Source organism: Lactuca serriola, chromosome 8, assembly GCF_051521515.1.
Source record: "Lactuca serriola cultivar US96UC23 chromosome 8, Lser_US96UC23_V15, whole genome shotgun sequence".
NCBI classification, from domain to species: Eukaryota; Viridiplantae; Streptophyta; class Magnoliopsida; order Asterales; family Asteraceae; genus Lactuca; species Lactuca serriola.
This window is the reverse complement of record NC_136415.1, coordinates 27,682,053-27,754,141: the sequence shown is the minus strand read 5'-3', so window position 1 is coordinate 27,754,141 and position 72,089 is coordinate 27,682,053. Positions and strand designations below refer to the sequence as shown.

General features: G+C 35.1%; 4 protein-coding genes and 2 long non-coding RNA genes across 14 annotated transcripts; 5 read left to right on the top strand and 1 right to left on the bottom strand.

Annotated features, from left to right (window-relative positions):
• Positions 1-1,677: 1,677 nt before the first annotated feature.
• LOC145070132 (uncharacterized) lies at positions 1,678-3,078 on the top strand. 2 transcript variants are annotated; one of them, XR_013689837.1, is made up of 4 exons: positions 1,678-2,040; positions 2,180-2,266; positions 2,632-2,710; positions 2,843-3,078. It is a non-coding gene; the product is annotated as an uncharacterized LOC145070132 (long non-coding RNA). The 2 variants fall into 2 exon arrangements; XR_013689838.1 differs by having other exon boundaries at positions 2,442-2,710.
• A 17,824-nt stretch (positions 3,079-20,902) lies between these two features.
• Positions 20,903-23,225, top strand: LOC145066744 (disease resistance protein Roq1-like). Its single transcript, XM_079014018.1, has 2 exons — positions 20,903-21,423; positions 22,439-23,225. The coding sequence occupies exons 1-2, from the start codon at positions 20,903-20,905 to the stop codon at positions 23,223-23,225; spliced, it is 1,308 nt and encodes a 435-aa protein (XP_078870144.1).
• Positions 23,226-25,356: 2,131 nt separating this feature from the next.
• LOC145069241 (GCN5-related N-acetyltransferase 8-like) lies at positions 25,357-26,356 on the top strand. Its single transcript, XM_079016185.1, has one exon. It carries the CDS (start codon positions 25,464-25,466, stop codon positions 26,187-26,189), a length of 726 nt encoding a protein of 241 aa, XP_078872311.1. The 5' UTR covers positions 25,357-25,463; the 3' UTR covers positions 26,190-26,356.
• An 18,625-nt stretch (positions 26,357-44,981) lies between these two features.
• LOC145069531 (synaptotagmin-3-like) lies at positions 44,982-49,257 on the top strand. Of its 2 annotated transcripts, XM_079016465.1 has the most exons (12): positions 44,982-45,411; positions 46,415-46,513; positions 46,729-46,779; positions 46,869-46,998; positions 47,077-47,195; positions 47,274-47,375; positions 47,637-47,711; positions 47,793-47,869; positions 47,986-48,235; positions 48,323-48,691; positions 48,782-48,910; positions 48,981-49,257. In XM_079016465.1, exons 1-12 carry the CDS (start codon positions 45,295-45,297, stop codon positions 49,107-49,109), a joined length of 1,647 nt encoding a protein of 548 aa, XP_078872591.1. In that variant the 5' UTR covers positions 44,982-45,294; the 3' UTR covers positions 49,110-49,257. The 2 variants fall into 2 exon arrangements, with proteins under 2 accessions (XP_078872591.1, XP_078872592.1); XM_079016466.1 differs by lacking the exon at positions 44,982-45,411 and having other exon boundaries at positions 46,495-46,513; positions 46,729-46,786; positions 48,981-49,256.
• Positions 49,258-51,847: 2,590 nt separating this feature from the next.
• LOC145070315 (Tetratricopeptide repeat (TPR)-like superfamily protein) lies at positions 51,848-52,837 on the top strand. Its single transcript, XM_079017251.1, has 2 exons — positions 51,848-52,638; positions 52,716-52,837. The coding sequence occupies exon 1, from the start codon at positions 51,975-51,977 to the stop codon at positions 52,626-52,628; it is 654 nt and encodes a 217-aa protein (XP_078873377.1). The 5' UTR covers positions 51,848-51,974; the 3' UTR covers positions 52,629-52,638; positions 52,716-52,837.
• Positions 52,838-57,283: 4,446 nt separating this feature from the next.
• LOC145070962 (uncharacterized) lies at positions 57,284-60,004 on the bottom strand. 7 transcript variants are annotated; one of them, XR_013690167.1, is made up of 6 exons: positions 59,460-60,004; positions 58,964-59,060; positions 58,755-58,864; positions 58,486-58,627; positions 57,724-57,977; positions 57,284-57,541 (listed from the first exon to the last, which is right to left on the bottom strand). It is a non-coding gene; the product is annotated as an uncharacterized LOC145070962 (long non-coding RNA). The 7 variants fall into 7 exon arrangements; XR_013690169.1 differs by having other exon boundaries at positions 58,755-58,854; XR_013690166.1 differs by lacking the exon at positions 58,964-59,060 and having other exon boundaries at positions 59,309-60,002.
• Positions 60,005-72,089: the final 12,085 nt, after the last annotated feature.

Genomic DNA, 72,089 nt, shown 5'->3' with positions numbered 1-72,089 from the left:
TTAAGGTTTATGAACTATTACTTATGGCTTGTTGCTTATGGTTTGTGGCTTATGGAGTATGGCTTATGATTTATGACTTATGGCTTATGGAGTAGGGATTTAAGCTTAAGTCTAGAGCTTATGACTTATGGCTTAAAGGTAAGGTCTAGAGCTTATGGATTATATCATTTTTTTTTATTATTATTATGGCTAATGGGTTAAGGTTAGAGCTTATGACTTATGGCTTAATGCTTATGCTGAGAGCTTAATGTTTTAAGGTTTAGGGTTTATGGTTCGAGGTTGAGGGCAGTAACGGACTTATGTAATGCCCGAGGGATCCCGAGCCATTACTCCAATTCATCCCCATACTGTTTTTTTATATATTAGGTGCAACGTCTTCGAAATATGAGTGCCACTATTATTTTTTTTGGCGCCACCACTATTTGTTGCTTGTGCCACTCCGCCACTGGTTGCGGGCTTAAGGCTTGTGGCTTATAGCATATAACTTATGACTTAAGGCTAATGTCTTATGACATATTACTCATGGCTTGAGGTTTAATACATATGAATTTGATGCATGACTTCCATACACACACATACATACACATATGTAGTAAATAATAATTATTATCATAATAATTTTGAAAATTAATAATAATAAAGATAATAAATAGTAATAATTATCATAATATTTTTAATTATTAAAAGAATTAGTTTTACCATTAAAAAAGGCTTGCCATCTCACTCATTGTATAATAACAATTAAAATATTATGAGGTTTTTATTAAAAAAAAAAGAATATTATACTATTAGTTTTTATTATTAAAATTATAACTATAATAGTAATGTTAATAAATTATTAAAATCAATCAAATAGCAATGACAATATTAATTTTACACAAGAAAAAATATTAAGATTTCAGTTTACTTTAAAGTAGAGGTGGCAATCGTGTCGTGTCGTGTCGGGTTTGTGTCGTGTCGAAACACTAAACGGGTTGAAAGTGTTTGACCCTAACCCGACCCATTTAATTAACGTGTTGTGTCGTGTCAACCCGTTTATTTTCGTGTCGAGTTCGTGTCGGGTTTCGGGTTAGGGTTATACCTTGAAATATGTCGTGTTATGTGAGGTTAAAATATTGAGCATGTTGAATGAGTATGAGTTGGGTAGGCGGAAAGGAGAACCTAATAGTTTGGAGGCAGAATAGATAAATTCATAGCAAGTTTAGATGACAAAATTAAAAGAATAGGAGTTGGGGAGGCGGATGACAAGGTCGTGAGGATGTGAGAGTGGTGAAAAAGACTGGGTAGTTTGGGAAAGAATGAAAAAATTGAAATTAAGTCTTGATCTAGACGGCTAAGTCAATTAAACATTACAAAATGACTCAATTCGAAGATTTTCTTTTACTTATGGTTTTGGTTTTCTATCTTTCTAGTTTATTTAAATAATTCAAAAAAACTTGCATATAAATAAACGGGTCGTTTTCGAGTCATATTCGAGTTGAAATTCTCAACCCTAACCTTACCCGTTTAATTTTCGTGTCGTGTCGTCTCAACCCGTTTATTTAAACGGGTTGAAATATCTTACCCAAACCCGTTTATTTCGTGTCGGGTTTCGTGTCGTGTCAATTTTTGCCACCTCTACTTTAAAGTTCCCTCCATCGTGGTCAAAAAATTTGAGTTCTCCCCCACCCAATTTTGACCTAGCTAGGTTTTCCCCCTTCTAAATCGACACCTGATTAATACGTCAAGGCTTCAAGCCTCCCACCTATCTGCTTCATCTTCTTTTCTTCATAGTGTAGGAACCATCCAACACATTGTAACTTCGAGATCAACCCCATGACGATCTTCATCAATTCCGACAACGATCCAGCGAACTACAGACCTGTCATCGTCGTATTTACGCTCTCCTTCTATATCACGTTTACGACCGCGACGTACAACCACCACGACGCACCTCCAACAAACCACCAGTGAACAACCTCCACCATCTGTGTAGATGCCACCAGTCATATCTAAAGTCTACGTTTCAAATGATCTTCGTCTCTTGCATCTCTATGATTGGTATGTCTCTGAGATTCTGACTACTTTTAATTCACTTAATTTGTGATTCTCAATCTCTAGATCTGTTAATCATCACCACGTTTTTAACTCTGTGCCCAATCCAACACAACTCTTATTGGTTGTGATTCTCAATCTCTAGCTCATGTCGCGTGCAATTATGATCTAGCATTCTTGGATGTAATCTCTTATCTTGAACGCCTTTGCACTCATCTCTTGCCTCACTCAGGTATTCTTCCTCTCATCCCTGTTTAATGGTGCTTTGTTTCTTTAATCGATTTTTTTATTATTTTTCCTTGTAGTTGAAATTTTATGTATATTAGAAGTGTCATGGATCTCTGATTATAATATGATATTGTTTTACTCATTGATTTGCTACATTAGTGACTATATTTGTCTTGTAGATTGACGAATAGAAGATTCATATGTTGTCTTGGTAACACTTGTAATATAAAAGATCACAGAAGAGTAGAAGAGTATCCTGATAGAATGCTGATGAACTTATATGTACTTTGCTAGAACTGTTAAACATATAATGTTTCTTATTTTCTTTTTGCATACAATTAAGTAATTTTATTTTTTTGAAATGTTAAGTTCATACAATCCATCAGGTAAACAGATTTATACAAGTCACTCATCAACAGGAAACATTAATGAGCAAGTGATCCTCACGGTAATCTTCAATTCAATACGGCTGTTAATTAGTATTTTTTTTTTTTTTTGGTTTTTATGCTTTATCTAGCATATTTGCTGGTTTATTAAACAATAGAATTGTTATGTTATTCTTTTTGTGAACCTGATGCAGATCCTAATTTAGGTTTTGCTAATTTGCCAAACAAGTATTGTTGGACTGATTCAAGAACCGTTGAATGCTTTATTTTTATTGTTATTGTTATTTTTGTATTGACTAGTAACTTAGTTTTTATTTATTTATTTATTTATTTATTTATTTATTTATTTAAACTGATTATTTTTTTGGTCGTATCTTGTAAGCGATATGTACATTCGATTTGTATTTTGTATACGACTAGTTATATTTTATGGATTGTGTGTCAATACATCGATAGCTATGATTTTATTGGTTCAAGACGTCTAAATTATAATCAATAAGCACATAGAAAAACTATTGGTGTCCAAAGGATAATAAATCTTATGGCTATTATGAATTTGTGTTGTTAAATACTAAACAATACGGATGATTATCATAAGCTAGTGTGTATACAGTTATTTTATGGTCATGTTTTAGATATACATAAGCTAGTGTGTTAAAATCAAAATAATCTGTCACGTATTTGTACCTTTATGTAACTATAGGTTCTATAGTAGTCACAACTATGAAAAGATCATGTGACTATCAGATATTTACAACTATGGTTGAAGTAGTTGTATGTGTCTATAATACAAACAATAGTCACACTTAACAATTTTTGAGTGTCCAATTGATAAAATAGGTCATACTTAAACCAAATTGTTGTAGCCATCAAGTTAATATACATACATTTTTGTGTCTATAAATCAATTACAATCACATTTTAATTGATTTTCTATGTCGAAAAGATATAAAATAGTCACACTTACAATTTTTATATATGAATGATAGTAACGATCACGATAAATAATATGTATGTGGCTGTAAGTTATAGGATAACCATAGTTAAGGAAGATTACGTGACTTTAAAATACTTTTGGTCATGTTTCACTTAATTGTGTCTCTAAACGATAGACAACAGTCATAATAAACAATTTTTTTGTGACAAAATATTATCAAAACGCCACAGTGAAAAAAAAAAATATGTAGCCATTAGATGAAGATGGTCATGCTTCGGTTAATTGTCTGTCTCTAAAAGATAGTCAATAGTCATAATAAACAATTTTTTGTGTGACAAATTATTAACAAAACGTCACATTAAAAAAAACTCATGAGACATTCAGAGAAATACAGTCACTAAAATAAATAAAATGTGTGACTAGAAAGGGCTTATGGACACAATATTGGATAAAAAGATTGATTACAACAACAAAAATCTCTACCCTACAGCCACATTTTTATGTTACGGTCACAGTTTTTCATATGATACAGCCACTAAATTTGAAAGTGGTCGTATGATGCCTAAAATGGCACGACCTTCGGTGACACTTTCGATGAAAAAAAAAAGGTGTGGCTATAGGTATATGGTCACACTTTTTTTGGTGTGACTATAACTCATTTTTGTACTAGTAAGTAACCACAATAATAATGTCAGTTCCGTATAGTATATCAAGAAATTCTCCTAGGATATCAGACATCATAAAACTGACAATTCTATCATGCAATTCCTGAAGATCCCTAGCCTACAAACTAACATGCAGTTCTATCATATCATCAATACACAAAACAAGTGTGAGTCTGGAATTACACAAGTGTGCATCCCATTCTATCAAACATCGCAAAAATCATGATAAAAAATTTCATTTTTCAAAAACTATCTTCATAAACCACAAGTCATATAAAAAATTGTTTCCAAACATAGTCATAAAATCAGATTATCCAATAAAATCTCTCAATCATAAATCCAAGGATGATGTGTACAATGATGGTTTCACCTTGCCCCGATCATCTGATACACCTCAAACCACAAAACCAAACTGTAAGTCAAATCTTAGTGAGTTCCCCTAAATACCCCACACAACAAAACATATACAAGCATGCATAGTGGGCACATAGTCAACGGACTGGATTACCCACGGGTCCACAATCATCGGACATGATTTCCCCAGACCCACAATCACTGGATAGGATTGCCCCGACTCACAGTCATCGGATTGGATTGCCCCGGGTTTGTTGGATTACAACATAGAGTAGAAAAGCATCAACCCAGCTACACTATGTCAACATATGCAACAGATAACAATAACCAACAAGTATAGGTAATCGTACAGATACCAATCTAACAGATCACTACAGCATAGAAACATCCTATACACAATGATACATAATACAACCTAGTAGATCGACATTTGTGCCTTCAATCCATGAGTATAGTGAGGAAAACTCACATCAAAGTCTAGAAGATAGCTGAAATGAACACTGCTCCAAGTACCGGATCTATAGGTCACATATACAACAAACAGGGACCAAGCCTCAATCTACAACTCAGTTTACTCCATTTGACCTAAAGTCAAACTTAATCATTAAGTTCTTAATATATAAGGTTTAACCACCAAACTTCCAGATCTTAACTAGATGGACGTCTCAATGAATAATATCTCTGACTTTATCAATTTGCATGCATACCAAGGGCACAAAATCATAACCTAAGCTCAAAAAGTCACCCAATGCTCCATAACTCATGTATGGTTGAATGAGAGTGATCAAGCTCCTATTTTTATGACTTATCAATCCTAAAAACGTCTGGAAATGACACTCTAATGGTCTGGAGTAGCTCATACTCATATACACCATGGATATGGAGAAAAAACATGAATACCTAAAGCAAAACTAGATCTAGCACAAGAACACATCAAGGTGGGAACTTTATACCTCTTGGAGATGGTTAAGGAAATGACACTTCTGGATCCAAGGCTGATTTGAGCTTCCAAGCAATTCCACCGCCTTCTTCTTCCTTCAAAAGTGAACACCATACACTCTTAAATCTCAAAAACATGCCAATGAGGATTAGGGTTTCAAAGGGTCCGTTTAGGAGGATGGAGGTTGATGATGGAAGAGCCTCAAAGGATTTAAAGTCTTTAAATAAGGCTCAAACCCACAAGATTAGGGTTTTGGTCATGGGCCGCTACACGCTACATAGCTTGATCTACGCCTTGCGTAGATCATTTAATCCCCGATAATTGATTCCCTCCTACGCGTTGTGTATGGAACTATCCTATGCCTCGCGTATGAACAAACTTCACAAATTTAAAGGCTTTTTTAAAATAAGAAGGAAATTTACCTATAATAACTGAGGATTTACAATGTCACAATGGTGTTAAAACACCAATTGGAGGAAATGGTCAACATGTTATAACTGAAGGGTTTTGAGCATTCTATCACTCCTATGGTGTACATGCAACCCTAGAAACCTTGGATCTATGTTTTCTCTAATATTCATGCAAATAAGAATTTTCCAAGGTTTTCATCCTAACTAGCATGTCATGGGGAACTTGTAATACAAAAACTAGTAGAATGACATACCTTTCTAGTAGCTTGGATTCTTAAGACCTTGTGAGCCTAGCACCCCAAATGTGATGCCTAAAATGTCTCACACAACACCACAACTCTTGGAATAACTCGAGAAGAGAACACTTTCACTCAAAAATCAGCTAGCCCTCATTGTCTTCTATTAGTCGCCGATTTTGCTAGCTATGGGGCTCTTTATATAGTGTGCCACATGTAGGGTTACACCATGTAAACCCTAATGTCCATAGCTTTTCATTTCCCCCATGATCCATGGGTTATAACCTACATGGAGCATCCATGGTGCACCCAATGGGTCCTAGCCCAATCTAGTGAATCATGAATCATAAGCACACTATACAAGAATGAATGATTTACAAATCAATCCCCATATATTTAATTAGTCTCCTTTTGATCACAAAATTAATTCCACATTAATTCTTGATCAATACTAATTAAATAATATTATTAATATATTAGAACTTATAATATATTAACAAACCATAAGTGTCATTTTCTCATTTTGTCTATCCAATTGTTGTAAGGCCATGCAACCCAAATAGACCATGCCAAATCGGGTCAAGTACATACCAAATATAGTTATGGACTTAGACACCTTATCCAACAGTCTCCCACTTGGATAAGTCTAGTAACTATAATTACAGGTATGACTTCAGGAATCGACGAGCAATCGTAGCTCTTTCAAAGTCTCGCGGAACTAAGATGATGATGCGCCATTTAAGATAAGTGATCATATAATCCTCTATTCTAGATATCATCTGGACAAATACATGGAACAATGTCGTACTTGTTGTCCAACAGTTTGTTTCCAGATTTCAGATTTGTTTGACATAGAACTAAACTGAACAAATCAATTTGGTTCTGACCGAGCCCGATACATAGGTCAAAAAAATCATCGAGGGGCCCAGATATCGTTTTTAATCCTCCAAGGATTAAAAGGAACAGATAAACTTCAACTCATATGCTTGTACTAACTACTTGTTGAATCATACACAAAAGCACGTTTTATAACATCGAGTTAATGATGCGTTTCCATACAATCAGTGCACAACCAACTCATATCTCTAGGTTTGAAGACTTATATGATATTACTGTCTCACGATCACTCAAGATAAATTCCATGAAGTGATACAAGTGAGCGTGGGTTGAATCCAATACTCAGAACTTATGAGCACTCATGAATGTTGTAGCAACTTTTGCTATGTCTAACATCTTAGACATCTACAAACCCAATTCATGACAGTCTTGATTCATATCTACTTCCAACATATGACTGACCGTGGAGAGTTTGAATAAGGAAATTATTCTTGTAACGCCCGCAGATCTAGGCTAGCCAATTTAGAGACAATGAGCGTCAAAAATGAGTTTTTATTGGAAGCTTATTTAGAAGGATTAATCTTAACCAAGTTTTAGAATATGTCTCAAGGGTTCCGTACATATAAAGAACGCCAAAATCCGACTTATAACGAAGAAGTTATGGCCTGTCGAAGTTTTAAGGCAAAATCTAGGGATGAGCAAAACCGGGTACCCGCCTATTTTCGCCGGAACCGAAACCGGCGGTTCTTTAGTTTTTGGAATTGGAACTGGAAACGCCTACACCGGTTCCTAGAAAATTGGAACCGCTCTTGGAACCGCCAGAATCGGTTTCGGTTCCGGGTACCCGGCTTCTTGAGTATTAAAACTTGTTACTATATGCATGCCATGTAAACTATGTAAATTAATCTATACAAATAATAAAAGAACAAGATATAAAACCAAAACATTTACAAAAATTGGTCTTTTAAAAACAAGCTATTAAAAACAATTCATAAAAACAAAAACAGCAACAATAAAAATAGCAAAAACATCAATCGTAACAACAAAAAATAGCAATAGTAACAGCAAAAAACAACAATAGTAACAGCAAATCAACAACAACAGCGGCAACAACAACAACAACACCTTCACGCATCTCTCTGAAGTGGTGGGACATCCTACCTTGTAATTACATCTACAAAAGAAATAATCCAAAAAGATTTTGTCAACAAAAACTAAGATGTGAGGTTCCAATACCATAGATGAAGACCAGGAAGATGAGATTCCATTAGAACTTGTTCAAATAAACATGTCAAATATCAAGAAACTATCAAGAAACGTCATAAATTGGACAAATATTGAGCAAACTTATGGAAATAATAAGACCCTTAAATTGGTGTTACCTGATCTTAGCCAAATCTAAAAGAACAATTTGAAGTATTTTTTATTCTTGCATCGAAATTGTCCCATTCTCATCCAGTACCAGATCTAAAAAAAGAAAACCCAAAATTGTGGGTACTGGCAGAGAACTTTCAGAAGATAAACATATACATACACATGATTAGACCAAGAATAAGTTTTTTACAGAATCATAAATGAGAAACAATGAGAGAATTACTCACCTTAGCTACTTAGCCTGAAGATTTGGAGTAAGGTTGTCTTCTAGGGTAATTACAAGTTGTGAAGGCATGATTCTTGATAGATTTGAAACACTTAATCAGTGCAACCGGATCAGTCAATGTCCTATAGAACATAACCAAGGATGAAGGATCAATGAACATATTTACATATTACATAACTACAATCGATATATAAAAACAATTACGAATTCAATACTCGAAATTTCAAGTAGCAGAGTAAAACTTCACATATTTACATATTATATAGCAGAATTTAAAGAATCTACAAAATTAACTTCACATTTACATAACAGTAAGAATCAAACCTGATAAAGACTTGTTGTCACATATTGAACCTTCGATTGAGCGGGAATGGTCTACAATTGAAAAGAAGCGACTCACTGAACAAAGATGAGTGGCGATTGAACAGCATGGGTTACGATTTGACGAGATGAATGGCAATTGAACTCAAATGGAGCTTCACATACTTGTAATCGTTGTGGTATGATACTCTGATATGCAAGAGTGACGAGTGACATGAACAGAAACATAAAAGTTTAAAAAATGGGATGAAATAAATAGCTACCTTCTCTACCACCTACTTCTGTCGCCTGCTGCTACTGCTTTCCCTCTCCCTCTCGCTCTTCATTCCAATCGACACTCCTCTTGCTGCCACCATGTCTGGTGGCAACAACACTCCACCCACAGTCGACGAAGACGACAGGTATGATACTCCGATATGCGAGACAACGAGAGTGACGAGTAGAAGACGAGAGTGAAGCAGTGAAGGGAAGAATTGGTGTCGGCGTTTTTCTGGAAGAATAAATCACAAAACCCTAAAAACGAATTAATAGTTATTTTCATTTTTAAACAAAAAATCATCAATATATAAATAATTAAATATATATTTTTTTAGAAAAAGGCGGGTACCTGTCGGTACCAGTTCCGGTTAACCGCCGGTTCCGGGTACCCGGTATTGGAACCGGAACCGGCGGATATCCAGCGGGTATCGGTTTCGTAAAAATAAGAATTGGAACCGGAACTGCTTAAAGCAGTTCCTAGACTTTAGAAACCGGAACCGGAACCGCCTAAGGCAGTTCCGAGGCGGTTCCACTTCCGAAAGCAGGTACCAGCTTCCGATGCTCATCCCTAGCGAAATCGGCACGGCACCAGGAGACGTAAATAGTGAATTTTTGATAAAGTATTTTTTAGCCTTAGTGATCTAAACAAAATTTGTAGTATACGTTAAACCGAGAACATACAAAAAAAAAAGAATGCCCAAATCTGACTTTGTATGACGAAGTTATGAATTTTCTAAGATTTAGCATAGCAGTGCACGCCCCGAAACTCGAATTTTAGATTGAGCGATTTCTGGCCTACGCGACCAAAATGAGAATTGAATATCTCATTAATAGGAACTCAACGGTAAAAAAACAGACGAAAACGGAGTTCGTATGTAGAAGTTATGAATTTTACGCGGACATTTAACAGTATAATCTCATTGTACTGTTAAATTTAAGATCGGTCGAGAATTAGCCGACGAAGTGAGAATGAAAGTTGTAGATCTTATTTTTACCTACGCGTGGATATAAAGAACGTCGAAAACAGAGCTTGTATGCGAAAGTTACGGGGTTTAGAAGTCGGCAGAGTGTTGCTGCAAAAGGGGTGACGTGGCACAATCTTGACCATTGCTTTCTCCCCAAGGCTTGCCACTAGATGGTGACATGTGGCACCAGTTTCAGCTATATTTCACCCAATAAATACAACCCCTTCTACCCTCATTTTCTTCACACCTTTCCCATTCTTTCTTCTCTTTACTCTCTCTCTCTCTCTAGAACCTCTCTCTCTAGCCCCGAAACCCCCCGAAAAGGCTAGGGAACCTCCCTAGCACGAGGCGGAAGCCCAGGAGTGCTCGACGGCTCCGAGAAGAAGAGCTTTTCGGCTCAGGAATGCTACTTCAAGCAAAGCTCGGTTTTCTATAAAACCCGCTATAAGTGAGCTACGCCTACACTATTTTTAATATAACTTTTATTTAATTATAGTAGCGTTATTAGGAACTTATAATAAGTGCTTGGGCTATTATTATGGGTTATATAATTATTGTTTAGCTAGACTATTAATTAGTCTCGACGAATAATAGACTAAACTCTAGTGGTAATAATACTAGGTTTCGTTGAAGGAAATTATTTTTAAAAAGCGAAGCGTTGTCTGAGTTCGGAATCACCACCTTTTCAAGTGAGTGCATGGTCCCTTTCATCTTACACATAGATATGAAGTAATTTTATATAAACTACGTGTTATGTGTGCATATTATCTGTATACTTGCTATCTATGCTGGATGAACGATTTTATACAAGTTTTATATGATTTAAACTGTATATGTATTTATATCTACAAAATATGTTGGGTAAAACATGGGTAGATGAAATATGAGTTGGATGATGAGTTAAGAGGTGATATAGACCATGAGGTAAGGCTGAGAGGTGGACGATGTGAGAAGCCTTGTTCCCAAATGCTGGCCCCGTCATCTAGCAGAGTATGGATGACAACCACAGACTATTCTAGACAGTCCAGTGGAGCACTAGCAGGCTCGTAACCTGTAGGTGTTGTGAACGATGTGTTCACCGGTGTACTCTAAAAAACCATTGACATGTATTTCGAGTGGACTCTCGAAAACGATATTGTCAATAAACGAGATAACCCTAGCAGTTGTGCTCGAAGGACAATACTGGCAGCTGCGCGTCACATAGAATGTCACAATTCTGGCAGCTGCGCCTAAGTGATAGAACTACCAGCTATGCTTGACAGCTCTGTCATTGGACTTCGTACCTATTCCTTAGGATAATCCTTAGGAATGAATGAACGAGAAATAGCTTATTCTTATGGTAGACCCTTAAGATTAAAGAAGATAATGGGGACGGGTAATTGGGTTAACTGTTTGATGATTAAACATAATAATTATATTATTGTGGGTTGAAAACCCTATGTACTCACCAGGTTTCCCAACCTGACCCACTCAGTTTATTTATATCACAGGTGTTTGTATGAAGTCACATTACACTGAGAGATTAAGGAGATATAAATCACTAGTGATAATGAATATAAGTTCTGTTTATGCTTATGTTTCTGTATTGACGATGACATCCCAAATGTTTTAAAATGAATAAAAATACTTTTCTTCGGAAATGCTTTGATAACGTATTTATCATGTTTTACTGGGAACAAATTCCGCAACATTTTTATTAAAAGATGTACTTTGATTTTTATAAAGCATAAACAAAATCGGTCTTTTCTGGCCGAGAAAATGGGGATGTCACAATTCTGGAAGTCAAAACATGCAAAATTTGAAACAATAATAAATAAATGACACAAGATACCAACACTTTACTTATAAATAAACAACAACTTTTATTTAATCATCCAATGTCAATTTACATTTTACAAGTTCCAGAAATAACTATCTAATCTGTAAAACTAATATCATCCTTCAACTCGATACGCCTCACATGCTGCAAATGCTTAACCCTACACAGTCCCTTTGTGAAGGGATCTGTTGGGTTCTCATCTGATGATACCCTCTTTACCACGAGGAGTCCTTCTTCTATCCGATGTCTAATATAGTGTTATTTTCTGTCAATGTGCCTGGATTTGCCGTGATCCCTCGGTTCCTTAGCTAAGGCAACTGCACCCTCATTGTCACATAAAATCTCCATCGGCTCCTTAATAGTTGGTACAACTCCAAGGTCTCTAATGAAGTTCTTTAGAAATATAGCCTTCTTTATCGCCTCGCTTGTTGCTATGTACTCTGATTCACAAGTTGAATCAGCCACTGTTTCTTGCTTGGAGCTCTTCCAAGTAATTGCTCCTCCATTTAAGATAAATACCCAGCCCGACTGAGAGCGGAAATTATCCCTATCAGTCTGGAAGCCAGAATCACTATACCCCACAACTCTTAAGTCATCACTCCCACCAAGGGTAAGGACCCAGTCCCTAGTCCTCCGTAGGTACTTGAGAATATTCTTTACTGCAGTCCAGTGAGCCTTGACCGGATTCCCTTGATATCTGCTGACCATGCTCAAAGAAAGGGCCACATCAGGGCGAGTACAAGTCATAGCATACATGATCGAGCCTACAGCGGAAGCATATGGTACTCGACTCATCTCAGCTGTCTCAGCCTCTGTACTCGGGCTCTAAGTCTTACTCAGTTTGGCATTACACTGGATTGGTAAGTCACCTTTCTTGGAATCATGCATGTTGAACCTTTTCAGCACCTTATCCAAGTAGGTACTTTGACCAATTCCAATTAGTTTCTTACTCCTTTCTGTCAAAATCCTTATCCCTAGGATATAGGCAACTTCTCCAAGGTCCTTCTTAGCAAAACACTTCCCAAGCCGGGATTTAACCTCCTGTAAGGTTGGGATGTCATTTCCTATGAGTAGTATGTCATCCACATACAATACCAAAAAGCTAACTATGCTCCCACTAGCCTTAACATATACACATGACTCATCTTCGTTCCTCGAAAAACCAAACTCTTTGACTTTTTCATCGAAACAAAGATTCCATCTGCGAGATGCCTGTTTCAATCCATACATGGATTTATCAAGCTTACACACTCTATATAGGGTGCTTTGCATCGACAAAACCCTCTTGCTGACTCATGTGAACATTCTCAGCCAACTTTCCATTAAGGAAAGCGGTTTTGACATCCATTCGACATATTTCATAATCATGAAATGCAACTATGGCTAGCAAAACCCTAATAGACTTAATCTTCGCTACTGTTGAGAATGTCTCATCATAGTCAACTCCTGGAGTTTGAGTAAATCCCTTCACAACCAGTTGCGCTTTGTAAGTGTGTACATTCCCATCCATGTCGGTCTTTTTTTGAAGATCCATTTTCACCTGACCGTCTTACGACCCAGTACATTGTCAACCAAGTTCCAAACTTGATTGTCATACATGGATTGAATCTCGTTGTCCATGGCCTCTTTCCATTTGGCGGACTCAGGGCCTTCCATGGCTTCCTAAAAGCTGTTAGGCTCATCCAAATTTACCAATGTGCCCTGATAAATGCATCACCTTCCGCAGTAATATGAAAACCATAGTAATGCTTAAGTGGATTCTTAACTCTTGTGGAACGCCTCAGAGGTACGGACTCATCAACAGGAGTTTCCTCCTCAGGTTGATTGCTAGGGTTTGAGATTCTTTCACCGCTTGACTCTTGAAGTTCATCAAGATCAATTTGCCTCCCACTGTTTCCTTGGCTTATAAACTCTCTCTCGCAAAAGACCCTTCTCCTTGCCAGAAAGACCACATTCTCACTGGGTCTGTTGAAGAGGTAACCAAAAGAATTTTGTGGGTAGCCGAGGAAAATACACTGCTCACTACGAGGTTCGAGCTTATTCTGAGTCTCACGCCTCACGAAAGCCTCGTAACCCCAAATCTTGATGTGGTCCAAATTGGGAACTTTCCCGGTCCACATCTCGTGAGGTGTTTTGGCAACCATCTTGGTAGGGACTAGATTTAGGATATGTGCGACAATCTCTAAGACATACCCATATAATGAGATTGGTAACGAAGTTTGACTCATCATGGAACGAACCATGTCCAACAAGGTTCGATTGCGCCTCTTAGCCACACCATTCAAATGTGGTGTCCTAGGAGGTGTCAATTTCGAAAAAATTCCACATTCCTTAAGATAGTCAAGGAACTCTGTACTAAGATACTCTCCTCCTCGATCGGATCGGAGCATCTTAATGTTCCTGTCCAACTGATTCTCCACTTCCTGTTTAAACTCTTTGAACTTTTCAAAGGTTTCTGACTTATGCTTGATTAAGTATACATAACCATACCTACTGTAATCATCAGTAAAACTCACATACAAGCGGTTAGCATCCCTTGTGGCGGTTCTGAAGGGTCCACATACATCTGTGTGTACAAGGTCCAACAAACCTTCACCCCCAGCATAAGTACCAGTGAAGGGTGACTTTGTCATTTTTCCAAGCAAACAAGACTCGCAACTATCATCTAACCTTAAGTCAAATCACTCCAAGACTCCAACCTTCTGGAGTAGGCCTATGCGCTTCTTGTTAACATGCCCAAGATGACAATTCCACATGGAAGCTTTATCCAAACTAGTGGAAGAATCGATATGTAATACATTATTTCCTAAGTTGTCTACAACCGACACAGTTTCATATACACCATCACAAGGTATTGCTTTAAAATAAAGAACATTATTATAAAAAGCATTAATACCACCAATTTTGTTATCAAATGAAAAAGAAAATCCTTTTTTGTACAAACCATGAAAGGAAATAATATTTCGCACCATTTCAGATGAGTAACAACACTTATTCAAATCGAATACTAACCTGCTACTTAGCAAGAAAGAACAAACTCCAATCTTGGTGACAAGTGAAGCTTTCATATTCCCCATGATCAAGTTTATCTTTCCGTGCTCTGCATCCTCACTTCTTCTTAGGCCCTACAAATAAGAATATATATAAATACCACAACCTGTATCAAGAACCCATGAAGTAGAATGTAATGAGTTATTAGACAATATAGTGTAAATACCTGCATGGGTAGGTTTGACCTTCCCATCCTTAACATCTTGCAGGTACTTGGGGCATTTTCGTTTCCAGTGCCCCTTTTCCTGAGAATAAAAGCATTGAGCTTCCTTTGGGTTGGAAGAAGGAGTGATAGAACCACCTTTGGTTCCACTTGAAGTGGAACCATCAAGAGACTTTCCCTTGGTACCCTTCGAAGGGGTCTTCCTCTTCTTCCCTCTACTTTGCCCGATAGCCAGAACATGGGCGGTGTTAGGAGTAGGAGTAGTAACAACCGATTTACCCTTGAGACTGGTTTCGATGGTCTTCAAAATTCCTTGAAGTTTGCTGAGTGTGACCTCCTCCTTGTTCATGTGATAGGTCATTCGGAACTGATCATAACAAGTATGTAAGGAGTGTAATATGATATCAATAGCCAACTCCTCCGGGAAGTTCACATTCAATTTCAGTAGACCGTCCACAAACCTTTGCATTTTCTGCATGTGGCCCGTGATGGATTCACCATCCTTCATTCGAGTTGTTATCATGGAACAGATGATTCCATATCTCTCTTGACGAGCACTTTGATGGTAACGGTCCATTAAGTCCATGTGCATCTCAAAAGGGTATAAGTCCTCATAGGACTTCTGAAGTTTAGTTGTCATTGTGGCCAAAATGATACATGCCACTTTGGTAGCATCTCTCTCATGTGCCCTAAAGTCAGTGATCTCCTCTAGAGTAGCAGTTGACTCATCAATTTATTTCAGCTCCTTGTCGAGGACATATTCCTTGTCCTCGTAACGCATGACCATCCTGATGTTCCTGATCCAATCATTAAAGTTTGAACCATCAAAGATGACTCTACCACAAAGTTTCATGAGAGAGAAGGAGCCGATAGGGTTTGATCCAGAAGCAACATTGTTGGAAGACATCTGAAAAGAAGAAAGACAAGTTTAGATTAGATATAGGATCCTTAATAAGACACCCAAATGTAATATTAAGGCTAGGACCCAACACAATGATTTATAACCTGGAAGAGGGATGTCGTAATCCAAGCTATAAAATATTTGAAGGTAGGTGAATGAAGATTCACCAATTTCCACTATGAAAAACAAAACAAACTATTAGGTTTTAATTGGATTGAAACTCCTAGATTCTTTGAGATTCATTGAACTTTTCAATGGCATGTTTAAATCTTGATTGTGCCCTCTCAAGTTTGTGACTGGGATGCCGAGGATCACAAACAAGGTGTGAATAACCATGCAAATTTACTTAGTACCCTTAATCTTTATCACTTAATCAATGTGCTGGTTACCCACACGCACTCCAACAACTTGGTAAGGTACAAAGTGTAATTTCATGGGATAGCACCAATTTCACATTTTCCTAAAGTAACTAAGATTGGGAATTTATAAAAGGTTTAGTTACTTTATATTTTCATTATTCTTTTAATGAGAATTATAGTCCTTGTCCTACCCATTCGGCTAACAACCCTCCACTAGTCAAGGAAGCGGTGGGTGAGAGTGGACACCCGTTAAGCTGTCATTTTATAGGTAAAAACCTTATACCCCCCTTATATATATATATATATATATATATATATATATATATATATATATATATATATATATATATATATTATTAACTTATAATATTATAAAGTATAAGTGTTGAATTTTAACTTTTAAAACTCTAGGGTATGGAATTAAAGTTTTCTAAATTGACTTTACAAATTCCAAAACTTTTGGGCAAAATTTGAAACTATTCAAAACCTTTCATATTTATAACTTATGAGTTTAATGCTTTATTAAAATGAAGACTCTCCATTTTATGTAACATATGGTTCTTTAATGACTTTTAAAGAAGTGACTTTTGGTAATCCATAACTTGAGGATAAATTATGGACTCCATCAATAACATTTAGATCAAGAATCATATCATCAAACAATTTGCACATAATTCCTATGATCTTACTAAAACTCATAAGCATGAATATTTATATAAACAATTTTAAGAATCATATAAACACATATAAAACTTGAAATTTTGATAATAGCCATTGAAAATGGATTAGCATAACCATTACACCATCAGAAACAAGTTTTATAAGACCAAAACAGTTTAAGGTAATGATTCTAGTCCATTTCTAGCAGCAAAACTCGAAAATCTGCACACAGGAGCTTCTACTCGTCGAGTGTACGAACCTACTCGACGAGTAGGTTAAAGAAACACATGGACTCGTCCAACCCTCCCATGGACTTGGCGAGTCCACTGAACAATGGGCAGAAAATTCGACTTTTTCAATCATTTTGCATCAAATATCAAGAAAGCAAGCCTAGGCTCTAATACCACTAATGGTTTTGAGCATTCTAACACTCCAATGGTGTACATGCAACCCTAGAAACCTTGGATCTATGTTTTCTTTAATATTCATGTAAATAAGAATTTTCCAAGGTTTTCATCCTAACTAGAATGGCATGGGGAACTTGTAATGCAAAAACTAGTAGAATGACATACCTTTCTAGTAGCTTGAATTCCTTAAGACCTTGTGAGCCTAGCACCCCAAATGTGATGCCTCAAATGTCTCACACAACACCACAACTCTTGGAATAACTTGAGAAGAGAACACTTTCGCTAAAAAATCGGCTAGCCCTCCTTGTCTTCTATTAGTCGCCGATTTTGCTAGCTATGGGGCTCTTTATATAGTGTGCCACATGTAGGGTTACACCATGTAAACCCTATTGTGCATGGCTTTTCATTTCCCCCATGATCCATGGGTTATAACCTACATGGAGCATCCATGGAGCACCCAATGGGTCCTAGCCAATCTAGTGAATCATGAACCATAAGTCCAATATACAAGAATGAATGATTTACAAATCAATCCTCATATATTTAATTAGTCTCCTTTTGATCACAAAATTAATTCCAAATTAATTCTTGATCAATACTAATTAAATAATATTATTAATATATTAGAACTTATAATATATTAACAAACCATAAGTGTCATTTTCTCATTTTGTCTATCCAATTGTTGTAATGGCATGCAACCCAAATGGACCATGTCAAATCATTTCAAGTACATACCAAATATAGTTATGGACTTAGACACCTTATCCAACAATAACACCCTCTATTTTCCTTGTCATCATTTCATTTTTTTTTTAATGTTTTTTAAATAATTATAAAATAAAATATAAGTTCATAAAACATGCTATTTTAATAAATCCTGAATTAAGCATAACATTTAGAAGAAATTACAACAAAGAACAAAAACATTTGAAAACCAAAAAAACATTTCAAAACACCAAAACAATACGTTTTTTCTCCTAAATTTCATTATTATTATTATTCATATTCGTGACCATCATACATATAATTTACCAAGTCTTAACGAAGTTGTCTGTGTTTTCGTACATCTTGAATATCAACCATTCTATGTAAATATTCCGTTGTCTCCGGTTGAAATTGCACGCCATGTGAGTAGTTGAGTTGGATCTGATTGTAGTAGCACGTCCGTAGAATACTGATACATCATACCGATGAAGACGTCGTCATCGTCGTTATCATCACTGAACAGTCAAACAGATCTATTTTTTGGTTTTGAATTATTGAAAGTTTATATGAAATAAAAAGAAAGAAAATAGAGTGGTGATTAAAATTAGGTGTTATGTATGTATATATAGGTAACATAAATTTTTTATTTGAAAGTTACCGTTTTTAAACGGTCCAAATCATCCAAAAATCTGTATTTATCTCGTTGCCACTCGTTACCGCGACCATATAAGACCCCATAACGAGCCTTAACGGTTTGGGGACAACTGTCCACGTCAACAAAACGGCTTCGACCGTTGCCCATGCAGCCTATGTAAAAGATTCGGTGATGAGTATTGAGGTTTTCTTCCAGGCATGCCTTTGCCAACTTTTAGAACATTGGGTGTGGACAACTAGTCATAACACCAAATTGGTGCCACCTCACATGCCAAATAAACAATGATGTTATAACACAAAGTGGGGAAATGGTCACCTTGTTAAGAGCATGTTATAACACCAACTTTTTTCCATTTCATAATTTTTTTTTGAGTTTCTTTTTTTAGTTAAAACAAATATATTTTAAATAAAACATAATATATAGATAAAACATAATGTTTAAAAAAAATAACATAGCATTTAAATTACACATAACATTCAAATTGAAAAAAAAAAACATTACAATAAAAAAAATATTTTATTTTTCCTAAACAACGCTATTCATTATCGTTACCGTGGAAGATATACTCCGTCAAGTCCTCTCGAAGTTGTTTGTGTTTATTTGTGTCCTGAATGTCAACGACTCTATGCAAATACTCTCCTATTCATGGTTGAAATTGAACGTGTCTGAGCTCCGTTAGGATATAGTGTGCAATATTTCGTTATTTATCTTCTACTACCATGTTATGCATTATGATACATGCATACATGATATATCGTAGAGTTTCTAAGTCCAATGGTCGTGCTACATTTTCAACTATGTGCCACTTCTCCTTAAGCACTCCAAAAGCACGTTCCACATCCTTACGTGCTCCTTCTTGTCTCTTCTTGAAAAAATTATCTTTTTCTTCAACTGGGTGTCAGAATGCCTTCACGAATGTGCAATCAATACTTCCAATCATTCCGGGAAACCCATGGCGTTCTTCATGCGCACATACAATTCTTGCAAATCATGCAACAAAGGTTTCCGCAAATATACGTCTCCAAAATGTTTCAACAACACCTCTTGACAATGTATACAAACTCTCACTTGCGGTTCTTTCGGACATTCTCGTATAGTCGTCCATGGTGTCGGGTGACTCCCCCATAGCCATCAAACGAATGGCCGCAACACATTTATGCAACGTTGTAAACCTTCGTCTACCTCTAGCATCATATCTCAATTGAAAAAATTCATACCTAAAACATAAATTAACTACAGTTTAAAAATATAATACATTTGTATTAAAATTAAAGAAACATGTAGTATATTTGTATTTATTTTGTATAAAAGTATAGTAAATATGTATTAAGATTAAAGAAACGTATACACAATTATCCGTAAAGTAATTGTGATATAGACGTTCGTGTCATTCCTCGCGATTTCAGTTTAACATCGCACGTCTTGTTAGTAGCGGGGCTGTGTCTGGTTGTAGCAACTCGTTAGTGTAATAATGATACATCATCCTGAAGAATATATCGTCATCAGAATCATCGGACGAGTCGAAAAGATCCATAATTTTTTTGAACATAATTGAAATTATATAAAGAGTAAGAGAGAAATTGTGTGGAAAAAATCGTATAAACAGTATATATTTATATAGGAAAAGAATAATGAATTTTAAGTTAATTTTTTTTTATTAATTTGACCATAGTCAAAATGTTTAAATTCAAATGGTCGAATTTTTACTCGTTTCATCTGGTGAAGACGGCAACGAGAAGCTCCATAACGAGACTAAACGAGATGGGTGGGGCAGTGTTCATCTCGTTACGACACCGTTGAGCCCCTCCACATTGGCAATAACGAGAAGCAAATGGCCCATACCACATTGTCTTACCGGTACCCTTTTCATCCTCAATAGATTAACATACAATAAAGTTCAGACAACAAAGGCTGATGGTGACCAAATTGTCATTTACAAGGCTTTTTGTCTTTTAAAAAACAAATTGCTTATTATATCTCATATGAACACTGTAAATTAAGATCATCAATGGATTCTGCAAGGAGAACCCCAAAACTCTATTCCATGAAGCTACAAAATACTTCACCTATGTCTCCACGTTGGCATTACGACGTCTTTTTGAGCTTCAGAGGCGAAGATACCCGCAAAACCTTCAGTGGCGATCTCTACAAGGCTCTGATTGAAGCCGGAATCCACAGATTTAAAGACGACGATGAGCTGCCTAGAGGTAATGATATTCCATCGGAGTTGATAAAAGCAATCAAGGAATCAAGGACATCGATCGTTGTTTTCTCGAAGGATTATGCATCGTCGAAATGGTGTATTGATGAATTGTTGGAGATTTTGGATTCTAAAAGAACCGTCAATCAGTTGGTTTTTCTGGTGTTTTATGATGTCCATCGGGATGATGTTCACCGGCAAACTGGAAGCTTTCAATCGGCTTTTGTAAGACATGAAGAGCGATTTGATCGGATTAAGGTGGAAGAGTGGCGACGTGTGATGACGGAGGCGACAAGTTTAGATGGTTGGGAGTTTAATGACGATACAAACAGGTAGGGATGAGCATATGGACCGGGGAACCGGTCGGAACCGGTACCGGCATCGGAACCGGTCGGGCCGGGACGGGGACGTTATTTTTGTGGATTTTTTGAACTGGGAACCGGTAGAACCGGCAAAAACCAGAACCGTATGATGCTATTTTTCAAGGACCGATTCCAACATTTGAAGACACGACAAAAACCAATAGGAACCGGGACCGGTAGAACCGTCGGGCCGGTTCGTTTCTTGATTTTGGCCGAAGCCGGTTCCCGGTTCCGGTCCGGTTCAGGCCGGTTTTGTCATTTTGCTCGTCCCTACAAGCAGTTATACATTTTCTTAACGAGTAAATTATAAGTTTGGTCCCTGTCTTTTACCAAAAATCTCAATTCCAGTCCAACTTTTAAAATTGTCTCAATGTAGTTCTTATATTTGCATTTCACTGCGATCATGGCCCTTGTCCCTTGACCGTTAATCATTAAAAAAAATATTATTCTACCATCTGAAATGCTTTTATAACTCCCCCCTTATTTTAATTGTTTAATTGTTAATCACAAAACATGATTTTTTTTTCATAATTAATGATGTCTTTAATAGGTGTGAACAAGGTTCTAAAAGGCGTGAGGCGTGGCGTGGCAGCAAGGCCAAACCTCAAGCTTAACGAGCTATGGCGAGCCATGACGTTTTTCAAGGCGTGATGTAAGGCGGCGATTTTGTATTCATTTATAATTATATTACCGCATAAATATAAATTTATATCAAATATACCTAGTTTTTAGAAGTGTTATATCAACAACTAATAACAGAAAGTTAATAAAAAAACACAATACTCGTATGTCCGATTAGAAAAGGTATAAAAAAAAGCAAAAAAACGTGTCTCAAACGAAAAAAACACGCGCCATAACATGCCATAACTCGCCATGGCATGCCATATCACGCCTTGCGACACGCCACGCCTAACAGCAACGTTATGAAACTTTTCGTAACGGCAGCGCCGCGCCTCACGCCATGGCGCGTCTTTTAGAACACTGGGTGTGAATCAGAATTTGTTCAAAGAATTATAATGAATGTGCTACATAAGATAAAACGGAAGTTGTTTGTAGCCAAGCATCCAGTTGGATTGGATTCTCGTGTTGAAGAGCTAAAAATGTTACTCAAAGGACGGGTAGACAATAGTTGTGTACTTGGGGTGTATGGTATTAGTGGTATTGGAAAAACAACTCTCGTTAAAGAATTTTATAATACGATCACCCATCAATATGAAGGTAGTTGTTTTCGTGCACGTGTTGGAGATAAATTAAAACAACCTAATGGTCTTGTTCGTTTACAAGATGAACTCTTTTATGAGCTACAAGGAAAGAGTTATGTGAATTGTGATATTGACGAAGGAATTAATCTAATAAAAGTCAAGCTAGGATTTACCAGAGTTCTTATAGTTCTTGATGGCTTTGACGAGTTAAGTCAAATGGATTCCTTAATCGGACAATCCTCATGGTTAGGTAGGGGAAGTATGATTATCGTTACGACTAGAAGTGGATATATTTTGGATCATGCACGAGTTGACATAAGATATGAGGTCAATGAGTTAGATTCCGAAGAATCGTTAATGCTTTTCTCTCAGTATGCTTTCCGAAGTTCAATTCCATTGCAATCTCATAAGCATATTTCGAAAGAAATTGTTAAGTGTAGCGCACGAACTCCCCTGCATATCGAGGTTATTGGTTCTTTGTTAGTTGGAAAATCGGTGAATGAATGGAAAAGTATGCTTGAGAAATTAAAAAAACAAGTAATGATCGAGAAAGTTGAAAATTATTAGAATGCTAATTGTTTTTAAATTCTTTTTAATGAGTTTAATGGTTGCTAAAAAAATAACCTTTTTGTATAAATCTTTGTTACAAAATTTTGGAAAGATTTAGTGGGCAAATAGAAATCCTTACCAATTTAGTTAATACAGTATGTTATAAATTTGAATAAGAGCAAAATTTCACTCTAAAAAACAAAGTTACTGTTGGCTTATTTCCAGTTATACCCACCTTACACGAAGAGGTGTAGGAGGGACATCCATCATTCCATTGTGCGAAAATGAAACGTAAGAAGTTGTTTAGGGTTTAAGCAAATCGAGATTGCTTATGGATCAAGCAATGCTTTTTATATAGCAATTAGATATCAAATAGGATTCTAATTAGATTTCTATTAAGCCTCTCTCTCTCTCTCTCTCTCTCTCTCTCTCTCTCTATATATATATATATATATATATATATATATATATATATATATATATATATATATATATATATATATATATATATATATATATATATGGTAACAATGAATATACCCTCAAGGGTATATAAGTTTAGGTACCCAAACACACCATAATATGTCGTTTTGTTTGATATATTCATTATAATGTTCTTAAACTCCAACCCTTAACTAGATTTACTTTCAATATTTTTGAAATTTCGCTATTATCTTTCTCTTACCTCACATATTTTTGCCGAACACCTACTCGGCTATATATAGTGTAGTTGAAAGTGAAAATTATATAAGAGGAAGATAAATGTATAATTTATAAAAATCTTGGAATTAATCAAGTTAGAAGTTAAATTATAAGAACATTTGACAATTAGAATGTATTATATGATACAAAACGACATAGTATAGTGAGTTTGGATACCTAAGCTTAGGACTGTTCACTATTTGGATAAAACCGAATTGTCTAATTGGACAATTTGGATCGGACTATTTGGTTCGGATATTCGGATTTTTGAATTGGTTTTTAGCAAAACCGAATTATTATTTTGGATTTCGGATTGGTTTTGGTTTATAAAATAAAAACCGAATAGTCCAAAAAAACTGAATTACAATTTATTATTTTGTTCTTTTTAATATATATCTTTAAAAATTATAAATTTACTAAATTATTCTTTTAATATATTAAAATTTTTCATCAATTATAATACTTTAATATGTACTTTTTATCAAAAAAAATTGTCTATAAAGTAGTAAACTATAATATATTTTTCTTGATAGTTATTTATAAGTTTTAGTTCACAACTAATTAAACAATATTTTTTAGTTTATATTATAGCGTAAGTTAATACTAAAGTTATATATTTGTTTAAATGTCTTGATTCTTGAAAACCGAATTGTAAAAAACCGATTCAACCGAATTATAATTTGGTTGGATCGGATCGGATTTGAATTTAATTTGGACTATTTGGATCTACGTTTTGAAAACCGAAATTAATTTGGATTCACTTGATCAGATCGGATTAAACCGATCCATCCAAATGAACACTCCTACCTAAGCTTATATACCCTTAAGGGTATATTCACTTTTCCATATATATATATATATATATATATATATATATATATATATATATATATATATATATATATATATATATATATATATATATATATATATATATATATATATATATATATACTCCAATGTAAATATAACAGTGCTTGTGCATCCCAAATGATATGGTGATTTATTATGTGAGTATGCGGATATATAGTAACACCCATACTTTTTTAATACCGACTTTAGCTAACAAAAAAAAACAAGAATACGATTTTTTCTATTATGGCAGTTAAATCAGAAAAATATGTTAAAATTGGGTGACTTAAATATATTTTCATGATAATTTTTTAAACCAACAAATTGGAGACTGAGATGATCAAACTTAAACTGGCAAAACTTATAATTATTATTTCTTTTTATTTGTTATTTCCCCATAAATTTACAAGTAAAAACTTTAATTCGTTTCTCAAAGTACACGTCGACAGACAAAAGTAAAAATAAAAGTATTGATAAATTGCTTTATTTTATATGCTAAAATTATATGTCAAATTTGAATTTTTGAACTTTTAATTTCTTTTTAATGAATATCTTTTAAAATGGTCTAAAAGAAGAAAAAGGCAAAACTACCATCTTCCCCATGACGTTATATAGGACCACATACACTCTCGACCCCTATCCAAACGCCACTGATTATTGAGAAACGTAGAAAACCGCCGACGTTAACCAACTGAGAGAAAAATGGCCGCCGCAGCACCACCACCACTACCAACCACCACCCCCGAGCTCAACATGGATCTCCCGACTAGCCACCCACTCTTCACAAGGATCCGCCTCGCAACTAGGCTCGACGTCCCGGTTATCCACAAAATGATCTACCAAATGGCAGTATTCGAACGCCTCACCGACCTATGCTCCGCCACCGAACCCTCCCTCTCCACCACTCTCTTCTCCAAAGACAACCCCTTCGAATCCTTCACCGTATTCCTCATCGAAGCTTCCACAAAACCATTTCCTTCCTCCTCCATCGCTCACCACCCCAAATTCACACCCACCCACAAAACCCTAAATCTCGATTACCCGATCTCCGATCCCGAATCGGAAGTCTTCAAGTCATCGACGATGGAGGAAGGAGTGATTGTAGCTGGGTTCGTTCTGTTCTTCCCTAATTACTCGTCGTTTCTGGCGAAACCAGGGTTCTACATAGAAGATCTGTTCGTGAGGGAAAGTTATCGGAGGAAGGGGTTGGGGAAGATGCTGTTGTCGGCGGTGGCTAGACAGGCGGTGGCGATGGGGTACGGGAGGGTGGAGTGGGTTGTGCTGGATTGGAATATGAACGCGATAAAGTTCTACGAGGAAATGGGAGCTACTGTTATGCAGGAATGGAGGGTTTGTAGGCTCACTGGTGATGCTCTTCAAGGTTATGCTACTACTTCTGGTACCAAAAACGATATTGATTTGATCTGATTTGATTCGTTTTTAGGGTTTTCTCGGTGTTTGGAGGGAGATAGATAGATGGAATTAGGGTTTTCTAGGAATTGGGATTATGTGAATTGTCTTATTTGCCCCCTTTCCTCAATGTTTCAACTTTAGTTACGGAGATATGTGGTGCTTGTTCTGTTGTCTTTCTCCAACATTCGAACCGATTTCTTGCTTTAACTTTATAAAAAAAAAAATACATTACTCAGAAATAGTAAGTACATAACTTGTGACATGGAGTTATGATCTAAATAGTTAAGAAAATATAATGTATGATGAATTGAATATATTGAAGGAGTTAGAAGTGATTATTGATTGAATACAATCATATCTTATTACTCTAATGGAAAATGTGCAAATTCTACACATTAAAAGACTATAAATAATGCGATCAAAAGTTTATCTAAAATGGGGTTTTTGTGGGTATGTGCAGCCTGATCTTTGTATAATCACATTTGATGCATAACAACCAGCTCTCACACATTCCTTTATCTGTTTCTTCTGAACCAATTGAGACAAAAAATCCCCCAACAAATGCATCACCTGATAATGTTAAAAGTTATCTTAAAACACTTGCATACAAATAATTCAGACAAAATACTTAAATCTTTGAAAACATTCTTGCTTCAGTTTCATTTCCAAAAACATAATCCACATACCTGATTTTTTTTTATAAATATACAATAAAGACGAATAGTATAAATAAAAAAAGACTGATTATGATTAGACTAACAGTATAATCCACATACCTGAATTTTTTTATTTTATTTGAAGCATCCACTGAATACCAGAAGAAAAATAGTAAAAAAAAAGTGTTGCGTTTTTTATTCTTTTTATAAAAGATAAATGAGATGAAAATTTGGGGCTATTGTATCTTTACCTGGGCAACTCGGATGGTATTCTGAGTGGATCCTGTAATGACATGTTAGAACACAAATCTAAAAGATGAAAAATATGTAATTAGGTTTCTTGAAAGGTGTGAAGTCACCTCCAGCAATGTACTCGATCATGAACACCATAAATCTAAACAAATAATGCAGAGTTTACAATGATAATGAAATACTGGAATCATGTCTTTTTGAAAAACAGTAGCAAAATATAGTAATTACAAGGCAATAAGATTGAAATATACAATGAAAAAAATGTCAAAATGCTTAATAATGAGAATCGTCTTACATAGGCAAGTGCTTTTCTTCGCAAGGATAGCATCGTTTGGATTCAGGTCATATCTAAAATTTCAAAGAAACAGAGGAAGATGCATATCGGCCATATCCAAAATTTCATTGTAAATTAGCAAGGTTGATGAATCAGATTCATATGCATTGAAATTGTCCATGTCTTCATAAATTGCATTTATGTGAGAATTGGAGATGTTTTATAAGGTTGATTTCAATCTTACTTGGATTCACCTATTGAAAATTCCATAATTTCGCATCTTAGTTGTGTAGCTGCTTGACTACTAAAAGCAAATGAAGAACCCTAAATTTTTAGAATTGAAAATCGGAAGAAACAACATAAAAACCGCACCTACTTGCGAAACAGATCAAATTAGAAGCTTTTTTAAAGTTATTTGAGCAAAAGAATAGCAGGTGTAGAGCGATATATGTACTTTGTGAGGAAATCTGGGTCAACTATGGCTGAAATGTCGAGGAGAGGGTTTCCCATGCCCAATATGATTCCTTCATATTCTGCCATATTAGTTATTTCACTCAGCAATTCGGTAATCCAAAGATCACGAACAAGAACCGTAACGAGGCATAGGTTTCACCGTTTCAGTTTTCAGTTTATTCTTAGGTAAATTACAAATTTTGTCCCTAAGCTTTTGAGTTTTTGCACTTAATTTTTAACTTCTGATTTCTTTGTAATATCAATCTAGCCCTATAAATAATTTCTCAAAAACTTCAAAAATGTTTCTTCTTCAAACAATCGACTAATCACCGAGGAGCTAGATTACGAAATTCCCGTTTTAAAGAATGACTATGATCGTATGTTTCTTGCATTAACAAATGAGCAACGTAACATTTTCCTAAACATCATGAGTGTTATTCAAGAAAATAAAGGAGGTGTCTTCTTCGTTTACGATTATGGTGGAATGGGTAAAACTTTTTTATGGAATACAGTATCAACAACAATTAGATCTGATGGTAATATTGTCTTAAATGTTGCTTCAAGCGGCATTGCTTCCTTATTATTGCCCGGTGGTAGAACAGCACACTCTCGATTTATAATTTCATTTGAACTTACAGATGATTCTTTTTGTAAAATAAATCCAGATGGTGAGTTGGCTAACTTAATAAGAAAAACCTCTTTAATAATTTGGGATGAAGCACCTATGGTCCATAAGCATGCATTTGAAGCTTTAGATCAAACTTTGAAGGATTTATTAAGGTTTGGAAATTCAACCATCTCAAATATTTCATTTGGAGGGGAAGTTATTGCCTTTGGAGGAGATTTTAGACAGATTCTACCTGTTGTTTCAGGTGGCAGTAGACAGAACATTGTAAATGCTTCTTTGAGTTCTTCATATTTATGGCAACATTGCAAACTCCATAGATTAACAAAAAAAACATGAGGCTAACTGTTGGAAGGGATCAATCTGATATACGAAAAATAAGAGATTTTGTAAATTGGCTATTATATATCAGAGAAGGCAAACTTGGTGGTTCGAATGACGGTGAAACGATTATCGATATTCCTGATGATATTCTCATTAATGATTCACATGATCTTATAGGTTCCTTAATTGAGTTTGTATATCCGTTAATTTTGGAGAACTATAGTAACACAAATATTTAGAAGAAAGAGCGATACTTGCTCCAAAAAATGAAGTTGTTCAGGAAATAAACGACCGTTTGCTTAACAAGTTTCCAGGAGATGAAGTTGAATATTTAAGTTCAGACAACATATGTGAATCCGAGTTTGTCCATGATCAGTTTGATTCAAATTTATACTCTCCTGATGTATTAAATGGTCTCAAAGTATCCGGTTTACCAAATCATAAGTTAGTTTTAAAAATTAGTGTACATTACTGAGAAATATTGATCAGAAAAACGACTTATGTAATGGCACAAGACTACATGTGTTATCATTGGGAAAACATGTTATTGAGACACGTATAATAACTGGAACTAATATTAGAAACCGGACTTTTATTCCAAGAATGTCTTTAACTCCATCAGAAAAAAAAGATCCCCTTCAAATTCACAAGAAGACAGTTTCCTTTGGTCATATGTTTTGCAATGACTATTAATAAAAGTCAAGGACAATCGTTATCAAAGGTTGGTTTGTTTCTTAAAGATCCAGTTTTTCACATGGCAATTATATGTTGTCTTATCTAGAGTTTAAAACAAAGAATGATTAAAATTATAAATTTTAGATAAAGATGGCAAAGTCACAAATAAAACTTCCAATGTTGTTTATAAGGAAGTTTTTCAAAATTTGTAGCCAACTTTTTTGTAGCATATTTTATTCATTTTTAGCAAATCACACTTAATCCATCATATTACTTTATTTATTTATAATTACGTATTGTTTATTTTATGCACACACCGGTAATGCATCATCTGTGTATGTCTAACAAGAATCATGCACCAAAAATAAGGGTTTTCAAAAAAAATCCATTTCTAATTAAATACTTATGATTTAGTTTGTAATTAAATACTTACAAATCAAAAAGTTTTTGAAAAATTCAATATTACAATTCATAAGTTGTCAAAATTAATGAAATTTTATTTTATTATTTAATTAATTTTAAAATTCAATTATAATTCAACACCCGTAGGTCTCACAGGTTTTAACCTAGTTTAAGGAAAAATGTCACTATAATCCTACAATGTTTTCCAAAATTGGTCTAATCAGTCTCTAAACTTAATTTTTGGCTTTATAGGAACATAAAGTGGATGTTGACCTGTTTCTTTTTATCGGTTATAGCCAACTTTATATGCAACAAGCACGTAAAGCTGCATCGTCCTTCTCAATAAAATATATATCTTAAAGAAAATCATCCACAATAAAGATAATTTGGCTTCCATTGCTATGGCTTTCTACTTTCATGTTCCAATACATTTTGTTGACCAGATAAAACCACACCCCCATTGAAAATTAAATCAACGCATCAATTTCTTTCAAAGTATCGTACTAAAGTTCTTGAAATTGTCAATTGTGAAGCTATATAGGAAGCATCAAAACCACACCTAATCCTCGATTTAGTTCACGTAATATCCCATTTTACATTCGCTCCAAAGCCTTTTGTAAAGTTAATAGAAAGTATATAACAGAAAAGTAAGTTGCATAAACTCACACCACTTTTATTATTGAAGAAACTAATACAAAACTCCAATCTACTTGTGTTTATAGGATCCAACGAAACATATATATATATATATATATATATATATATATATATATATATATATATATATATATATATATATGCTCACCATTCCAACATTCCAAAACATCACTTCTGGACCAACTTTCCAAGTTACTTGGAATAACTTGGACAACATTCCAAGTTACTTGGACACCACTCCAAACCATCAAATTTTGGATCAAGACACGCCTTCCAGCCACATCGACGGCAATTCGCCAACAATCACCCCTTGAAATTCTGAGTCGAGGATAATTCTTGCTCGCCAATTGACGATCCCATCTATATGAACCTTATCCGAGCTAAGGCCTTCATAAGTGGATATGATCGTTGCTTTTCTCCCGAAATATGTTTAATTGTCACTTGCTTGTTTTCAACACGCTCTCGAATGAAATGGAATCGAGTGTGGATGTGTTTGCTTCTTCCATGAAAGACAAGATTCTTTGACAATGCAATTGTTGATTTGTAGTCTATGCAAATCAACACCTTCTGTTTCTTCATTCCTTTGAACTCAGCTAACAACTCCCTTAACCAAACTGTCTGACATGCAGCTGTAGTAGTTTCCATGAACTCATTTTCACTTGAGGACAAAGTTATTGTATCTTGCTTCTCGGAGCACCAAGTGTTAAGTGAGTCACCAAGGTAGAAAACATGTCATGTTGTACTTCTTCCATCGTCAACATCAACATTATGACTGCTATCATTGTAACCTAACAAGCTAATATTTTTACTTCGTTTATGTCTTATCCCAAAAGATGTTGTACCACACAACTAACGAAGAATTTGCTTAATGACACGTGCATGAGATTCTCTTGGACTTTTCATATAACGACTAACTACTCCAACCGAATATGCTAAATCGAGACGAGTGTGTAAGAGATATTGTAACCAACCCACTAGTTCTCGATAATGGGTTCAGACTCATCTTCAGCTTTAGACAATTTTAGTCCTAGCTCCATAGGAAATTGAGTTGATTTACAGTCTTCCATACCAACTTCTTTCAGAATTTACATGGCATAATTCTCTTGCTTTACCTTTACACAACCATTTTCTTGCAATACTTCAATACCCAAGTAGCAAGTTAGTTCACCAAGGTCCGACATCTCAAATTGCAATACCATCAATTTCTTGAATTGGTTTATGAACTCTAGACTTGTTCCCGCCGTGAATAAATCATCTATATAAACCGCAACAATTATATATTCTCCATTTGAAACCTTTCTATAAACCGCATTTTCTTGCATGCATCGTTGAAAACCCATATTTTTCTACGTATTATTGAGCTTCAAACTCCAAGCTCTTGGAGATTCACGAAGACCGTATAAAACTTTTACCAATTTGTAGACTTTCATTTCTTCACCTTGCTTCACGAAACCTTCCAGTTGGCTAACATACACTTCTTCTTTTAAGTCACCATATAAGAATTTTGTTTTTATGTCCAAGTGATGTATCTTCCGTCCATTCCTGTCTGTGAGATCAATCAATAGTCTTATTGTCTTGAGTCGAGCTACCGGCGCGGATACTTCGTCAAAATCAATACCTTGCTCTTGTACATAGTCTTTAGCCACTAGATACGCTTTGTACCTTGTAATATATCCACTCGTATTTCTTTTAATTTTATACAACCATCTTAACCCGATATGTTTAACATCTTTAGGTGGAGGAACTAATTTCCACGTGTTGTTCTTTTCGATGGAATCAATTTCGACCTTCATTGATTCGAGTCGATTCTTGTTCACTTTGGTTTCCTTAAAATTCTTTGGTTCTTCATCAAATGTCAACATTAAATGATCCAAACTTAGCTTGTATTCATTTAATCTTCTTGGCAACACTAGAGTTCGAGTGGACTGTCAAAGTACGACAAAATCTGCATCATTATTAGCATCACTAGGTTGCGATGGGTTGGTGTCATCCTGAGAAATGCCATCAGTTTGGTCGGGGTTGGCATGATCGGTGGGTTTTTCGGTTCCAGTTGTAGTTGGACTTGAACCACCATTAAATTGGACTACTTATTCAATACTCCAAAAAACTGTGAGTAAACTCGATTCATTTCTAGCTTGATTTTTGGGTGCATTACTCCACTGCCATGTCTTATTCATCCCAAATTGCATAGGCCCTTATAATAATTTCATTTTCCACAGATTGTATATCCGAAATCCTCCCGAATTAGGTTCCTTTCAAAAATATACCAACAGACATGACTATCATCAAGTTTCTTCAAATGTTTTAAGACTATTCTTTCATATGCAACACAACAAAATAATTTCAAGTCTTCAAGGTTTGGTTCTTCACCATAGAATTTCTCGAATGGTGTAACATCTATCAAAGCTCAAGTTGGTGTTCGATTTATGATGTAAGTTGCGTGACGAATTGCTTCACCCCAAAATTGGTTAGGAATATCTTTTGCTTTCATTAGGCACCATGTCATCTCGTGTTGAGTCCGATTTCTCCGTTCAACAATTTCGTTTTGTTGAGGTGCTGTAACTTGGTTCCTGGTACGCATTTAATTATAATTTATTCACTTTAGTAGAGCTACTCGACGATTTGGGAGCCCCAAACTCATCGAGTAGAACCAGAATAGGCGTGAGATTTTAAATTGCCTACTCGACGAGTTGAGAGCCTCGACTCGACGAGTAGGGGTGCCAGGATGAAACCCTAATTTTGGGGTTTTGCACCCTATTTAAGCATCCTAATCCCCACCTGCTGGCCTCATTTCCAGCCTCCAAGTCCCAAACCCTAGTTTCAGAAACCCTGATGCATTGTGAGCTTGTTAGCCATTTTGAGTGATCTTTGTGTGTCTTGAAGCTTATGGAAGAAGAAGAAGCTAGAGGATTCAAGGAGAGGATAGTAGATCCAGAGACTTCCTTTCATCCTCATCATTTTCTGGTAATCAAGTCTCTAACTTGCTTAGTAGTTTCTTAGATCTCCTTATTTTCTCTTTATTGGGGTTTTTGGTCCAAGAAGCTTGAACCTTGGGATATGGACATCCCAAGTGAGTGAAACCATCAGATCTAGAATCATTAAGGGCTGTTAGGGCATAAAGGTGCAAACTTTATGCCATTGGATCCCCCATGCAAGCTCTAAGATGTCATCTTGGCCTTTTAAGCCCCAAAAGGCCATGCATGGAGGAAAAGGTAGAAGCTTTACGTGTTCCAATGATGTCTAAGGCCTAGATCTCTGTTTACATGCTTTAGTTTGAGCCAAACCCATCAAATGAGGATATTAGTGGGTAAAGTTGGAAACTTTACCCTTAAAAGGACGTTTTTAGTATGTATGAGAGACAAGAAGCTTAGATCTGAAGAGTTGGGGATTAATCTATTAAGATGGCCCAAACAAACTGAGGAACTTGGCGAGTATAGAGAGGGACTCGACGAGTTGAGTCGATTTGTCCCGATTTTGTACAAGGTAGAACTCGACGAGTCTGTCAAGGGACTCGACGAGTTGGCTCGTGTTATCACGACTATGAGTAGCAAGAGAACTCGGCAAATCAGGGGCGACGACTCGATGAGTTGAGTCAACTCGGATTATTGACTTTGACTTTGACTGAGCGTTGACTTTGACTTTTACATTGACTTTGACCAAGGTTGACCCGTGAAGGGGTCTTGAAGTGAGGAATGGTATCTAAGGGGTTGTTTTGTATAGGGTGCGAGTAAAGCCGATTGCGGGAGCAGAGAAGTTCAGCTACTTCACTTGACATTTGAGGTGAGTTTTCCTCCAGTAGGAACGGGTCGAAGGAACCAAGGTCGGCATGTTTATGTATGTTAGTATGTTCCGGATTAAGGTCCGATGTCGAGCGGGGCCCAATGTAGGTTTATATGTTTTTTCAGATTTCGATCCGATGCCAGGGCGGTACCTGAAGAAAGTTAGTATGCTTGATGTCTTTGTAATTCTTGCATGTGTTTGTTATTTGTATGTTTCCAGACTACGGTCTGATGTCGGGGCGGTTCCCGAGGAATGCTTGTATGCTTCCGGATTTCTGTCTGATGTCGGGTGGGGCCCAAGGAATGTTTATATGTCGATGATTAGGTGGTTATGCATGATTTTTGCTCGATGACGGGCGGGGCCCGATGCCAGATGCGGTTTGATGTCGGGCAGGACCCAATGGCTGGACAAGACCGATGTCGGGCAGTGACCGATGTAGCAGGGCGGGGCCCAATGTATGTTATATGCGATTATGTGATTATGTGTATGGTATGTGGTAGTTTGGGGAGACTCACTAAGCTTCGTGCTTACAGTTTTCAGTTATGGTTTCAGGTACTTCCGCTAGTAAGGAGAAGAGCTCGGGATGACTACATTGCACACACCACAGCTTTTAGCCAGGGAGGATTCACTCTGATGTTTTGACATATGATTTTGATATATTGACATATGTTATGATATTTTTGAGATACAGAATTTATGACTTTTATATGATGAATTATACTTATGGTTTTTATTAATGATTGAAAATGAAAATTTTGGACCGTATTTTTGGGATGTTTCGGGTGCATAAGGAGCCGTCAACATACGTGCTATCCCATCTTCATCACAAAAACGGTTCAGTTCATGCGATGTGAATTCTCCACCTCCATCCGTATGAAATGTCTTGATCTCTTTACATGTTTTTTTTCAATTGAACTCTTGAAGCTCTTAATAATTCCATATGCATCACTTTTGTGCTTCAAAAGAAAAGACCACATGTATCTAGAATAATCATCATTAAGAACTAAAATATAAATATTACCCACTTGGGTAGGGGGATCAACCGGTCCATAAATATCTCCATGCACCATCTCAAGAATATTTGTAGCTCTATACTTAGCTTTCTTTGGAAATGATTGTATTGTTTTTTCAACCATGCAAGATTCACAAAGTTGGTCTTGATGTAGGATTGTCGGTAACCTTTTAGCTAGCTTTTACATCAACTTAATCGCGCCAAAATTAATGTCTCCAAGTCGTGTGTGCCATACCCAATCTTCTTCATTGAATTTGACTTGCAAGCAATGTGGTTCCAACTTTTAACTTTATTTTGTAGAGTTTGTTTGCACTTTTCGGGAATTTCATAAGCAGTCTTTCGTCTCCATCTCGTGTGGTTAAGAAATCACCTCTCATCCGAATGTCACAATAGGTTATTGTAGATAGCTTGAGGCTAATAACATTGCTACAAAATGATGGGATATAATAAATATACTTCATTAGTTTTTGTTCACCTCTTTTTCCTTCGAACAAAATTGATCCTTTTCCATTAATGCTAACACACAATCCATCTCACCTTTCTCGTTATGTTCTTATTTAATTCATAAAAATAAGAATAGTTTGTTGGATTAGGTGTCTAAGCCCATAACTATAATTGGTATGTGCTTGACCCGATAGTAGCATGGTCCTTTTGGGTTGCATTCACCAGAGCAATTTGATAGGATGGATATTTGAGAAATAGGTTATTTGTGATTTATTAATATATTATAGGAATAATATATTAATTGAGAAATCATATTATTTAATTAATATTGGTCAAGAATTAATTTGGAATTAATTTAATGATCAAAAGAGACTGATTAAATTTGCAGGGACTGATTAGGTAAATTAGTAATCTTTATAGTTTAGGCTAATGATTCATGTTGATTAGGGATGGGCTAAATCTATGTGGAAGTCCATGAAGAGTTAGTCCAAAGGGCCTATCATATGGATCATTGGAATACCAAAGTTTTTAGGGTTTTATGTACGAAACCCTAAGGATTCCACACTATAAATTGAACCCTTGCACTCCCAAAATCGGCACTTGTGTTCTAAGAAGAAAACCTAGCTGATTTTGGTGCCTCCTAACCTCTATCTAATAAGCCTACTCTTGTTTTTGATGTTTTGTGAAACATTAGAGGTATCACACTTGAGATACTAAGCTCTTGAAAGGCCAAGGATTACATGCTACAACAAAGAGCTATTCATCTAACTAGTTTTTATATTGTATATCTCCAATTGCATGCTAGCTAGGGTACATGCTTTGGATAAAATGAAATTGCATGTATAACTTGAGAAAAATTAGATCCAAAGCATTAGGGTTGTATGTGCACCATAGGGATGTTATAGTGTTCAAAACCCATCATAGTTGTCAGACATGTGGTTGCTCACGCCATTGTCTAAGTACCAAATCGCGTCTTCATCGGGATTTGCTTCAACTTTTGGAGGGATATATTTGTCTTCGTTCAAGAACACTATTTCTTGAATTGTATTCATCATCAAGAACATCCCTTCTTCATGATTCATTTCTCCGTCGTGTGTTTGATTAAGATTTGCCTCATGGTTTTTGGTTCAATCTGGGCATCTTAAAGCCAAGTGTCCATATTTATCACACCGATAACAATGGATGTTTGAGAGATCTCTTTGCTCGCGTTGTTTCCCTTTTACTTTAGATCTTCATGATTTTTAGAGGATTTTGAGTGACCGATTGACATCATTTTAAGGTAAAAAGGTCTGAACTTGATAATGATTTATTTAAGATCTTATTAGCCTTGAAGTTGTGAACATTTGGTACCATTAGCTTGACATTTTGAGTATGGGTTACTCTAAGTCATTTGAGCCATCCTTTTGGACATTTCAGAGTGTCGTTGTGCATAAAAATATGATCTTGAGTGTTGTATGAACCCATACATGTGTTAGATGGTCTTATTGGGTTAAGAATTGGACATTTTGCACTTAATAGCCATGCAAAGTCATAAAGTTGGAAACTTTATAACTTAGGATATCATTTTGGGCTTGGATTTGAGTTTTGGATGGAAGGGATTAATGGCATAAGCTCTTACTGAAGTTTTGGGACTGGACAACGTACGTTGGGCGTGCATGTAGGTACGTTGCGCGTACGCGGTCAGCGCCCCGCTTTTTTATCAACATCAGAGTACGTTGGGCGTACTCTCTTGGTACGTAGGGCGTACTCTGCTGGGAAGGGATATTTTCTTTTGGACCTTGACCGTTGACTTTGACTTGGACCAGGGTTGACCAAAGGGTATTTTGGGTATTTTGATATTAAGTTAAGTTGGGCCATGATTTGAATAATAGGTGACGGATAGAGCCGGTATTCGAAGTAGAGATTTATTCAACTATTTGTTAAAACTGAGATGTGAGTTTTCCTCACTGTACCATGGGTTGAAGGCACCAATGTCGAACCACTAGATTATTTATCTTGGTTAGGATATTATTATGCTAGTTGATAGCTGATTAGTAGATCTGTATGATTATTTGAAATTACTGGTTATGTGTTATGTTTATCTGTTACATATGTTGACATATTGTGTTGGGTTGAGGTTGTACTGCTTTGTGTGGTAGCCAACAAACCCGGAGCAACCCAGACATAAGTTGTGGACCGTGAGGGCAAGCCGAACTTATGTTGTGGGCTCTGGAGCAATCCAGATATGAGTTAAGGGCCTGATAGGCGTGCTAGACTTATATTGTGGGTTCGGGAGCAATCCAGATATGAGTTGATGGCCCGATAGGCATGCCATACTCATACTGTAGGCTCATGGGTAATCCAATATTTTTAAGCTGTGGACCCAATATATGTTATGTGTGTATGTTTGTGTTGGTACTTTGAGGATCTCACTAAGATTTGAATTACAGTTTTAGTTTATTGTTTCAGGTACTTCTGAGGATCGTGGAAAAGCAAATGCGTGATCATGCACATCTTCCTGTTTTATGTCACTGGGTCTTAGGAAAACTTTGATTCTGAAATAATGTTTTTGAAACAATGACTCATTTTTTAAATAATATTGGTTAATGGATGATTTTGAAAATATCAAATTTCTTTGATTTTTTTAGTGTTACAACTTAAACATCAACGAATCATAAAACATCATTGCATCACTCATGCTTAAACATTTACTCCCTATTCATTATCTAGTTAAGAATAACATCCCCGTATTTTCGTAATTGTTATATTGATGACTTCTATGATAAAACAAAGTTAAGGACCGAATAACATCATCGAGTTTTGTAAAATTAACACCTGATGTTGCAACGATCAAAACCCAAAGAGCATACATGGTTTGAAAAATTCAAAAAACCACTTTGTTTCAATTTTTCCTTAACTTGTAACTTAGTGTATGAAATGAACTTTAAAAGCCCTTGTGTACACAATTTAAAGCTTCATGCTTTCTTTGTCACAAATATAAACGAAACCCCATCATCATCTCTTGCTCGACTATCTTTTCTTCAAGCTCAATTATAACTTCTCTTCCATCTAACTTTTTTATATGTTCATTGAAAAGCTCACCTTGTAACTAGATAAGAGAAATGATTGCAATACGCACATGGAAAAGAAGGCTTTTGGGGCACTTGCAATGAAACATTAGAGGAAAAAAGAAGTAATTAAAGGTAGACATACTTGTTTTCTTTTCATTTGGTTAATTACAAACGCAACATAATTGTTCATGGAAATAAACACAAAGTAGGTTATAGAATAAGATAACCCGTGGTGTTAACTTGAAGATAAAATCATAAGACATACCTCAAGAAGTCAATAAACATCAAAAGCCTGAGAACTTTGACTTCCAACAACTTTCCGATGAAGAGCACCAAGCCGACATAGATGTAGATTCTATAAACGATACATGACTAAATGATAACATGAAAAACAAGATGACCAAATGTGATGAATCACAAGCCCTTGGGAATGTGCAAGGCTGACATTTTTTTATTATTTGCATAAGCATATAAATGTTTTCAAGGGTATCGATTGTTCTTTATGTGTTGTCTCACTATTGTTTAATATTCTTACTGGTGTTATGATCAGGATCAGGACCCAAGAGATTTGGGGAATGATGACCAAAATCAATTAAAATCTTTTTAGTTCTACACGTCTTCACTTCCACTAACTCCATCACGAATTACAACATTTTGTATTTCATATCAAAAAACAATCGTCCTTTGGAATTATACTCTACTATTAACAACTCCTTTCGCATGCTCAATAAGTGCTTAATTTTAATATTTTTATACAAAGCCTAGACAAAGATCATCAAATTTTGGATAACTATCATAAAAGTCATTATATTTTTTTGTTCAATTTTGACGCATAATGTGATGTCACAAAATAGTGACACGCGGTCATACCATGTCGTTGCAACCAGAAAATGATCAATATTTGACAAAATTGAAAAACACAATATTCATATTGGAAAAATATTAAAATTTGGTGTCTTTTGTTATTTTTTTAGTAATCAAGAGTTACAACTTACAAAAATTTAGCAAATATATAGTTATAGACAAAATTACATAAATGATCATTGGAATCTTTTTTTTTAAATAGCTTATGTGATTTTAATCGAGAGTTGCGACTAGGTTTTACTACAAACTATTGATATAATTTGTTATTACCAATAATTAACTAATTTCTACTGAAAGTTGTAATTACGAAATATTAAACAAGTTATTAGTGTGTATTTAATCCTCCATGAGGATATAAACTTTTGCCATATTATAAAAGAAATAATATCCCATGCAACTAAAAAGTTAAATTATTAAATTGTATATGATTAATATATACATATTACATACATATAAAAGAACGTTGTTTTTTTTTTCTTTCTAAAAGCATAAGGCGACACTCGAATGCCACCTAAAACTGCCATGATCAAGGCTATGTATGGTCGCCGAAAATTGACAATGAAATTTACAAACAAATACGATACTTTAAAAAGAAAATGAAAAGCCTTTTACATGTTATAAGAGAAATATCAATACTTTCTGTTAACAATTACCCTCATGTTTTAATAATGTTAATACTTTTTAGTGGCGTATTGCACTTGTGTGACATTTATTTAGTTTAATAACTTCAACACCTATTGATTATGTTTTTCAAGAAGTGGTTGATTCTTTTTTACCTCTATAATAACCAAAGAAAAATTTAACCATTGATTGAAAAACTTAATTCTTAAGTAATAGGTTCTAACTTCTAATTATTTATCTATTATTTATGATATAACGTACAGTCTTATCTTATTGACTTTGAATAGTTCCTTTTGAAACCTTTAAAAAAATAGAAAAACTTTAGATTTTTGAAAGTTATTTATTTATTATTTTTGTTAAAGGATATATTGCTTAATTATTTGGTTGATTTGTTTTGAATTTAAACATAATTATTATTGAGTTCTGGAATGTCGTGGTTTTCGAAGATGATAGTGGTGGTGGTAATGACTTTGATATTGTTGCTGGCAAATAATGATCCCATTTAATTTTATTTTATTTGAATATACATAATAAATTTTAGGATGCAAACTTTAAAATAAAAACAAACTGTCTTTTTTATACATACTGTAAATTCCTGACGCATAGGTATTAATTACATATAATAGAAAAGACTATAAATACTATAACCATTAGAAAACAAACATCACCAAAGATTCATAAGCCCTTTAGTATTCTATAAAATGGTAACTACGATTACTCAATGGTAATTTTTAGAAAACTTACAATAAAAAAAGAAAAAAAAAAGTTTAGAATAACATGGTAGTGATTATTGCATGACTTTTGGCAATAAACATTTAACATGCATATATCGTACGATTCACATGATATTGTATATAAACTCAAAAGAAGATTTAGATATTCCAAAAGATACAAAAGAAACCGTGTTCGATGAAAATGATGGATCACATATTGGCAATGGTCTTTTCTTCTGTTGGATAAAATTGATATTTTGTGTTGGGTTGCTTGGAGTATTTTGCCTTTCTATTTTTTTTGTAATTTTGCTATTTTTCTCTTTTCTTTTCTTTGTTGTCTCTAATCTCTAATCTCGATTCACATGATATTATAATGTTGTTTTTTTGACGTGAAAAAAAAAGATATTCTAAGAGGTTAAGATTATAAAATGGAATAATATCATATGTTGGCATAATTAGTTAAAATAAAGTAATGATAAATTGTGTGCATGATAATATATTAACTATCGTAATTAGTATTGGGTAATGCATTCTATTTTTTAGAGTATATTATAGAAATTATCATTATGTTTTATCTAAACTCACCGGTTGAGTTTAGAATTTATAATCGTCTCAATGTCGTCCTTGAAGTTGTATTTAGTATGGATTTAGCCCCTTGATCCATATACAATAACTTCAAAATTTGGACTGAACTTTGGATTTTGATAAAAGCATATGGACCATAAGAAAACACAAACTTAAAGACAACGATAAGATAATTTCAATATTTGAATTGAAGTTGTAATTTGTGTAAATCATAAGGACCAAATTTGTATATCGGTCTATCTATTCTAATAAATAAAAATCTATTTTGCTATATGTCAATCTCTCATAAGTTTTGACATATATCATTTTGTGGTATTTTTGTGAAATAAATAATATTCACATGTCAATTTCTAGATTTTTTTAATTTTTAAAAATAATACATATAGTTATATTAGTAAAGTATTAAATGTAATAGATGTGATCATAAATTACAATAAATATGTTTTTTCCTTCTTTATTTTAAAATTTAATTTTAAAAAATACTTAATATTATATTTTGATATTTAATTTTTTTATTTAACCTATGTAATACATGTATCACACACCTAGTTTTCTATATATAAACAATAACAATCTTACATATGATTGACAAATACTTTTGAAAATTCCTCTCCCTTTACTAAAAGTAAGGGTGGTTGCCATAAAGGGCAAATGACATAAAAGCCCTTAAGTTTTCTGAAATATTCAGATTTATTCTTTGAGAATTTTTTCGAAATATTCAGATTTATCCTTCAACTAGAGCTCATGGCGTATTGTTGGTTGGTCACGATTCAATCATTTGGAATGAGCTCTTCCACATCATATAAGTCTTTTTTTTTTTGGAGAATTAGACTGAACAAAATGTATATAAAAATCAAATCGACAAAAGAAGGATTGGCATCGGTTCCGTTTTATGTCCTAATTGTGGCTCAAACATTGAAACCACCAATCATGTTGATCACCTGCCCTTTAGGTATGATGATTTGGTCGCTTTTTTCATTGCAAATTGGGTAACTTTGCATGCTATTCACCTTCTAATGTGGTGCATGAAGAGTGCTTTGAGGAGGTGATCCTTGCTTTAGATGTTGTTTGAACTACAAAAATACTATTCTTATCCTCTCAAAATTATAGTCTATTTTTCCTTTTTGATTTGCCCTAAAATAATAGTCAGCTTCTAAAAATAAATAACATTTTTACCAAAATACCCCTCATTATAACTTAACCAACTAAACATTTAATGGAACATTAAATGCAAAGTAAGACAAAACTGTCATTTTATTAAACAAAGTTAGTGGTAATTAATGATTTTCTTAATCTGCGTGTTTTTTGTCTGTGGACAATAATATTGGGACGGATGAAGTATTTTATTTACAATCGTCAAACTAATGGAGACGATTTTTTTGACAAGATTTTTTTCTACATTTTTTTGGATTTTTAATAAAAGCAATAAGTTGAAACTTAATTGGGTTAAATGACTCTAAAATCCAACTCTTGTTATTTCCGTCTTGTAATGTGTTTTATTTTTCTAGCACCTTGTTAATTGATAAAATTTCAATGGTTCCAAAAAGTAAGTTACATTAGGACAGAAGAGCATAATGCAATTGATCTAAAACAACTTCTTTCAAATCCATGAAACAAGAAACGATTTGAAAGTAAAGGATGGTCAATTGAGTTTGTTTAAATTTGTGGGATTTTAGGTGTTAATTTGAAGGAAAATCTATATAAAAATCTCAAATTTATGATTTAGCCATAAATTAAATTTATTAATGCAAAATGACAATAGCAGGTTTCCTTTTTCCTTTCTTTTTGTTAATAAAATTTAATTTATGACTACATTATAAATTGGTTCAAAACTTTAAGGCTTTTCTGGAGATTTCTTAAAATGAATCTCAAACTTATACGTTTCCTAGTAAATTATATATATAAAAAATATAAATAATAACTAAGTGATAAAAATATCTCTTTATTTGTAAAAATGTTTGTAATATAAACACATACCATAAATTTTGTTGTCCACTTGCCTATAAGTTGAACCACATAAATAATAATAATAATACAATATGGTGTTGTCATTTAGCCAAAATTTGAAGCATTAGTTTTCACATGATTAAATTCGAAAATTGACATTGCTTTGATGATTCCTTTAATATTTAGGCAACAATTAAGAGGGTGGATTGAAATTTTGCATATTTATTACTATCTTATACCAATTTTAAATTTTTTCTAGATATATACAAGGGGTTTTGAGTTTTGAAAATAGTATTTCTAGATATTTTTGGGATATTCTTTATATTAATGGGTAAAAGTTGCAACGATTTCCCTCAGGTTTTGTATCAATTCGATTCTACCCTAATCTTTTAGAATGTAAGAATCCACCACTACCTTTCGAGGTTTTTTTTTTTTTTTTTTTTTTCATAAATTTGAGTTACAAATTAACCTTCTTTGACCCTAGGCAGTACCATCTCATCCATAACATCAAGTCTAATATTATCAAATATTACACAACAAAAGCAAAAAACTTCTATACACAATAAAATGCATATATATATATATATATATATATATATATATATATATATATATATATATATATATATATATATATATATATATATATATATATATATTACTCAAAATACATTCAAACTCAAATCAAAAAGAGAAAAAAGAGCATCATCATTGACCTAGCTATCATTCTTTATAACAAAATTTTAGTTATAGGGTTGAGATTACCTACAGAAATGGAGATGTCATTCAGAACTCACCACCAACCTTTTATCAAGAACAACTAAACATGTCTATAGAAGTATGCATAAGTCTAAATTTTTTTTTCTTTTAAAATGACAAACACCCCCCACCTCACCCCTCTAATCTACTGAACTTGAAGTAGTTTAAGGAAACCGTTTACATCATTTATCATTTTTGTAGGATCAATTGCCCGTCGATCAGTGAGTCAATTGGGTTGATCCTTAATTGAGTTCAAATTCTTGGTCAACTGACTTTTAAAAATCATTGGTTGGTGGACTCATTGCTTTTATTTTTATTATGCATAATCCCTCGTTTGAATTGTATTATAAGGCAAATGTATGTTTGTATAGTTATTCGACCAAAAACATAGTTTTTACATTTTTTTTTGTTCTTGGAACAATTTTGTCGAATCCTAATTAACCCAAGGAACAATTTTGACCCTAAATCAGTCTTAGCATGATGATAATATTTTTTTCACACACCCCTTAATCTACTTCTAATTCTATATTTTCATAAACAGGTAAGACTTGAACCCTTATTGGTTGGGAGAAGGAAATATCAAAATTTTGTCATTATTGTAAACTTCAGGGTCTAATGGTGTAACTTACATTCTCACATGAAGTCAGCCATTTGACCAAATGCCATCATGCTAAGAAGTTAAATGTTCGATTTCCGTTTTGTAGAAGAAAAGCTTTGACAGTTGGAAGGCAGCAGTCCCCCCACCTCTTCACACCACAAACACACACAAACACACACAAATCGTTTTCCGAGGCTACACTTCTCTATGTGCGTACATATATAGACTTCCCAAAGTAAATCAAATTCCCAATAGCATAAATAATAGCTCATCTATATTTTAGCCAACTCTTTCGTTAGCGTCTGTGAGTAATAAATCTTTCACAGGTTTTATCGCCGCTTCGATAAAAGAATCTTCCTTCCTTATTCCTTAAGAGTCCACGCACTCTGTTTTTTTATTCACATGCTCTGTTTCTGAAATCGATCATCAATGGGGTTTCTTGGCATTTTCTTGGGAATCATTGGTGTCGGAATTGGGATTGTTATTGGTCTTGTTCTTGGGTTTTACTTGTTTATCTATTCCGACCCCCAAAACGAACCCTTCGAGGTAATCTGTAATCTTTAATTTCTGTAATTTCTTACTTGCATGTCAATACTGAATGTTGGATGTTTCAAGAAAAGTTTGAATTTGTGTCATTTGGGTTGTTCATCGTTTTGAATAGTTTGTCCCGATTCTTGATTCAATTTTGATGCATTTAATTAATCAAATGGGTACATTTGATTTTGTGCTAGTTTTAATAGCAGTTTCTTGTTCCCTGATTGTTGCTGCGATGATTTAAATACTAATTAATTAATTAATTAATATTTTATTATGGAAGAACTGCAAAGAGCAAACGATGAATGATTTAAAGATTTGTGTTAATTCAATTTTCACCTGTAATTCCTTTTTTTTAATCTTATTTCATGATTTTTTTCTTGAAACTTACAGTGGATGTGATTGATAGATAGTGACAAATTAGTAGTTGTTATCTAGGTTTTCACTTTTGGGGGTTTTCTCGATAATCTTTGAATTTTTGTTCAATGCTCATATGCTAATAAATTTACAATCTTTAATTTTAAATTTTATTGATTTGATACTTTTTTAGGTTTATGCTATTATGGTATATTTATCCGATAATTAGCTTTTTTTTTTTTTTGGTTTTTTGTTGATAATCTTTGATGTAAGCACACAAGAGCTAACGATTCTTTGAAATTCTCTGGTCTTTTTTGGGACGTATTTAAGCTTTATTTTATGTAAAGTGGTCACCTTTATTTACTTTTGAACTTTTGTTTATCCTTTCTGTTCTTTTATGTGATTCTCGTTAAATCATTATTTTAATCTTTGATATAATATTTATTGATTTAGTAACTATTGGTGTTGTGATAACTTGTAGGCTTCTAACAAGTAACACTTGTTTTCCTTGTTGAAAAACCGTCTTATTAGCTGTTTTGTTTTTTTTTTCCAACCTAATATTTTTCATAATTTCATGGTTTGACTTATGGTTAATATATCCAACATAAAGTTCATATTAACTAATTATAATGCATTTTTAATGATTTTGCTACTTCAGGATCCAATTGTGAAGCCAATTTCTGAACTTGATACAACTAGTTTACAAGATTTAGTGCCCGAGATTCCTCTATGGTTGAAGAATCCCGATTATGATCGTGTAAGTATTTCAAAAACTATCTTTTTGATTCTTTAACTTATTCTTTTATCAACCCCTGAGCTGATCGATACACCTCAAAGCATAATGTGAGATTTAAATCAGGTATATAGTGGGACCCACTGGCTATAAGGAGTCCAAACCACATTCAGACAATAACCCTTGACTATTTCTGTCAGTATATCGTTTCTTGTTTCTTTAACTTGCCTTGTTTACAGGTTGATTGGCTGAATACATTTCTTTTGAACATGTGGCCTTATCTTGACAAGGTACATTGTAAGAAAACAAAAAATCTATAAAGTTTTATTTATTTTTTTATTCTTTCGGGGAGAAAAGTGTCCAAAATGTTAAATTTCAGGCAATTTGTGCTGCGATAAGGCAAACAACAGAACCAATAGTGGCTGATTATGTTGGGCAAGGGCATCGCCCTATAGAGGCAATTACTTTTGAGACCTTAAGCCTCGGGACCCTTCCTCCTATAGTTCAAGGTAAATTCTTGATCTGATTGTGAATTTATGATGTGGTAAATGACGATTATGCCCCTCGTATATTATTTGTTGTGCTAGGTATTAAAGTTTATGAGACAAATGAGAACCAACTAGTAATGGAACCGGCGATTAAATGGGCTGGAAATCCGAATATAGTCATAGTTGTGAAGATATCGTTTTTGCGCATCAAGATTCAGGTATGACAATGTGGTAAATGACAATTATGCCCCTTTTGGTTATAGAATTCTGATTGTGAATTTGTGGTTGGTTTTTAGTTGGTGGATTTACAAGTGTTTGCGGTTCCAAGGGTGACTTTGAAGCCTCTTGTCTCGGCTTTTCCATGCTTTGCTAATGTCGTTGTATCTTTGTTGGAGAAGGTACAGTTTAGGTAGTGTTTGGTATGATGGAATCACAGGAGAATGGAACGGAATGGTTCATTCCATTTCACGTGATGGAATGGAATAGACCGTTTAATTTCTTAGGCGACGGTGTTTTTTTTAATTCCATTCATTAGTCATTAGTCATTACATTCCATTTAACCAAATAGCGACTTAATAATTTGATACTTACAGTTCTTTTATCACCTTGTTTTATTGGATTTATTTATATGTATCTAATTCTAATCCTTTTTTTTAAAGCCACATGTGGACTTTGGGCTGAAGGTACTAGGAGGAGATGTTATGTCTATCCCTGGCCTATATCCACTAGTTCAGGTTTATATTTTCTCCATTTCTCTTCCAATTAATTAAAACTTACAAGATTAAACAATCTCAAACTTTTGTCTGGTTTTTCAGGATATTATTAAAAAAGAAGTCGCAAAACTCTACCTTTGGCCACAAACTCTTCAAATACCCATTCTTGATTCTTCTCTGTAAGTCAATCAAACGTTTTAATCTTTGAACATTTGTTAAATACCTAAACTACCCTTTAAAGAAAGACAAACAAAGGGGGAAAATTGGTAAATTTCTCACAATATTTTCTGGTCAGTGGTGCTGTGAAAAAGCCTGTTGGAGTGTTACATGTGAAAGTGATACGGGCAACGAAGCTGATGAAGATGGACATATTGGGACTTTCCGATCCATATGTAAAGCTTAAATTAAGTGGAGAAATGTTACCTTCCAAAAAAACAACAATCAAGAAAAAGACATTAAATCCAGTGTGGAATGAGACCTTCAAGCTTGTAGTCAAGGACCCTCAAGCTCAAACCCTTCAAGTTAATGTCTTTGATTGGGACAAGGTAAAATGACCAAAACACCCTTGGGTAGAAATGCAACCAAAGCACTCTTTGTTAGAAATGTGATGATATCTGTTCTTTGTTCTTTAGGTAGGGAGCCATGATAGGTTGGGGATGCAAGTGGTGCCTTTGAAGATACTACAACCAAACGAGACAAAAGAACTAACCCTTGATCTATTGAAGAACACCAACGTAACAGATCCACTGAAGAAACAACAGAGAGGGCAGATTATGTTGGAGGTGACTTATGCGCCATTCAGGGAGGATAGTGATGTAGTAGTAACCGGGACCCTCAATACGCCGACTAAGAAAGAGAATGGTGCAGGGTTCGGCGGCGAAACCCCAATTGGTGCCGGCGTACTTTTGGTGACTGTGCAAGGAGCTGAAGATGTTGAAGGAGAGCATCACAACAATCCATACGCCGTGATAATATTTAGAGGAGAAACAAAGAAAACAAAGGTCAATTGAGAGTTCTTTCATACCAATTCTGAAGTTGAAATCGCATTCTTTGCCCTAATGATAGTAATGATCTTCAACTTTTCATAACAGATTATTAGAAAAACTCGAGATCCGAAGTGGAATGAAGAGTTTCAGTTTATGCTTGAAGAACCTCCGATAAATGACAAGATCCACATCCAGATTATGAGCAAGAGAACGCGAATGAGTTTCTATGCAAAGGTTTTCTGCTCTTAATTTACTAATTTCATGAATTTCATAGTTTTAAACTACCGATTTGAATGATGTGCAGGAATCACTAGGACATGTGGTGATAAACCTTGCTGATGTAGTGTACAATGGGCGGATAAACAATAAGTTTCATCTCATAGATTCGAAGAACGGCCTGGTACATGTCGAGCTCCGGTGGAGAGAAACTTGATGTTACTCGATGATGGCGGAGTCAAAATCGGGAGTGATATAGTCAACGTGATATACTTTTGAGTTTTTTTGAAATAGTGTTTAAGTTGATGAGATGTGAATTAGTTCTATACATATTGGAAAAATAGATATATATATATATATATATATATATATATATATATATATATATATATATATATATATATATATAACTGGAATTGGTTAAGATCTGAAATTCTGAATTCATTTTGCGATATACTTGGATTCATGGTGCTAATTTTCAAAAAAAATAAAAATAAAGATAATGTAATTTTTTTAGAACGGCAGCAAACTTTTGACATGGGCCACAAATCTTAGGAATAAGTGAAAAAAGCCCAATTTTGAAAATTTGGGTTACGAGGTTATCTGCATCTATTCTTGATGTTTTCCAAAGTCTCAAAAGTGAGAATACACATTCATTTCCATAGGTTCTCCTCCACATATCTCCTTCTCCGATCCCCTTTTTCTTCTATCGTGGGCTTGGTTGTATTAGTTTAGCTTTATCACCACACTTAAGAGGAGCACGGGAAGCCCGTTGCTCATTGAGTAGCAATGACAGACAGGCCCGAATCTAAGCGGGTGTGCGGCTGCACATGGCCCTTAAGTTATATAAAATTATCTATTTTACTAACGTGTTTTTATTTTGATCATTATTATAAATATTATAGTAGTATTAATGAATTTTGGTTATAAGCAAACAAATTAAGAGCCTATTTTTTAGTTTTTGCACAAGGCCGAAAATCAACAAACCGAACCTGTTAGGAGTTTGCCGGTGGAATGGAGGATCGGAGAAGTGGCATTGTTGTATTTTGCTTTCCAAAATCTGGTTTCTAACCTGTTCAACTGGTCTGATTTTTACTAAACTACTCGGTTTAGACTTATTCAATTTCAAACGGTTTTGTGACCGACTGAACTGGAGTACTCATCGGTCCCAATGGGTCGATACAAACCAGTTTTCAAAACATGCTTTTTGAGGTATTTGTTTGGATTAATGATTTATAAATGCAATAAGTTTTATCTTATAGTCATGTAAGTTATGTTCACACGACAATTAAACATTTTTTTCGTATATATTTATTCATTTATACTTTTTCATACACATATAACCACTAAGGGTATGTTTAGCACGCCACAACTAGCTTATTTTTCGAGTTTTTTTATGTTGTCGTGTTTGGTAAGCCAAAAAGTAGCTTATAAGCTAGCTTTTTGAAAAACTACTTAGACTAGCTTTTTAGGAGCTTTTTTAAAATTTTCCAAATACACCCCTTAATTAGTTATAGAAAGACATATCCTTACATGTCCTTTTATGTAATTTTATATATTTCAGCTAGTTTTAACAAACATAATTTTTTATCAGCTAGTTTTTTATTTAACAACTAGCTTTTCAGCCAACAACTAGCTTTTCAGCTAGTACGCCAAACATAGCCTAATATGTGAAAAAAATTAATCGTGATATATACCAAAAAATATAAGTTTAATGATCATATATATCAAAAACATAAATGACTAAATATATACATATAATAAAGTTTATTACAATTATAAGTCATTAAAATGATTTGTTTTCTTCTAGAGTTATAGAGTGTTGTATCACACCTCTTATTTTTTGTATGTCTCCTCAACATCACTCAATTTTCTCTCACTTTTCTTTTCATCTAAGAAATGCTCATCTTTCACCGTTTTAAATGGTCTGAGGAAGTGTGAGGTGTGTAACTGCATATTACACATGTCATCAAGGGGGTCGATTTTTTATATAAACGAATATTTTCATTGGAAATCTGCTGTTAATTTGTCATCAATTCGTCCCTAACTTGTTGCCAATTAGCCGCTAATCCGTTGGAAGGTGGCTTCTATCGTTCGTGGTTCGTGGTTCTGATCACCGTAATTGAAGGTTTTTTTTCCTAATCAATAATATAACTAACAACGGTCTATTAACTGTCGATAAATCGTAATATTAATAAATTTTGTAGACATTTATGCAATACAAGTGGAAAACGCAAAGAGATGGAGTATAGAGAGAGGGTGTGGTATAAGCATTGGGCGTGTATGGGTTGGTGTTAGGTGGGGATCAAAATGTGGTAGTGCATAGTCTTTAAGAGACAGGGCTAGATATAGAGATGAAGAAAGGTTAGTTCTTTCACCAATCTCAAAATTTTACTCATGGTTGTTTTTGTTTTGATTTTACCTCGTGTTGGATGCTTATTGTTGGAACTTTAGAGAAAAAGAGATGAAAATGGTTGGGATGAGTTGGGTTGGATAAGTGTGGTCCTATCTTATTAAATATATTTTTGGTAAATGAAACATGTCTATAGTTTTTTGCCATAATTTTTGTCCACGCCCAAATTTGCAAATTTATTTAGTAGATGATTCAAAACTAACTGATAGTCCGTAGTTGAAAGTTGTTATTTCGAAGTTGATATATATTTGAAAGTTGTGATTTGTATTTTTGTTAAAATATTTACCAAAAAAAAGTTTAAAAATTTTAAGTTACGTAAAATCAACATAAAAAACTCACAAAACTATTTTCTATTTTTTTAGATTTTTTTTTTCAAAGCAAAAAAGTACACTCGTACCTTAAAATAATATTTTAAAAACTCATTTTTCAACTAAAATTCAAAATATCTAGAAGAGAAACTTTCTTTTCTTTGAAAATATCTTAAAGTCCTCAGGAACTTTCTTTGAAAATCTGCTAAAACCTCTCCTATAAAGCCAAATAACCTTTATTACTATATACCCCCAACGACCTCAACACTGGTCTCGATCAAATCGACTACTTTTCTCCACAACCTGAACTCACATTCATCCATATCAAGATCCGAACGAATTACAAGATAATTCACTCAAAATGATAATCGATATAGTGATGCAAGTTGCTCTAATTCTCATCACCCTCTTCATGTTCCTATGGATGCAAAAGATCCCTCAAAATCTCTTCACCAAATTCCGTTACAGAAACCGATCCAGCTACTCCGCCAAGCGTCACTTCATCATCGGCGCTCAGCTATTGGCTAAATCCAGATCTACCAAAGACCGATCGTCCGCCGTTAAACTAGCCAAAACCGCCGCCGAAGAAGCTGACAAATCCATCGCTCTCGATCCAAAGGACGCCGCGTCACACATACTCAAAGCCCTAGCTCTCGATGTGCAAGGTTTTGGCACATCGGCTTTGGAAGCGCTGGATGTCGCGCTGTCGCCGTTGACGTCGAAGTCGTTGAGCAGCGAAGAGAGAGGAGATGCGTTGTTGAAGAGGGCAGAGATCAAAATTAAGGGTAGTAAGAGAGGGCTAGTTGACTCAGCGATTGATGATCTGCAGCAATCAGTGAAGTTGAAAGGGGATAAAGCGACGGCGTTTCGGTTGTTGGGAGAGTGTTATGAGAAGAAAGAAATGAAGGAGGAAGCGGTGGAGGCGTATGAAGGTGCACTCAAGGTTGACCCCAAGTGTACTCCGGCTCAAGATGCATTGAATCGATTGGGTTCAAGTTCAATTTCAACACAGTGAGATCTAACAAGTAGGGACAAAAATTCGTACTTTTTATCTTCCATTTTATTATATAAATGCTTATTTTTCTTTTCAATCAAATGACAGCCGAAAGAACACACAATATTCAGCCACGAATCTCATCTTTTCGTGCACTCTATCTAAGTTAATTCCTTTGCTATTGTATACTCTTGAAAATCTTTCTGATAAAGGAGTAGGCTTCTTATATATATACATGTGGGAAATGGTAATTGAAGAATAGTTGTTAATTGAACTGATTTAGGCAGTTGTCATAGTTTTTTTTATGGATTTTTGAGAAATAGTCTATTACATATTTGTTACAGTATGTATTTATTATAATCATCTAACATTTTGTTTACAAAACATGTGTATAGATGGAGGCATCAACTCGTATCTTATCATATTTAATATACATGAAATTATATTACAAATGACTCTAATTTCTATCATTTAATTATCATCAACCTTTTAATAATATTTCGTGTGATGACATGTTACCCCATCTTCTGAAATGGGATTGATTGATTCCAAAAAAAAAAAAAAAAAAATTACGAAATCAAGCATTAGAGTAAAAACCAGTTTTAAAAGTTGTTAATCCCCCAAAACGGATCCAATTAGAAGTATGAGATATCAACTCATTCAGCGATAGGTTTGTTAAGAATTTAATGCTTCAATTGAAAGGACCTGGTAGCCACAAATAAAATTGCGCTGCTTCGTCAGATAGGAATATTGAAAATGTATGGGTAGGATGAGTAATTGTTGCAGATAGCTTGTGGCTGTAAATGTTGAAATGTTTATTGGAGAAATGTGTCTTTTGCAATCAGATATTAATTGCAGTACCTTTAGATTAAGGGGTCCCAAATTTATCAAAAACACACCCTTTACTTCATTTACTTTTACTTAATATATTTTAATTATTATACTAATAATTAAAAATACCTTTTAATAATTACTTCATTTACTTTTACTTAATATATTTTAATTATTCATTTACTTTCACTTAATATATATTAATAAATATCTATAATTCTATACTATTATTTAATAAAAGCAATTGAAAATTACTTGAAACCCAACCCATTTTTTCTTTTAACCCTTAAAACCCTAGCAAAGTTTAAAAACTATATTTTTCTATCTTTTCTCTCGAGGAAGATCATCACAACACCATCAAATACCACCTCAACCATCAGACCATCGTGGTCAGCAGTCCACCATTGGCATTAGACTGTCGGAATACTAACGTCACCGGACCAACTTCGTCACTGTCATCAGACTGTCGGAACACCAACGTCATCGAACCAACGCCACCACTGTCATCAGAGTGTCGGAACACCAACATCACCATGCAACTCAAGCCACTTGTCGGCATTTGGTTTCGCGTTCTCTCTCTCTCTCTCTCACTCTCTTTCTATTTCTAGTTTTTGTTTTCCTCCGGTGGTTCCCGGGTGTAGGTTTCTGACGGCAGTGATAGTATACGTCAGGTGGATGGTTGAAGTCGACGGTCTCTCTCTCTCTCATGGTAATTTTCGGCAATTTGATTTCAACGGCGATGATTGTTGCTGCCGGTGGTGATTGTGTCCATCAGTTGTGATGGTTAATGTTGACAGTAATGGATGTCTTTTCGAATAACTGAACTCTAATGTATAGTGAGGTTCTGATGTAAACAAAAAATATTAAGTTAACTTAAAATATTATCACATTTAAAGAAAAAACAATTCACATTTACAATGATTTCAGTTTTCAATGTTATTCAAGATCTGAGAGTTAAAAAATAGGATGGTTTTTTTGGTAGAAAAGAATCGACTTAAAAAAGAGGTGTTAATGGTGTTTATTTAGTAGCATCCTAGATTAAAAAGTTTTTTTTAATAGACGGATTTACATACACATGAGTCACTATACGCTAAGTCCAACCCATCAGATTCTCTTTAACTATTAGCAAACCTACACATAATTGGTGTTTTTTCCAAAACATAGATCTCCGACAACTGAATCTAAACAATTATTTTCTTTGAAAATTGCATTCTACATGTTCTCTATATGAACAATTACTACTTGAACAGCTGGATGACGTCGTGTATTCAAAAATTTAGAAGGCATGAAAATTTAGAAGTCTCCATGCCGCTTCATGAGGGCAAATGTAACGATTGTCTACAGAACTTTGAATTTCATTTACATGGAATGTAGTTGAACTACTACATTGAACATTTTTCTCTTATTTATGAATAACAAATGTTCTACATTCTACACCTTCCAACTACAATAGTAGGTTAAATTCACATTGTGAATGCTAAGAACTGAAATATTTACATTTTAAATTCATTGCGAATCTGGTCAGATCAAATTGATTTTTTATATATCAATATTGATGTTTATTTATAGAAGACAAAAAGTTGAACATTTTTATATATTTAGTTTTTTTTTCTTGGATAAAAAAAATAAACCTAAATATTGGAAAAAAAACAACAAAAGCAAGTGAGGTTTTTTTTTAATTTTATTTTTTATATATCAATATGGATATCTATAGAAAGATGATAAAAATTATGAATTTTGATATATTTTCGATAAAAAACATGACCTAAAAAAATAAACGAAAAAACGAAGTGATTTTTTTTGGTATAAGGTGCATTCATGTCCAATATATAAATCTACAGTCCTTCTCTTGGGCATTGATCGTCATAATATTTTATGTTCACGATTGGTTCCTTGTTAATAATGGTTTTCTATTGAACTATATATATATATATATATATATATATATATATATATATATATATATATATATATATTAGTCGTGTACCCGCGCAAAGCGGCGGCGGCGAATAGTTTCCGAGCGATGATTAATTCATTTTGGTGTTTAGTTTTCTTACGGATATCAGATCAAACCATAAAGTCATTACGTCAAACAATCTATGCTTAAACTTAAGATGCCAAATAATTGAAATCACACAAATAAGCACACACATCGATGACCAAATATAGGCAAAATCACATGTAAGTTGGGAGTGGAACAAATTAGTATCATTGAAGGTCAACATCATGGAGGGTCTCTCATGGAAGGCTTCCAATAGGGGTGGATCTATCTAAAATCGAAATCGGAAACAACTCACATTGCCGCATTTGTAAACTGGAAGTCAAGTTGGAATCGCATATGTTTATCTCATGTCCTCATGTCATGTGTCAAAAGAACACGAAAAGAACAACATTGTAAATGTAGCACAAGTACTAATAAAAAAGTACGTCGACTACATAAAGCTATTGTGCTTGTGTTCATCTAGGTCATATGGAAATTCAGAAACTCCATAGCCCACTCAGATATCGCACAAAATAGACTGGTAAATGAAATTCAATCTTTATCTTATTTATGGATAAATTCCAAAAGTACAGATAAGAAGCTATAGTGGTTGGAGTGGTGTTGTGATCCAAAAGTAGAAATTAAACAGTTGTAGATCGACATAATGGGGTTTGGGGCGTTGGGTTTGCAATGGGTGGGTATACAATATTGGTGTATCTGGTGTTATGTCTTGGTGCAACATGTGTGTGTTTGGTGTGAGTCTCAATTCACATGGTAGACATCATATAGGGTGGTTGTTGCGTCTTGATATTTCTTTCTAGTGTCCTTCATGTGATTGGGGGGGGGGGGGGGGGGGGGGGGGTAGGGGTGTGATATTGGTGTGTGTGAGTTTTCTTCTATGGTTTTGCTTGTTAATTCTAGGTAAGTCCTACAGCTTATTTAATATTTATCATGGGTGGAGAAATCTCAAAATGATATTGTTGATGCTCCACCTTCATGTGGTTCGGACATTATGCCCTTGTCATTGACAATTTTTATCCTTAGCCTTGTTGACCATCTTTCCCTTGACGATGCAAACTGAGATTCAGGGAGAGATGTGGTTTCACTGCTTATTGCAATTGGATTGTACTAATATGAATATCTTAAGACTCTAGATCGCCTTGTTGATGGTCATCTTTATTTTTTTAACGATTCTACCCCTAATCTCTAGACCTTCGTATTTGGTGTTGTGTAATTTTGCAATTTGGTGAAGCTTGAAGGAAGAATTGGCTTGAAACCATATTGTAGTTGCGTCTTGGACGTTTACACATGAGATCATGACTGGATAAATTTTACTACAACAATTTAAATGATGTTATTGGTCGAATCTACAATCTCGGTGCCCCCCAAACATGTTGAATTTACCCTTGGAGTCTTCAATCTAAATCACTGTTATTGACCACCTTGCAACATATGTCGAAATCTAGATTGTCACTGATTCTATCCAGATCATTTAGGCATTTTATATCTCTTCTAGTTTTATATGTAACGGTTTTCTCCAGCATCCGGTCATGGAATTAATTTTTTCGATTAAAAATAATAAATAATAATAATTGAAATCACGTTGCACACTGATTCGGTCATGGAATTAAAAATAAAACATTACGTGTTGGCTAATTTATAGAAATTTGCTCCAAACAATAAAAAACTATTGAATTTAATCTATTTATCAAAATGGAGATCTTACGTTTCTTGGATGTATGTTTTAATGATTTGATTGCTTTTGCATTTTTGGTTGTAATGTGTTTTCATTGGTAGAGTAAGATTATAAGACTTCATGAAAAAGAAGATATTGCAAAACATTCTTTTTTTTTGCACAAGCAAGTAAAAAAAACAAAATATGTCTTTACTCAAAAACTTCAAACACACAAACAGATAATAGGTAACAGGTAAAGACTCAACATGTTGGTTTTTTTGTTTCCCTAAATTATTGACAACCATAGACACTACACCATCTCTTTTCTCTAGAAGCCTTACCAATGAAGCTCCTTCTTTGGCTATAATAGTAGCACCACACCTTTCCATAACTTGTTAGTGTTTCAGTTTACTAACGGACAGTTCCTGCACCAGATGAGTTGAATAGCTACAAAAAAAATCAAATATAAAACTAAATGAGAGTTCAATTTTTATGAACTCTAACAAATCTCAAACATCTATATATATATCACAAATCATTTAAATTGAAGATTGAGGTATTTCTTATCTCATTTACCATTTCACACCAATTAAATATCAAAATCCCTTTTTATGGGCTTATCACTTTACCTCTTTATATTAGTTTGTATAGCAGCTGGCAATATAATCTGATATCCGGTAAAACCTCATAAGCCACATCCTAAGGTTTCATATAGCTATATTTGATTGAAGATTTGAAGCATCAGCGTAAACATCACCATTTAAAGATAGGTTGAAATGAAGATGTGAGTGTCAAGTGAGCTTCTTGGTAACTCCACCCATGTGCTACTTTCATACTTGGTAGCTCCACCTATGTCTATAGTATTAGAAAGACCAACTATTTCCTGCATTGAAAATTCAGGGAAGGTGTTAAATGTATACCAGATAGTCATGCATACATATGTGGCTAATCAATTATCATGCCAACTAAAAATGTAAACCATATGCTGCTTTTAGTATACAAAAGCATAAAAATATGTTCAACCTGATTACTATATGAATAAGTACAAATCATAATCGTGTTGCATATAAAAACATGATGTATTTGATCAAAAATGTCACAATGAGTTAATTTTCCCTTGATAGAAGCAACCAACATGGACCATCGTTATTCAATTATCACAACACTACAATTAATTATCACAGTAGTGTTGCACATCAAAACTCAAGATAAAATAAAAATCCAGTCATGTGAAGTGCAATAAAATAAGTCACCTAAAGTAATTACAACATAAAATAATATAGAAGGTGCAATTATGTCAAATACATATGAGTAGAGAATAGCCACTTACATATATTATAAAAATTAATAAATGCATGTGTAATGAAGAGATAAATAGACTGAAAGGGTACCTTAGTGGCATCAATTCGAATAGCCAGCACGCTTGCTTCCAAACAAACAACTTTTCAGTTGGGCCCCATTCAAATCTTCTATTGAGTAAGCCAGCTCTTCAAAGTTGACATTCAGGTCAACTTTTATCTTCCTTGAAAGGATCTACAAACCCACATCAATTCATCATACATAAGCTGCTAAATAATAGTAATTAAATTAAACATATGCAACACAACACAATAGTTCCAACTGCAAAGAGAAGTGGATTCCATCTCTCACTATCTCATACCTGCAAAATGTGGGTGATTGCTTATATAATTAGGTGAGAAAACTGAATTTTACAGTCATTGCTTCTTTGGTTGGGTGAGGAAACTCAAATTTACTGTCACCTGCACAAAACTAATAACTTTAACACAATGAGCATCTATTTTTTAGCATCTTTTTAAAAAAATATCACAATATAAACTACAAAAAATTGTATAAAATCATGTACTTTACCAGCCCCCAAAGAAATGGCAAAGACATAGGTAACATGTTCGTCTAGTTTTTTGGTATATGCATCATGGAATTTAACAACTATGCAGGTAAGGAATGGCTTCACCCAATTGAAAAAAGAAAAAAGAAATTGATTTCAGATAAGAAAATTATATAAATTGTTACATAATTCACCTTAGCAGCTAAAATTAATTTTTTCAAGAATCCACAATAAAATTACAGAACATGACGAATACCAAGCTTTTCCTTTAACTTTAATTCTTACTAACCTTCTACGACACCAATTTAGGTTTAGATAACAAAAATTAGGAAGTATAGATCAAGAGCAAACCCACTACTCGAAAATACCTCAATCTCAAAAGCAATCGATTAGACGATTTACTGCTAGGGTTTCAATTAGGGTTTATGAATCAAAAGAGAACATAAGGAGAACGTAAAGAGAGCAGAGATAAGATGGAAATAAGAATACAAACTAGGAATCAAAAGGCAAATATCAAACCTGGGAACACAACAAGATCATGATGAGGTAGTAGGTTGGATATTCAATGGTGGTAGTGAATACGATAAATAATGGTGATGACTATGAATTGTAGAAAGAGGAAGAGATAGACAGGTAAGATGGAAAACGATGAGGGTTAGGGTTTAGAGCAATAGAGATCAACCAGTGATGAAAATGGAGAAAGCTTAGAAGTGGAGCAACAAATCCCTCCATTCCTCCGTAATTATGGTTTTTCATTCAAATTAGTGTTGACTTTCAACTTGGAAATACCGGCAACAAAGAAGAAATTGTCGACGTCTACAGTTTTTATAGAGTGAGGGAAAGAAATTTGTTTTAGAGAGAGAGTTTGTATTTCAAATTTTGAATTTAGATGAACAAATGAAAAAGATATGCAGATGGCAGAAAGGAGAAGGGAGGAGCGGTGGTGAAAGATGAGTGTTGCTAGGGTTTATTTGAGAGAAGGGGTGGGCGTAGGCGATGGAGCAGTAGCCGAATGTTGGTTGTTCATGTAGATACCAAACAAAGAATTGAGATATATTTGCATAGATCTCAGGATTAAACATAGACTCGGTCATGGCTGATTAAAAGGGCCGAGTCAAAAAGCTAGTGAGAAAGTACTTATGCATTACTTAATTGTAATTAGTGTTAAGCATGTTGTATAACATTAAATTTAATATTATTTTATTAATAACTGTTTGTACTTTAAGCTTAGAGACTTGAACGTCTTAAAAAAATATTATTATTATATTGAATATATTTATAGAAATAATGAGATTTTTTTATAAGATAGTAAAGATATATATATATATATATATATATATATATATATATATATATATATATATATATATATATATATATATAGGCTTAGGTTATTATATACAAAATAATTATTGTGTTATTGTATGCATAAATGTAGGCCAATCATTTTACTTATTTTAAAAAAGTGATTAATACATATTATTGAAATAAATATAATCGAAAAATATCATCTAATTTAACTAGAAGGGTATTTTAGTCAATTAATATAGATTTAATAAAGGAAATTTGCATATTTTAAGGGATCATAGATTTTATTAATTTTAAAAATCCGATTTAAGGTTTTTAATCCGGACATTCTGACAGAATATGTTTGAGTATGTTCAAAAATAAAAATATTCTAGAACCATCAAATAATAAAAATATTCTTGAACGTATTTCTTGATCATAAATTTAAAAAAATTCTTGTAGAATAACAAATTCTCGAACCAGCAATTGAAGAATTAAAACAAAAATTACATTAATTCTTATAGAATATATGTAACAATTGCTAAGAATTACATTTATTGTTAAAGAATAAAACTAAAAAACTTTCAAATCGGGAAAAAAAAATCAAAATCTAACAAATACACTAATTCATTCTAAAAGAATAATGTTGCTAAGAGGCGTCATTCAAATTTCGTGGCCCGTTCTTCAAGCATCAGTTTCTGTGGAAACAAATCCAATGAATAAATTAATGAGAAAATATCCATATTCCATTCCAACATAATTGGAATTCGTGATTCCATTCTGATAGAATTGAAATTCCTTTACCAATGATTATATTAATCCAGGGCATTCTAACAGAATATGTTCATGATTATTATAAAAAACGTTTTTTTCTGATAGAATACTATAACGAAGAAATACCCTTCAGTTGAAGTATTTTAGCGAGCGCTTTGTGTGCATCAAAACAACTTTCAATTTCCTGTAAAAATTAGACAATCGGAACAAATTCTCAATTCAACAAAAATATTACACCTTGAAAGAATTAGACAATAAACCTAAACACATCCAAAATTTCTTTGATTTCTGTCAAACAATCAACCCAAACATCCATTCCGTATATTGAAATCAAATCAAATTAAACTTCATTAGTTTACAGTAAATCAGTCAAAATAAGAAGCAGAAGGAAGAAACCTGTTTGACGAGTTTAGGGGAATCTTTCTCAAAAAAAACCTGGTCCGCCATCAGAGGAGAACACCGACGATCGAAGTGAGGATGAGGGCAGGTGGTGGTTGTCGAGGCCAACAAAAATAATAACCCTAAATATTACACACTAAAATAGTGTATAGTGGTAAAGGGGTCGAATCCACGGAGATTGGTTCAATTTATAACTCTATGAAAAATCTCTTTGTAAAAATACTTGTAAAATAACAACAAAAATAAAATGGGGGGTTTTGGTGTTTTGAAATACTTGAAACAAACTAGAATTAACTATGATTTAAATAGACAATTTCAACAAAAATAAGGGTTTGGTGTAAAATCAATAAGGGAGAGATGGTTGACTTAAAGTTTCCTCACATTGACTTTTGATGAACATATCATTAGAATCCAATGGTGCAATACTTTGATTTAAATCCTTAATTTGGCTATGGTAATCCAAGGAGCTTGAGATTACCTAGACTTTTCTTAATTGTTGAAATGGCTAGAGAAGCTCATAACAATTTCCTTAGTCAAAGTCACTAATTCCAGATAGCATGTAATTAGTGAAAGTCAACTAGCATTAAGAACCAAAAAGTCACCAAATCCAAGAGGGGTCAAATGCTTTCACCACCATGTTGGAGGAAATGTTTTTATGATTGTGTGAAGCAAAAACAACACAAAAATCATTTGTTGCTTGCTAATTTGAGGATCCTTTACTTAATCAAGAAATTAGCCAACTAATCACCACAAACACATTTAAACTCATGAACTAAAACATACAAATAGTGATAAGATGTTAAAACACAAAACATTCCCATAAAGATTTAAGAACATGTTCATGGATTCTTCAACATTCAACAAATGTTCAAAGGATTAACCAAAAGTCAACCAAGATTAGTTTAGCCAAGCATGGTTAAACTCAAAGAAACAAAGTTAGAGAAAATTGTACCAAACATTAAGCAAGAATCAAGAGGTAAAAATATGATGTTCTTCAAGTGTTCTTAGCCTTCCAAAGTCTTCAAAACTCCAGAGAGAATCTCTAAAAATCGGATGTCCAAGAGTTTAGAAAAGTGGCACACCAAACTTCCTCATATAGCTCAAAACAAGAATTTCCAGAATTGCCCCTGCAGGGGGTTGCACGAACCGCGTGCTGTTGCGCGGGTGGGTTGCGCGGGTGGCCCCTGGATGTAGCATCTTTGAGGTTTGAGCCTCCATAGCTTAGCCCACTTGGCCCAGTTCGAGTCCAATCAGCTCCTAGCCCATTTTTCTTCAAGTTTTCTTCAATTTAAACCCAATTTGGCTTCTCCAAATGATCTGTAGCTTCCATAATCGTCCAATCATCAATCTCCGCATGCTCGAATATTCTCCCGCATCTTGCAATTTTAAAGTTCATTTTCTCCAAGCCTTCAAATAGTCATCAAGCTCGCTCCATGCATCAACTCCATTATCATCAATCCTATAATTCTCGACGTCCTCTAAGTCCAATAGCTTTCCATACGTCCCGAACATTCCCGCTCCGCTAGACCCGAAAACCTGCAATTATGCTCACAAGATTCGAAAGTACCCGAAATAGTCATAAAATAACAAAAAGGAAAATATGCATGGAAATTATCTAAATTATGAATGAAATATGTTAAAATAAACTATAAAAAGAAGTAAACAAAACAAACTATCAGCAGGTCCGAACTGTGCAACTCCATATCCGACTATAAGATCTAGATGATACTTGCCTGATAATTAAAAGAAAACACCTATCACAATTAATTATCATTTTATCAACATGATTCCGTCGTTTTGTTCATAAAAAACGATAAATTTATCATTTATGATAAATAGATGAAAAGAGTGAAAGTAATTAATCAAAAGCACATGTAACGACAGAGAATTTCAACCAATTTAAAACATTTTATTTTATTCAAAAACCATTAAGTTCATACATCTTGTTTTCAAAATAGTTTAAACATCAGAGTATCCCCCAAAACCATATCACATAGATCATAAAACATGAGGAGCGGTACGATCACGCCTTCGCCTTGTCACGATCTCCTGAAGCACCTGAAACAATAAACCAAAACTGTAAGCCCGAAAGCTTAGTGAGTTCCCCCAAAGTACCCATACACACATAAACATACGCATACAGCAAAGAACAACATACTATGGGTCCAATCAACCTTCCGGTTGGAATACCCCGACCCTCAACCATCGGGTTGGAATGCCTACATACTACGAGCCCAATCATCCTACCGGGATGGAATACTCTCGGCCCACAACCATCGGGTTGGAATGCCCATACACCTATACGTACAACAATAACTACTATGGGTCCAATCATCTCACAAGATGGAATACCCCAGGCCCCTCAACCATCGGGTTGGAATGCCAACATAATATGAGTCCAATCATCCTACCGGGATGGAATACTCCTGGCCCACAACCATCGGGTTGGAATGCCCCACTTCCTATACATACAGTAACTACTACTACTATTATGGGTCCAATCATCCCTCAGGATGGAATACCCCAGGCCCCTCAACCATCGGGTTGTAATGCCAACCTACTATGAGTCCAATCATCCTACCGGGATGGAATACTCCTGGCCCACAACCATCGGGTTGGAATGCCCCACACTAGAAAACATTCACACATAACATGCAACCACATAACACTCTACAGAACCAACATACTAGGTCCCTATCATCCTACCGATATGGAATACCCTCTGCTACTGCTCAACATACATAACCCACAGGTAACGTCCTACCAGCATACATAAGGCAAGACCAACTACAGGTCTATACTCATAACCACTACCCAACTACCAGGGTGTTGATCCAACAAAACTAGCCATCACTTAACTATCCACTCCTCTAGGATACTAAGCTAACAAAGCATATCCTTATATCATTACCCTATCTACCAGGGTACTAGCAAGCATATCATCACATAAGCATAACAAGCTCTAAACAACAATTCAAAGGGCCGACCTTGGTGCCTTAGACCCTTGAGTACAGTGAGGATAACTCACCTGAAATGAAGAACTGAACCACGGAAGCACACACACGAAGCACTACTCCAAACTCCAACACCTATTGCCATCAATGGACCATTGACATAAATAACCAAATACTAAAACACCCTTGAAGGTCAAAGTCAAAGTCCAAACCAAAGTCAAACTTCCTGACTGACTCTATGAAAACTCTTAGAACACGAATCAACTCGCCGAGTCACCCCAAGACTCGTCGAGTCCAACGATCTCTGAGTCTCATCCTGCTCAACTCACAGAGTCACCCCTCGACTCACTGATTCGAGGCTTAACCAGAAGAGGTTAGGGTTCCGCGACCAGACTCGCCGAGTCCAAGGAAATCTTCAACAGACTCGCCGATTTGTTCTTCCAACTCGCCGAGTCCATGCTTATGTTCATACAACTCGTCGAGTACACCCATGTGACTCGCCGAGTCTCTCCAGCTCTCAATCCAGACAGAGGCTTTTCGAGCTATGCAGGGGCTCCAATCCATAGATCCACTCTTCTACAGTCTAACCCTCACATAAAGTGGCAAACTTTACGTGAAGCCAAGGAGCTAAAGGCCCAAAACACTCTAAGGCTAGGGTTAAGGACTAGGGGGCTTCACTAACAACTCTTAGACAGGAGCTTTATGACATTTTGGACCATCACAAGCCTAGATCTGAAGTAGCAACCTCAGATTTAAGCCCCTAACTCGAAATAGCTCTCAATCATACTGAAAATGCCCCAAATCTCAAATGATAATAGATCTAGATGCAAAAGAGCCCAAGCAACAGATTATTACCTCCAATATAAGCTCCAATTGAAGTAGATCTTGGATCTACACCACTCCTTTGCAGCAAGCCTCTTGATCTTCAAGCCCCTTTCCAAGATTTTCTCCTCCAAAGCTCTATTCTCTCTATTAACTGAGGCTCACTCGATTCTAGGGTTTCTGGATCTCAAAATGGTCGAAAAGAGGATGAGGGTGGGTTATAATGTGCTTTATATAGGGCACAACCCCTGGGATTAGGGTTTTCTCTCTTCAACACCAACTCGTCGAGTCCAAGCCGCCGACTCGGCGAGTTGGCCACTTAGTCTGCGACTCAATCCCGCTCCGACTCGGCAAGTAAGAAGACATACTCGTCAATTCCCTTCTTTTAGTTACTCTTTTGGCCCTTCATTGAACTTCTGAAATTTCAGGATGTTATAGCACAACCACATTCATAAAGAAAAAGACCCGAATTTATCGTGATTCAGTTGGGATCGATTAGCAAATAAATTAATTAATACGTATCTACGAAATCAATGAACTTGTTCTTGCAAAGGCTTCGTCTAGATACGAAGATGACACGAAGTAAGTGTTGGAATAGTGTCTAAGGTTGCAACTATATTAGGCAAGTATTTGACCCGATTGTGCATGGTCCTTTTGGGTTGCCTTCACCATAGCAACTTGATAGGATGATTTATTATGAGAGAATAAATATTATTTATATATTATGAGAATAATATAAGGAATAATAATATTGTTATTTGATTAATATAAGTCATAAATTAATTAGTATTAATTTGGTGACTTAAAGAGATTAATTAAATAAGAGGGTAAAAACTGTCAATTGTTTGATAGTTACACTTTGGGCTGTAAATCCTTCTTGGATAGAGGATGGACGAATTCTAGGTCTTGGGATAGCCTCAAATTCGTCCAAGGCTTATCTTAGGTAAGGATTTGGATTGCTTTAAGGAAAGATTATCCAACTAGGGTTTAAGGGTGAAACCCTAGGAGCCTACAAGTATAAATAGACCCCTAGGGCAAGGGGAATCGGCATCTCTTCTAAAGAAAAGAAACCCTGGCCGAATCTTCCCTCTCATCTCTCTCTCAAATCATCCTCTTTGCTAGTTGGTGTTTGTAAGCCATTAGAGGAGTGACAATTGTGACTCTAGAGCTCCAAGACAACAAGATCAAACAAGAGATTCAAAGGTAAACATCTAGATCTGATTTTGTATTGTTCTTATACCTAATTAGTCATTAGAAGTCTTGGATTCAAAGCATGTTTAATTAGAGAAACCTAGATCCAAGCATTAGGGTTTGCATGTGCACATAGGAATGTTCATATGGCCAAAACCCATCAGTGGTATCAGAGCCTAGATTGGTTTCTATTAAATTGTTGCTTGTTTGTTTGAATCTTGCTTGAAAAATTCGATTTTTATGTTTCTGAGTCATGGACTCGGCGAGTCCCATTGTGGACTCGGCGAGTTGGCCTGACTCGGCGAGTCCCTTGGTGCACCCGGCGAGTCCGAGTGTCAGGAAGGGCCAGATTCGGGATTTTTTGATATTTATCTTATGGAAACTTGCCTTTATCATATTAGATCAACCCTAATCCGATTTTTTGATATATATGACTATAATCTTGATCTAATTAAATATATTTATCAACTAATAAAATATTTAATTTCCTTATGTGATAATTAATTAATTATTTTGATTAAATTGGTAATTATCTTGCAAGAAATCTTAAATAAATCAAATATGGATAATTATGGAATTAATTGTTAATTAAAATTATTTGTTATTTGATCCTCTAGTTTTTAAATGTTTAAAACTTGTCCTCAAGTTTTGAAATTTATGTTTTGAGATTAAAAGTTTTTAATTTAGAAAATTTAAATTTCAAACCCTAGAATTTTACAATTTTAAAATACAACCCTATACTAATATAATATTACAAGATTAATATATATATATATATATATATATATATATATATATATATATATATATATAACTAAATGCTAGTCTTACCGTTAGTAAGCCTCATTCACGAAGTCGGTCTATAAGGTGGGTATAAGGTTGCGGCCTATAAAATGGCGCTTAATGGGTGTACACCCACACCCACCGCTTGCTTGATCGGTGGAGGGTCGTTAGCCGAACGGGTAGGATAGGACAACCTCATCCTCTCATTAAAAGTATAATATGAAATACAAAGTAACTACATGTTTTTTTTTTAAATTTCCCAATCTTAGTTACTTTAGGAAAAGTGAATTGATGCAATCCCATGAAATTACACTTTGCACCCTTGCTAAGAAGTTAGTGGAGCGTGTGCGATTTACCGGCACACTAATTGGTTCTAAGCAAAGGTGGCAAAGGGTGATTCATTGTTTATCATAGTTCGATGGAGCGTGTGTGGTTTACCGGCACATCGAATAGGTGATCGTTACAATGATGACACCATGTGAATTTGCATGGTAATTCACACCCGCTTTGTGATCCTCGATATCCTAGTCACAAACAAGAGGGGCATATCGAGATTTAAACATGTCATTGAAAAGTTTTAATGAATCTCATCTAAATCTAGGAATTCTCAAATTCATTTAGAACTTAAAGTTAGGTTTTCATGGTGTAGAATTAGTGAATCGTCATTCACTTACCTTCAATTTGTTTGCATGTTAGATTACGACATCCCTTTTCTAATATGTAAATATTGTTGTTGGATCCTAGCCCTAATTCTTCTTATTGGGTGATAATTAAGGATTCATATTCTAATCTATCTTTGTCCTTTCTATTTGTAGATGTCGAACGCAAACAACGTTGTTGCTAGTTCATTCACATTGATGAGCCTTTGTCAAAAGGTCACTTTCGATTGGACGAACTTTAGCGAATGGATAAGATACATTCACACTATTGCTCGCTATGAGGATAAGGAGTATGTCCTCGATGAGAAGCTCGAGAAAACCAACCCTGAAATCGCTCCTCTGGCTAAAATGACCGCTTTTGAAACTCACGAGCGAGATGCAACGAAGGTACATTGCATCATGATAGCCACTATGAACTCCGAATTCCAGAAGTCCTATGAGGACATGTGTCCGTACGAGATGCATCAAGACTTATTGGAGAGATACCACCAAAGCGCGAGACAAGAGCGTTATGAGATTTTCTCTAACATGATTTCCGCTAAGATGGGTCATGGAGAGTCTCTTACCTTGCACCTGCAAAAGATGCAAAGGTATGTCGACCGTCTTCGCAAGTTGAATGTTGACTTTGGGGAAGACTTGGCGATCGACATGGTGCTTCACTCTTTGCCTCCAAGTTACAATCAATTTAGGATGACCTACCACATGAACAAAGAAGAGGTCACCCTAAGCAAGCTCCAAGTTCTCTTGAGGGTCGCTGAGAGCAACTTCAAGACAAGTCTATTGCACCAACTCCCAATCCACCCACTGCTCCTATTTTGGCTATTGGACAAGGAAGGGGAAAGAAGAGGAAGGCTTCGTCTAAGAACCATCGCAAGGTTAAGCCCCGAGATGGTGCCTCTTCTAGTGGGACCAAAGTTGATCCTGCTAAACCCTGCCCTAACCCAAAGGAGGCAGAGTGCCACCACTGCCACAAGATAGGACATTGGAAGAGAAGCTGCCCAGAGTACCTGCAAGCCATCAAGGAAGGAAAGATCAAGCCGTCTTTCGCAGGTATATACACAATTAAATCTAACGATTCATCTCATGCTATTTCTTGGGTTCTTGATACCGGTTGTGGTTACCACATTTGTTCTAATGTGCAGGGACTAAGAAGAAATAGGGATGTGGAGGCTGGAAGAATAAATCTAATCATGGGGAACAGAAGATCGCCACCTGTAACCAAGATTGGAGTGTATTCTTTAGTGCTTATGAATGGTTTAAGTTTAGATTTGAACAATTGTTGCTATTCGCCAGAAATGGCTAGAAACATCATTTCATTTCATGGTTTGTTTAGACAAGGTTTTAGATTTTCTTTTAATAATGAGAATGGTTCTATTTTGGCTTATCTAAATGGTGTCTTTTATTTTGAAGCTATACCATGTAATGGAATATATGAAACTGTTATGATTGTTGATAACTTAGGAAATGATGTTTTAAACATAGATTCTTCCAATAGTATGGATAGAGCATCCTTGTGGCATTGTCGTCTTGGACATGTCAACAAGAAACGCATAGCCCAACTCCAAAAGGATGGAGTGTTGGAGTCATTCGACCTTAGGGAATATGACACATGCGAGTCTTGTTTACTTGGAAAGATGACTAAGTCACCCTTCACAAGTACTTGCGAAAGGGGTGAGGGTCTATTGGACCTAATACATACCGATGTATGTGGACCGTTTAGATCAACCACGAAGGATGGGAACCGCTTCTATGTGACTTTTACCGATGACTATAGTAGATATGGGTATATCTATTTAATCAAGCAAAAGTCAAAATTTTTTGAAAAGTTCAAAGAGTTCAAGAATGAAGTGGAGAATCAATTGGGTAGGAAAATGAAGATGCTTCGATCCGATCGAGGAGGAGAGTACCTAATTCTTGAATTCCACGATTATATCAAGGAGTGTGGAATAGTTTCACAATTGACGCCACCTAGGACACCATAATTGAATGGTGTGGCAGAAAGGCGTAATCAAACCTTATTGGATATGGTTCGCTCTATGATGAGTCGTGCTTCACTACCTATCTCTTTTTGGGGGTATGCCTTAGAGACTGCCGCCCATATCCTTAACCGAGTCCCTACTAAGAAGGTTGCCAAAACACCTCATGAGATGTGGACAGGGAAAGCTCACTTGTTAGCACATATCAAGGTTTGGAGTTGCGAGGCTTTCGTAAGACGAGATACTCACGACAAGCTCGAACCTCATAGTGAGCGATGTATTTTCATCGGCTACCCACAGAAATCCTTTGGATATCTCTTCTATATACCGAAGGACAATGTTGTCTTTGTTGCGAGGAGAGGATTTTTCCGAGAGCGAGAACTCATGGGCCAAGGAGACAGTGGGAGGCAAATCGAGCTTGAAGAGATTCAAGAGTCGATAGATGAAGGAACCTCTGCCGCTGGCACTCAACCCGAGGAGGAAACTCCGGTTGAACCAATTGACGAGTCCTTACCTCTTAGACGTTCCGAAAGAGTTAGAGTTCAACCCCAGTTATATGGTTTTCATATTACTACCGAAGGGGACACGTATATTAGTGATGGTACACTAATAAACCTTGATGAACCTAATAGCTATAAGGAAGCCATGGCAGGCCTGGAGTCTGCAAAATGGAAAGAGGCAACGAATAGCGAGATCCAATCCATGTATGATAACCAAGTTTGGAATTTGGTTGATAATGTGCCCGGACGTAAGACCGTTGGGTGCAAATGGATCTTCAAGAAGAAGACCGACGTGGATGGAAACGTACACACATATAAAGCGCGATTGGTTGCGAAGGGCTTTATTCAAACTCCCGGAGTTGACTATGATGAGACCTTCTCACCAGTTGTGAAGATAAAATCTATTAGAGCGATGCTAGCGATTGCCGCATTTCATGATTATGAGATTTGGCAAATGGATGTCAAGACCGCTTTCCTTAACGGAAAGTTGGTTGAGGATGTTTACATGGCTCAGCCAGAGGGGTTTGTGGATCCGAAGCGTCCGAATAGAGTGTGTAAGCTTGAGAAGTCCATTTATGGACTTAAGCAAGCGTCTCGCAGATGGAATCTTTGCTTCGATGAGAAAGTCAAAGAGTTTGGATTTGTACGAAGAGAAGATGAATCGTGTGTATATGTCAAAGCCAGTGGGAGTATAGTAAGCTTCCTCGTTCTATATGTCGATGACATATTACTCATAGGAAACGACATCCCGACTCTGCAGGAAGTTAAGTCCTGGCTCGGGAAGTGCTTCGCTATGAAGGACCTTGGAGAGGCTTCCTATATTTTGGGAATAAGGATAGTAAGAGAAAGAAGTAAGAGACTAATAGGACTTAGTCAGAACACTTACTTAGAGAAGGTACTAAAACGTTTTAGTATGGAAAACTCGAAGAAGGGAGAATTATCGATACAAAGTAATGCCAATTTGAGTAAGACTCAAAGTCCGAGTACCGAAGCTGAAATAGCAGAAATGAGCCGAGTACCATACGCTTCCGTAGTTGGCTCAATCATGTACGCTATGACTTGTACTCGCCCTGATGCAGCCTTTGCTTTGAGCATGGTTAGCAGATATCAAGGGAACCCTGGCAAAGCCCATTGGATTGCGGTGAAGAATATCCTTAAGTACCTTCAGAGGACGAAGGAATGATTCTTAGTCCTCGGAGGGAGTAATGACTTAAAGGTTCGAGGGTATAGTGACACCAGCTTTCAGACCGACAGGGACAACTACCGTTCGCAGTCGGGCTGGGTCTTTACCCTGAACGGAGGAGCAGTGACTTGGAAAAGTTCCAAGAAGGAAACCGTAGCTGATTCAACGTGCGAATCAGAGTACATTGCAGCGAGCGAAGCGTCGAAGGAGGCAATATGGTTGAAGAACTTCATCGGTGATCTTGGAGTTGTACCTGCCATAAAGGAGCCCATGGAGATTTTATGTGATAATGAAGGAGCGGTTGCCTTGACCAAGGAACTGAGGGATCATGGCAGATCTAGACATATCGACAGAAAATATCACTTTATTAGACATCGTGTAGAAGAAGGACAACTCGTAGTGAAGAGGATATCATCAGAAGATAAGATCCGCTTACGAAAGGACTGAGTAGGGTTAAGCACTTGCAGCATACTAGGAGTATTGGGCTGAAGGATGATGTTAGCATAGATTAGATAGTATTAGAAACGTGTAATAGATAAATGTAATTAACATTTGATGATTAAATAAAGGGGTTTTATTTATGAGTAATGTTACTGTCTTATGTTAATTGTTTAACTATTG

Excerpts from the sequence above, each read along its gene's own strand:
- LOC145066744 (XM_079014018.1), top strand. The coding sequence starts at position 20,903 with ATGGATTCTGCAAGGAGAACCCCAAAACTCTATTCCATGAAGCTACAA. Across the intron at positions 21,424-22,438 it reads GAGTTTAATGACGATACAAA|TGGGTGTGAATCAGAATTTG; the intron begins CAGGTAGGGATG and ends CTTTTAGAACAC.
- LOC145069241 (XM_079016185.1), top strand. The coding sequence starts at position 25,464 with ATGGCCGCCGCAGCACCACCACCACTACCAACCACCACCCCCGAGCTC.
- LOC145069531 (XM_079016465.1), top strand. The coding sequence starts at position 45,295 with ATGGGGTTTCTTGGCATTTTCTTGGGAATCATTGGTGTCGGAATTGGG. Across the intron at positions 46,780-46,868 it reads TGTGGCCTTATCTTGACAAG|GCAATTTGTGCTGCGATAAG; the intron begins GTACATTGTAAG and ends GTTAAATTTCAG. Across the intron at positions 47,712-47,792 it reads GCCTATATCCACTAGTTCAG|GATATTATTAAAAAAGAAGT; the intron begins GTTTATATTTTC and ends CTGGTTTTTCAG.
- LOC145070315 (XM_079017251.1), top strand. The coding sequence starts at position 51,975 with ATGATAATCGATATAGTGATGCAAGTTGCTCTAATTCTCATCACCCTC.